Genomic DNA, 72,089 nt, shown 5'->3' on the forward strand with positions numbered 1-72,089 from the left:
TCAATACATAACTATCTAAGGATATCAGAATGCAGCTATCCCAACACTAAAGTTCCAGGAATCAAGCTTTTGTTTGATATGAAAGTGTAGCTAGATCAAGATCAACACTTGCTTACTGCTGCTGCACGTTGCTAGCAATTTCAGATCAACTTTGCAGATTCAAATGACCACCCTGGTTTTAGTGAAGAGGGTACAATTTTTAAATTAGGCCTAATTTTAAAATTTCACAATTAGTTTTTGCTCACCAGACCCTCGCTTTAAGTCAGGAATGGGGAATTTGTAGCCCTCCACGAGTTTTTCAGAAGCTGGAAAACTGAAAGTTATATAATTTAAGCAGGATTTCAGCTCATTTCTAAAAATGGTTGGAATGACACAAGTATGTACAGATTAATTGCTTTATTAATCTAACCTTGTTTCGTGTGCATATCTGGCTTCTGAACTTCAGAGTGCCTCAGACAGAATATAGTTGTGACATTACATGGGTCTCCCATTATTGCCACTGCTCTTATGTTCTCACAAAAATGGGATGCATCCAACAGAAATGATAAGAATGGAGAACCAATCTCAAGATGCTGAAGAGCACTGCACTGTTTATTAGTGCTTTGTGTTCTCAAAAGGTTCCTGCCATCCCTTCCCTTTCTGTAATGTCGAAACTGCAGATCCTCTTGGGCTTAGTTGGCTATAAGAGGAGGGGGAAAAACCTCAGATCAGGACTGGCATTGTCACTTCCCATCTTACTTTGCTACTCAAGAAGACTGTCACTACCATCACAGATTTGCTTGCAGACATGGCCAAAGGAGGGGAATGCAGTGACTTTTGCTGTTGCATTTCAGCTGCTATGATCCTAAGCCTGGAGAGCAGGTGGCTGCCATATATTTGTGCTCATTCATGTCTCTAAAGCACCAAAAATGATCCTCAGAATACAAGGGAAGTTAGGTATGGGAAGGGTTCTCTCTCAGACTCCACTGCAATGGCACACTGTTCCAGAAGGGGTAGAGGAGCACCACGTGAACTGTGTTCCTCCCAGCCGGCCCCATAGTTGATTGCTGGGTTGGAGGGTGTGTGATTGCAATGGGGAAGAAGCTGTTTGGGGGAACTAAAGGAAGCACCATCTCTCATTGCTAGGGTGGGGAAGGATCTGCTCTCCTCTGCCTCATCAGGGACTTTGAAAGTGAGGATCACGCTGGCTGCTGCCCCTGTAATCCCCACTTTAAAAGGATTTCTTACTCATTGCTGTGATGGAGAAGCCTGCCTTTCTTGGTCTGAGCAGGGAGAGACTATGGCAATGTTTGTGCGTGTGTGTGCGCACGCATGTGCACTCAGACCACGTTGATGCCACCAACTTAGGCCCTCCAATGGTCACACATTGCTCCATGTGGTCCTTGAGGGCAAAAGGCTTGTCCACCTCTGCTCTAGGAGAATGTATGGAAAAATTAATTATAGGATACTTGTGCTAACAAAATATGATTTTTAGCAACTAAGCTTATGGTCTCTCTCTCTCTCTATTCCCATCTGGTGCCGAGTACTGGAGCTATCATTTAGCACAGGGCTGGGGAACCTCAGGCTGGGAGCCTATTTGCCTGCCCCTCAAGACTCTCCTGGCCACCCTTGGCCCTGCTCCAAAGCCTCTTCCTGGAACAGGATGAGGGACATGCAGTTCAGCAAGTGATAGTAAGCTGGGCAGCTGTAATTTTAGCCCACAACAAAAGAAAATGTGAGTAAAAAGCAGAAGCTGCTTACTTTTAATCACCTTCTGTAGAGTCATCTCTTCAGCCTACCAGCTCACATTTCACAAGGTGACCATTCAGAGGGTCAAAGCTGAACACATATTGTAAATTCTTCAATGATTTTAGCTTGATGTGAAAGTTTTATCAGATTCCCTGGTGGGAAAGTAACTGAGGAGTAATTAACCATGTCACAGTATTATGGTCCAAGCTGGATGAGATGATCCAGCTGCCATGCATACGCAAGTCCAGTTAGAAAGCCAGTTGGTACTACACAACTGGGAACAGTGAAGGAGTGGTGGTGGACTGAGTTTCCCATGCTCCCCAAACAGCTGCTTCTCCCATTCTCATAGCACTAGGACTCAGGTTCATCCAATGAAGCTGAATGTTGAAAGATTCAGGATAAAGTGCTTCTTTACACAGCACACAGTTATGCTGTGGAATTTGCTTTCACCAGAAGCCATCATGGCCACCAACTTGGATGGCTTTAAAATACAAATTCATGGACTATCAATGGCTACTAACCATGATGGGTGTCTTGCATCTCTGTTGTTGGAATGCTGTTGTGCTCTGGTCCTGCTTCTAGGTTTCTCATAGGCATCTGGTTGGCCACTGTGAGAACAGGATGCTGGACTAGATGAGCTACTTCTTAAGTTCCTATGACTGGTAAAGGTAAAGGGACCCCTGACCGTTAGGTCCAGTCATGGACGACTCTGGGGTTGCGGCGCTCATCTCACTTTACTGGCCAAGGGAGCCAGCGTACAGCTTCCGGGTCACGTGGCCAACATGATTTAGCTGTCATGGTCCAGTCTACGGGCGATCAAAATCCTGGCTGAGGACATCGGGACCGGGGTCAAGATGGCAGGGTGGGAGCAGGAATGAAAGTCCAGAAGCCAGGGGTATGAGGGTCAGGAAGCAGGGAGTCATGAAGTCAAGGGTCGAGAAGTAAGGAGTCAAGGAGCTGAGGTCCGAGGATCAGGAAGCAAGGAGCCTAAGGCAGGAAACGTGTTGCTGTGGCAAAAAGCCAAAGGGAAATGCTGACCTTATATCCCTTCCTGGCTCTTGCCACCAGGTGCAGTGAGTTACCAAGCGGCCTCACCTGTGCGGCCACGCCTTGCCTCTCCAGAACAAACTTAGGAAGGCCCCAGTCCTGCGAAGCCCTACTGGTCACAGGGCCTGGCTCCTGCATGCACTCCTGACATAAGCTGCTTCTGGTGAACCAGAGCAGAGCACAGAAATGCCGTTTACCTTCCCGCTAGAAGGAAGGTATTTATCTACTTGCACTTTGGCATGCTTTCGAACTGCTAGATGGGCAGGAGCTACGACTGGTACAGCCATTGTATTTCTAACAAGATTCTATGTATGCACACAGCTGTACTTGCTAACTAGCAACCAATCAAACCCCAACAGTACAATTTGATGTTCTATGAATGCTTGAGATACAACATACAAATTTGTTAAGAAAGCTAGTTTTTACTTAATATTTCCTTGGAAATACAAAAATACATTCATGAAACATGACTAGATACAGTAATATCATGCCATTTCAGAGGTTTATTCCCTTTAGATACATTGCTTTGAAGACTCTAAAACTTTCTTAATGTAAAAGTGTTTTTCTGTCCAGACATTTCAGTGCAATTAATTTTCTTCTCATAACTTGTTGCGTTTCTTCTGCTCCCAAACTAAATGGTAAAAATTGCTTACATACTAAACCAATCCAAGTCAGGGTTATACATATGGTACACTGTAGTTAAACATTAAATAATCCAGATAATAAAAGTTGTAAATCTGCTGTCTTTCTGTGGCGGAAATTTCTGCCAAGTATTGTCTGACAACTTCTAAATTTGTTCTCTTTTCACTGGAATGCCTGTCTTTGAAATTAGGAAAAGTCAGCCCCTCTGGTGCACCTATTAGTCTCAAAAAATAATTGGCATCGTCTCCCAAAGTCTCAAATTTTCCAATGTAATCATAGTTGATAGCACAAGGGTAACAGAGTTGGCTGATCTGTTCCCAGTGAGTGTCCATACCTACTGGCCGATGGGAATCTAACAAATACTGGATGAACTCTTTAAATTTCACTCCTGAGCCCGTTGCCAATGCCACTCTATCTGCATTAAGTCTGTATTTCTTAATAATTGCCTTCCCAAATACAGGGTGGTAGTAGCTGTTTGGATGTTCAAACTTATCTCTGAATGCAGACACTAATCTTTCCATGGGATCCCGTACAAATATAACTTTGGTGTACGTCTTTAAACGCTTGTGTATCCCTTTTAGATTGTAGCTGTCTAGTTTTCTGAGATGCTTTCCATAATGTACAGCATCATGTGTAATGTTAGCAGCAGAATCAGCAACGCCACTGAGCACCATCAAAACCCGCTTCCAGTTGGAGCAACCTGCCTTAGGCACCTCACAGTACAAGACTTTGTGCTTATCTTCCACATAGATTCTGGACACCATGCGCGTAAGGTGAGTCCGGGGTCTGCTTTTGCCAGTGTACCTTTTGCAGAAATCGTAAAGGAAAGATCTTCGTTTCTCTTGCATCTCATCTGTGGATTTCCAGTCATTGCTTTTGATTAAAGTTTTGTTTAAAGGGCGCAGAACTGGTGGTAAATTCACTTGCCTGAACTGTTTAAGAAGCGATTTAATCTTCTGCGACTCTTCAGATAATCCAGTAGTCAAGGAGCCTGCCATCCCTAGAATAGGGTCAGCATCTCCCTGAGAATGTCCAATCTCAATAAGAGTTTTACGTGGCTTGTCAAGCTTTTCACCAGTGACCCAGTTTTTTGGTTTTCTTTCAGGTTCCTCTGAAGAATAGAATCTGAAGTTCTAAGGGGGGGGGAAGAGAAACCAGAGAACTCTTAGAATGTTCCTCTATTGGGGCCTGCTAAAAATGTTGCTGCGTAGAGAGCTGCTTTTCAGGATTCCATCTGCCCCACTCCTTTCTCTCTCCCCTCCAATTTTCCATCCCCCCCACTGCCCCAACATTCACCCATCATGTTGTAGCAATTAAGCATGTTTTTTGGGACTCTCACTCCCTTAGGGTTTTTGTTTCTTTAGCAAAAACCGCCAACTACTACTGCAGCCCTTGATGTTTCCAGTGTATGCTTGCACTTCCCTCTTGAGCATGGATGTTGTCTGCTTTGGCCACATAAGCCAAACAAATAGCACTTGCTTGCTGAAACAGATCTTATCTGGATTGCTCACCACCAGTCAACCTTCATTAACAAAGTAATGAAGTGATGGGTAATGAGTGAAATTTGCTGTAGGAAGGCACTCTTGTATCCTTGTTAGCAGATAAGGAAAATGGATTCTCAGTATATTTTTTATTGAACAAGTAGTTCTATGTTCTTTAAAGGGGAAAGTGAATATTAAGAGATGAGACTTATCTTTTTACAGAAGTTGAGTAACAAGGAGTCCTCTCATGCATGGTTCTCAGGGGTTTGCTAGATTTATTTATTTATGAGCAGATTTATAACCCACATATTTCACAAATGCTTGCACAAGGATTTGTGCAGTACTATAATACCAGCTTCTGTGGGACTTCTGCTTTATCTTGCACTAGAGAAACCACATCTTTGGATTCTGCTTAACTTTTCTGATTAAAAAAAGATCTAGGATGTGACATAAACTGTCCTTCCATGACTAGAAGACACCTTTCACGTGTGGAAGGGAAGGACACTTTTGGAATCTTCCAACTGATTTTACTGGTGGTTTTATTTGTTTTATTTTGTGTTGCAATTTAGTGGCTTTATATGGTGAACTGCCTACAGGGCTTAGCATGGGTTGAGGTGAAAGCTGAATAAACAAACAGACAAACGAACTGATTGAAATTGACTAGCGACCAGGAATCTATTTATAACTGTACTTTTCTGAATGTTGTGTAGATTGAATCCCAGGAATCCCTAAATGATACAAATGAACTTCTGCAGCTGAGGATATATACAGGAAATATGCAAATACAGATAACAACACTGATATCACAAACATCTGTAGATCTGAAATTTACCCTCAGTGTATTATGAGTGGAAAACCTTTGAACGATTTCAACAAGAGGGAATGAGATATAAAAAGCCAGGTGATGGCTATTATCCAAGAACTGATTTAAATAAACAAGTCAGCTGGGACCCCTGACCAAAGCTCAAAGTTATCCCTAAGGAGATTGTGGAGAGGTAACAGAAAGTGACCAGAGGACTTCTAGTGCAGCTACCTGAGAAAGAGAGTACGCACTTGCAGCAGGAGATGCTGAACCACTATGACAGGAGTGACTTTTGTTGTTGTTGTTTTGTTTGCTAGAGCAGCTAAGCTTCTCAAAAGTGCCTCAGGTAGCTCTCCCCAGGTTCAACTGGCACACACACACAGCAGGAGTGCCGTGGAACTGCTCCCTGCTCAGCTCTGGGAGAGAAATTGTCAGTCAGGAAGAAGGCAGCACTAATCAGATGTGGGGTGGAAAGAGAGACAAAAAAAGGGGGAAATGGATGTTGCAAGGTGAGGGTTACATTATGTAAAGCACCATTTTTGCTATTTTGTTTCATGGCCCCCATACTTAATATTTCTGTAGTTCCAAAGTCATTAACAATGGTACCAAGTAGTGACTAGTGGCTGGTGATTGTCAGGTACTGAGTAAGTGAGTGCGGAGTGAGGGAAGGACAATCCATGTCAGTCTGTGAGCCATCGGTTGCTGGTCCATGGTGACTCCACCACAGCCCAGCTTAGGTGGGATGCTTCAGGGACCAAATAGGGTACCAGTATCTGTGGGGAATGCTGATCCACCACATCAGATAGCGTGAGAAGCACTGAATATTTTGATGCAAGTAGCATGAATAGTCCCTGTATTATCCTGCTTTTTGTTGAAATTGCAATGGTATACTGGCTTGTCAATAAATAAATAATCACTACAGTCTCTCTTCCTTTTGTGAACCTGTGTGGTATAGTGGTTACAGTGTCAGACTATGACTTAGGAGACCAGGGTACAACTCCTCACTCAAAACTTTGGGCCTAAACTACCTTGCAGGGTTGTTGTGTTTAAATGAGATGGGGGAGAACCCTGTATACCTTGAGCTTGAGCCACCTTGAGCTCCTTGGAGAAAATAGTGGGATATAAACGCATTTAAATAAACAGATAGATAAAATAGGTTTATGTTAAACATAATGGATGGAATTCAATGTTGCACCAATTTGATCATTCTCTCAGTGTTTCCACATGCCAGAAAGAATGTTCTCCACACACAGAAAAACACCTGGGGCGTTCTGGGAATTCTCCTGACCCCCTAGAGCTAATTTGGTGGGAGGGCACAGAGGAATAGGGGAAAGAAGTCCCATTGCACTAGCAGGATTTGTTGTTCTGGCTCCTGCTAGTGCATCTGCTCAGTTGAATCTGGCCCACTAACTGCTGCAATTAGTGAATGAAAACAACTAATGTTTGAACACTGGCAGCCTCCATAAGTGCTTTGTTTTATTGACTCTATTTAGGAAAAGGAGCAAAGAGAAAAATGTAAAGCGCAAAGATCAGCTGATCACCTACTCAAATGGATGCAAGTTAGATATCTTGGAACTTGTTTTCATGTTTTCTGTATAAATTAAAAACCTTGGAAGTAGTGATTTTGTGTCTCCCTGTATTAGCTAATCAGCTTTCAGTGCTCCTAAGCAAGAGTCCCACTTTCACCTTCCGAGCATTCCCTGCAGTGCATCAGATGTGACATTCCAGGAAGCAGAGTGTCTATGTGCATTTCTTCTTGCATTCCCTGTACTGCCGAGAAGCACGGAAAGGTCACTTTATCCTCACAGCAATCTTGTGGAGATGGACAGGGCTTGTGAGACACACAAGAGGGGCCATGACGCCATCAATGGATGCTCCTGGTGCACCCATGCAACACTGGTTTACTGTGCATTATGTTACTCATGTTATGGCCACCTGCATGGAGCAGCTCTCTGCCGAGGTCGTTTCATGTACTTTCTACATGAAATGTGTGACCTCAGTGAACTCATAAACCAGGTGACCTTTGAAGGATGGTCTTCCCTGTTCCATAAGGAATCACAGTGGTCATTAAATGTCTCAATAATGGTTAGCCTTGGGGTTGTGTCTAAGAATACCCAGGATTTCCTTGTCCAATGCAAGTGAGACAAGGGTCTCAGTTGACTTGATAAATCAACCACTGTGGTGTTCTCTGGATGTTCCTAGACTACAACTCCCATCATCCTTGACTATTGGCCAGATTGCCTGGGGTTGATGGAAGTTGTATTCAAACAACATTTGGAAGGCACACGTTGGCTAACCCTGCCGTGATACAGTAACTTCTGCATCTTGACTGCATAACCCAAGCATGCCAGAACAGTTCGGAAAAGCAGGGATTTCCATTAGGGAAGCTATTTAAAAGGCTATTTAAGTTGCAATGATGTTTTAAACCTTTTAAATTTAGAAATGTGGTTCTTTAAAATGTAAAAAATATACAAAACGTGAAATAAAATATATTCTGTCTAGTCCAGGAAAGGCAACCAGAAAGAGAAAAATGGGAGCAAGCTTTACTGTGTTTTAAATTTTATTCTCCATTCTCCTGTTTTTGTATTTGTGTATTGTATTTGTGTTATGCCCTGAAATTGGATAAGATGAAAGTTGGCATTAAAATGTTTTAAGTAAATAAACTTGGGAATGCAGCAGCCAGTGCCCACTTATAGATGACAAAGGGTTAAAAACTACAGAAAGAAGCCACAAAAAGAGGATGAAATGGGGGTCAGTGGCACAGGAGGAAAGGTTTAACTCTTTCCCCATGAGTAATTTCCCTGATTCTCATCTCTCAAAACAACAAGAACAGCTGTTAGTCCCATGGAGTGGGCTGTGGTGGGAGCTAGACTATCTTAAGTGGGGTGGGAGTGGCGGAGAGAAAGTATCAAGACATAATTCCTTGGCTAAGTCAAAACATACCACTTTCTTTTAGCTTCTGATTTGTTCATACAAGACTGTATAAAATCACATGCATTAATGAAATGAGACAGTTTGCACAATCTGGTTCAACAAACTGATTTGTGTAGGCAGTAACTTGGATAAACGGAATTAATCTCCAATTTTGTTTGCCAATTCTTGTTAAACTGCTAATTAATTTCCCCCTTGTCTTCCTCTTACAGTCAAAATATTATGTATTTTTTTCTTAATAAGCTGAACTTCATGATGGCTGAGGAATTCTGAATCTTTGCCAGCCTAGTAGCATCTTCACATTAGGGCTACACTCTATGATCTTCTGAATGGAATTAACTGCTGGTAAATATTTATATGCATGCAGTTTTTGGCTCTAATCCAGAGAAAGTTAGTTGTGCTTAAGTTCTATTCAAATAAAGGAGATGAATTACTTGCAACTAAATTAAGCTCCAGTTAGATCTTCAGCAAAACCAACTTACTCTGGATAGGAATAACTGAGCTCTGTTAGATAATTTCAAGCCAGCTACAGAGAAAAGTGAAAAACCAACCCAACCCACTGGCTTCAGCAAGAGTTTTATTCTATGTCAATACATTATTCTTTTTGTCTGTATTCAAACATGGTAATGGATTAAGATGAACCTTGAAATAATAATAAAACAACAAAAGATTAAATTATTTTGAAAATACCTAATCAATTTGTTTACCATATGTTTTCAGCTGAAACTGTTGTGCTCCTTTTATTAAATGTTAAAATAACTATTTTAATCTATACAAAAAACCTGTTTTTAATGAATCTTCTCATTACACACAATGTCTGGCTCCACCTCCAGTCTGCAGTTTCTACATTTTTAATTCCTTCTTGTCCATTCGCTGAATTAGACATAATTACTTCTAAACAGTTTGTTTTTATTCACATTGTTTTTATGTTTCAATCCTGCTTTTAAGAGGGGGTTGTTTCATATGACTACAGTGGTACTTCAGGTTACATACGCTTCAGGTTACATACGCTTTAGGTTACAGACTCCGCTAACCCAAAAATAGTACCTCGGGTTAAGAACTTTGCTTCAGGATGAGAACAGAAATCATGCAGCAGCGGTGCGGTGGCAGCAGGAGGCCCCATTAGCTAAAGTGGTGCTTCAGGTTAAGAACAGTTTCAGGTTAAGAACAGACCTCCTGAACGAATTAAGTACTTAACCTGAGGTACCACTGTATTTGTTCATAGGGAGTAAGGTAAAGGTAACGTTAAGGGATCCCTGGACAGTTAAGTCCAGTCAAAGGCGACTATGGGGTATGGCACTCATCTTATTTTTCCTGCCGAGGGAGCCGGCGTTTGTCCACAGACAGCTTTGTTGGTTATGTGGCCAGCATGACTAAGCTGCTTCTGGTGCAACGGGACACTGTGATGAGTGCTAGAGTGCACAGAAACACTATTTACCTTGCCGCCACAGTGGTACCTATTTATCTACTTCCGCTGGTGTGCTTTTGAACTGCTAGGTTGGCAGATGCTGGGACAGAGCAGGTTATGCAGGTGACACTGTGGTCTAGACCACTGAGCCTCTTGGGCTTGCCAATCAGAAGGTCAGCAGTTTGAATCCAGGCAATAGGGTGAACTCCCATTGCTCTGTCCCAGCTTCTGCCAACCTAGCAGTTCGAAAGCATACCAGTGCAAGTAGATAAATAGGTACCGCTGCAGTAGGAAGGTAAATGGCATTTCCATGCACTCTGGCAGTTGTCACAGTGTCCCGTTGCACCAATAGCAGTTTAGTCATGCTGGCCACATGACCCGGAAAGCTGTCTGTGGACAAACACCAGCTCCCTTGGCCTGAAAAGTGAGATGAGCACCACACCCAATAGTCACCTTTGACTGAACTTAACCATCCAGTCATTTACCTTTTACCATAGGGAGTGTAGTGTGGCAGAAACAACAAACATCTGCCTATAAATTATTGAATGGGTTTTAACCTATCTAATGCAAAATATCTAATACAAAGTACTGTATGTATATCTCATGAACTATGCAGTTAAAAGATGTATATACATTTTTAAAATACCTGATTAATTGCGTGCTGCTGTATTTTTTCTTCAGACACTGAAAGAAAAAATTAAAAATCAGTAAGTAGTAGTATATTACAATGAAGTGATCATGTACATAACAAAACTAAGTTACGAGAGAAAAGTTATGAAACAAAGTGCAAAAGTATACAGAAATATTGAAACTAGCTATCTTTTTAATCAGTATTTTAGAATATGTGGAATGTTCACACATTAGGAAAAGCATATTGGCCTAGTTTGCATGTAACATTAAAACATGGTTTAAACAAACCTTAGTTAACAAATCATGGTGTAGTGTTACATGCAAACCCAGCCCAGCACCTTAACAATTAACTGTGTGCTGTTGCAACACTATGAAGCAACACCAGTAGTAGCACACCGGTGGCACTGTGAAGCAACACAAGGAGTAGCACTGTGGCTGACCACTTCTTGTCCGATTGTTTGATCCTCATCTTATACATCTTTAAAAACTCTTGCCTGGGAATTAAATTATATTTCCTTAATAAATCCAAAAGGACAAGGGGTTGAGCAGAAATATACTAAATGACTGCCAACAGCATGGTACTTAACATTTTATAACATAAGGAGTTTTCACACACCAGTCACTGCATGCCATATATAGTTACATCTTAATAGTTTCATTCCCCTTCAGAAGAGGATGCTCCAAATACAAGAGAATTTTGCTTCTGCCTTTTGAAGACAGCAGGCATTAAACACAGGCTTCTTGGGCAGTTACCTCAGGCCATGCAAGCTCCAGGATGGATTCCTAGAACATTTCCTAAGCCATAATACTGAGCTGATGTACTAGAGGCTTGCCTAGGAAAGTTTTTATTAGCGTATTCTATTACAACACAGCTTTATCTAGGGCTGCAATCCCCAAAAACAACTACATATGAGAAGATACAACAGAAAGAGATGGAGCTTGCACATGCAAAAGTGAACAGGGACTGCATACATACCGTATTTTTCACTCTATAACACGCACCCGACCATAACACACACGTAGTTTTTAGAGGAGGAAAACAAGAAAAAAAATATTCTAAACGAAACAGTGGATGTATGATTTTTGTGGTTCATGCTGTGGCCACAGACATGTGATCTGACAGTGAGTTTGGAGTAGCCCAATGCAAAAATTCTGAGGATCTATGTGGATCCATGCTTTGTAACCACGTTTTTGCACCACTGCGGCCCCAGGCAACAGTGGGTGCATGATTTTTTTGGTGCAAGATGTAGCCATGCTAAGTGATCTGATGGTGAATTTGGGGTGACCCAGTGCAAAAATCCTGAGGATCCATGTGGATCCGTGCTTTGTAACCACGTTTTAAATGGGGAGGGAAGGAAAAGCACTCAAGGGACAAGGAGCACGCGTGGGGTGTGTGGAGAAGGATGCTGCTAATAATGCAGAAGAGGGGTTTAAGGGGAGAAGGCTCCTCTCCTCTCCTGCTTTGCTCCTTTAAAGCAAGCAGGCTCTGCTTTTCTCCCTCCTCCCCACTCATCCCCGGCTTAGCGAGCCGAAAAACTTTGCTGCTATTTAGGGAGCTGAGTGGGGAGGAGAGAGGAATAGAGAGCCTGCTTGCTTTAAAGGAACCAACCGGACAGGAGCCGCTTACACTCGTGTAAGTGGCTCCTCTCCTCTCCCGCTTTGCAGGCTCTCTGTCCCTCTCTCCTCCCCACTCAGCGGCTCTTCTCCCGCTTTGCTGTTTCAAAGCGAGCCACGGAGGAGGGAAGGAAGGGGAACCATGGATCCTCTGCTCACGACTGCAGCAGATCCCCCCCGCGACCCGTAGGCATTCCCTCCATAACACGCACAGACATTTCCCCTTACTTTCTAGGAGGAAAAAAGTGAGTGTTATGGTGCAAAAAATACGGTAATATGGAATACTCATTCTACAACAGAAAACGCCAGCACTTCAACTGAGGCAGGTAAGGTGGAAAAGTGGTTTGACAGATTCAGGCATTTTGTTCTCTTATTAGAAGTGACTTGGGAAAGCCAGTAGGGCCATTTAGAAAAGGGAAGTGCAGGCTGAAATCCTCTTTTCCCCTCTCTACTTACGCAGCTTAAAAGAATATGTCGGAAAATAAAGGAAACAAAGGTTGTTGTTGTGTGGTTTTTTTTTAACTTTTCATGTACACTAGGTTACCGTTATCACTGAAAGGCTTTCACCTTGTTTGTGGGAATTTCAGTTGAACTCCATCAATTACGGTTTTCTGGGCCAAGGATATGTGGATGGCACTCCTTTTACAGCTTGTCAGTGTCACAATTTGTGTAGCCAGAGGGATTGCTGTGGAGCCACATTAGGCAAACTATCAAACTGGCAGGTTTAAAGACATTGACAAATGCGCTCACTTTTGTTCTTCTTCAAACACAGAAGGTTGAAGGTTTGCTTTCATGTTTACAAAATTGCATTTTTTCCCCTGCAGGACAACAAATGGATCAAACCTCTTTTTTAAAAAAAAATATAGTATTTTTCACCTGATTTACAGGTACTGATCTTTCTACATGGCAGAACATCCAGTAATACCTTCGTGGTTACTTTTGTTATTGAGCATATTCAATCCAAATAAACTGGTGATTAGTATCTTTAAAACTGATAGGCTGAATTAAAAAGGTGGCAGATCTAAATTAAATGACCAAATGAGATAAGGCACACATTAACTAGAGATGTGAAATATACATATCTTCCTAAGAGATTCCCTTAATTTAACAGCATATATTATCATATCTATCCGGCAATGTATGCATGTCATAAGCTCCCCTGCAAATGAGACGGCTTATTCATTTTGGTGGAGATCCATGTGTGTACTCCTTTCTGCACATAGACCAACTGATAAGCACATGTACTTTATATGCAGATTGGAACAAATCCCAAAATCTCCATGCTCAAGTTCTGCATGTGTTACCAGGTGTCCCAGAGGTCTTTCAGTTGAATAGAAGAAGCATTTTGCATCAGTCTTGCAAATCAAGAAATTGCTTTTTGACTCATCTAGGACCATAGCTCAGTGGCAGAGCACTTGTTTTGCATGCAGAAGGTCTCAAGTTTAATTTTTGGACATCGCCTCTGCTTGAGAACCTGGGAGAGCCGTTGCCAGTCAGGTAGATGGCATGGGGCTGGATAGATTAATAGCATGATTCAATAAACCAAGGATAGGGAACCTATGGCTAACTAGATGTTACTAGACTCCAATTCCCATCAGACCCAACCAGCATGGCCAAAGGTCAGGGGTGATGGAAACTGTAGCCCATGAACATCTGGAGGGCCAGAGGCTCCCTATTTCTGCAACAAAGCAACATAATGTGGTTATTTCTTGAAATATGTGAGTTTCTTCTGAGAGCTGGTGATGGTGAATGTCAGACTGGAACTGGGTATATCCAGGCTCATTTCTCCACTCAGCCCTAGGTGACAATGAGCTAGGGACCATATCTCAACCTGCCCTACCTCACAGAGTTGTTGTGAAGGTAAAAGAGGGGCATGCATTCTGTATCAAGCTCCTTGGATGAAAGACAGGATAATAAAGAATAAAGAATAATAAAGAGTGGCTGTTAGCTATGGAAGATAAATATCTGCAAGTGTAGGTAATTCTCTGGGTGATAGCAAGGAAACCCAAATGGACTTAGTTATTCGTTTATGAGGAATGGTGTCCTGAATTTCGGAGTGCTTGGAATTTGGATTCTATGTCAATTCCAAGTAAGGCATTTGTGAACACAGTCCTAGTATTTTCTGACTTTGAAAGGTAGGTTTTAAAGAAGTATCTTGTCTAATGATCTCTTAAAGTAACTATCTTCCTAAAAAGAGAGAGAGAGAGAAGGATCAAGATTACTTATTGCTTTAGGCTATGGCAGAGGATTGTCTCTTTATGATAATTACTTCCTGCATAATGGTGTACTATTTTGTTTTGTAGATACAAGTGTTACTTTTTTGCTTCAAGAAGGAAAATTAAACATTATTTAGGCAGTCTTTCAGTAGGCACTGCTGTGTTCATTGAGAACATCATTGTGACAATTGAAATCACATCTTGAGGCTAATTTTTGTAACCAAATAAGGCTCTCTCTTTTTGGTAATAAAAGATTAAGGAGTATGTGTTTTAAACATCCTTTAATGATGTACAAGATGCTTGGAAAGACCAATGTTTGCAATCTCTGGTTGGATCAACTCTATTTTGCTCAAAGGTTTGTGGACTTTGAATACTGATGCTTTCCTGCTTCCCAGTACATTTGTTTTTAGGCTATTTTTATTTCACTTTAAAGGAATTTTAATAACTTTGTGTTGACAGCATAGACAGCTGGGGCTGAGAATTAAAGAAAAACTCACTTGCTGACTGAGGAAGGAAGTGACATCAATGAGCTTCTAAAGACAGCCCAGAGGGGAAATTGAATTTTGTGCATGTGGCCTGCCGTTTCACTGTATTTACAGGAATGCCTACAAATGCAAATGGGATCATTTATGGTATCTATCTCAAACATACCAAGAAATTGTAGAACTCTGGAAAGACTTCTCTGACAGTTTCATTTTGAAGGATTTCAACAGGATCATTGGCCTAAGTCCTCATTACTAAGGGTAGTTTCCCCTAAGTATTTTGACTTGCACCATTATCTGAAACTATTATGTTCTGGAAACTCAACCTGTTTGTAAGGTAAAGGTAAAGGGACCCCTGACCATTAGGTCCAGTCGCGGCCGACTCTGGGGTTGCGGCACTCATCTCGCTTTATTGGCCGGAGCCGGCGTACAGCATGACTAAGCCACTTCTGGCGAACCAGAGCAGTGCACGGAAACGCCATTTACCTTCTTACCAGAGCGGTACCTATTTATCTACTTGCACTTTGACGTGCTTTCGAACTGCTAGGTTGGCAGGAGCAGGGACTGAGCAACGGGAGCTCACCCCGTCGTGGGGATTCGAACTGCCGACCTTCTGATCGGCAAGTCCTAGGCTCCGTGGTATAACCCACAGTGCCACCCACGTCGTACCCATGTTCTTTTCCACCACAGTGGCAACATACAAAGTTTTGTGGTGTTGCAATAGTATAGAAAAAACGATGCCAAATTCTTAACACACAATTTGCTGCCCTAGCATACAAGCCTTTGTGCATTTCTACACAATCAGACAAACATCACAATTCTGTTTATCCTCCTGCGTTACTACTCCTGGAAGCTCTGAGACAACAATAGCAGTTTCTTAACATATCCCAATGTTATCACTAGGGAGGCTAGTCCTGAATGTCTTACTTCCACATTTGCTACTTTGCAGCCATTAGTTCTAATAACAAGCACCTTCTTCAATCTGAATAGCTCATCTACTGTTATTGTATCTGTTGCAATTGCAACAGTGCTTTCACATTGTCTCTCAGGCACTTTTGCCTTCTCTAAATGTAGCAAACTCTAAAAATGTAGGCTTGTCAAATGAATCTTTTCTCCTTGCAATCATTCTAGTTACTGCTCTTTGCACTTGCTCTCGTTTGAAAGCACATGCATATGGCACATAGTGGACTGAATAGCATTGAATGAATAATTTGCGTTGTAGGCTTGACATGCTGGAAGGTTGGACCACAGAAATTTTTAATACCTCAACAATGTAAAATTGGAGAACTGCTTCTTTGCTTAAGAAGCATGCAAGCTAGTAGATTAAATAACACCCCCCAATGAACCATTCCAATTTGACCAGAAATTTAATATAGATATGTAAACAAAATTCAATAAAATATGGTAGATGTATGCCTCCTCTCCCTATTCTTAGGAGTGCCTTATAGCTTCACCACATTTATTTTGTGCAAATTAAGCGACAGGGTACGATGAAAAGGTCCCGCCATGAATTAATTGCCTTTTCCTTAGTATTGCATAATCGTAGCAAGCTGTCACGGTGCCAACTCACCAGTTACTCTGGCAGCGTTAAACATAAAAAGGAACCCCAAGTTGAAACTGATTGAACCAAATGAAGGAAAGCTGGCCATTTCAGAGCCTTTGAATTCTCACAGCATTCTACAGTCTTTCCCTGGCTAATTTTTGGTGATTACTTTTGATATGAAAACAGTTCTTTAATTGTCAGTCTCTAATAAGGATGCAGAGCTGTTCCTAGGAGGTTCAAAGGACCCTGGGAACATAAACATTTGCAAAAGTTAATGCAGCCAAATATCTTGTGCTGACCCACGTGTGCACATTCAGCTTCTGCCTAATGAAGTCATTACCAACAATGCCAACCAAGCAAGATGTTCTCCTCAATTTGACAAAGGGACTCTCATGTGAAAAGAATTTGGGAGTACACATTCATTAATGTTTTTTGTGAATAAAAAGGGGAAAGTGAAATTAGACTTCAATTCTGAGCCAAAATTTGCCTTAGCTCCTTTTCTAAGCACAGCAGTATGTGTAAGAGGTATACATACAAGAGGTATGTATAAATAAAGAGCTGGCATGGTGTAATGAGGAAGAGACTGAACTATGAATCAGGAAGTCCCTGGTTTGAACTTTGTCTCTGCCATGAACTCAATAGGAGACTTTAGATAAGCAACCACTTCTTAGCCTCAGTCTATGTTTGATGGCAGATAATAGCAGTGATTTACAGGGTTGTAAAGATTGCAACAAGAAAATCCATGTAAAATGTTTTAAAGCTCTATACAAGTGTTAATGATTCTTATTCATTATTATTGCCACTATGCTTAAACATTTCATTATTTTAAATATCAGATTTTACTTTGCACTGGAAAGCTAAAAGAGTAACCGCAAGTGTTCAGAAAGCACAAGAACACTATACCTAATTTCCTAAATAAGAACCATATGGCTGCACACTAAGTCAGCCTGATGGAATAATTTGATTGTTATCAGGAATCAGCAGCTCATGGATTTGGTCATGTTTGCAACATGGAGGTTATGAATGTAGTTGTTCATTTCTTGGGAGAGGTAAACCCCTAGTTTTGCCATACCAATTCAGAAGAGGTGAAATCAGGCTTTACACTAATTTTAAAACATTTACTTGCTCTTTAACAGGCTGTGGAATGAAGTGTCAGGTCAATTCTTCTTCCTCTTTTTAAATATTGACTTCTTTGTAAAAGGTCCTGTGATGGGTGTGTCATGAAAATGGGTAGAATTATACCTGGCACGAAGTCATGTTATTTCCCCCCTGTAGTGGAACATTTTCTTCTTCTCCTCCCTTGCACACACCAAAAATTTGTTCTAGGGCTCCCCCAACCTCTGCAGGAGATTTGGGGACAGTGTGCCTGTGTGTGAGAGTGCAAGCTCCATTGTGCAAGTGGAAGTCATTCTGCTCACATTATTTAATTGAATATGGCCCAATGGTTTCATGTTGCAACACCTGTTCACAGTTTATATCATCATCATCATTGACTTTTATTGCACAGTAATTGTCTTCTGCTGCTTGGATGCCGCCACCCCCCCTATTTTTTAAACACAAAATAGCTCTACATAAGCTCATTCAGGGTCCATGTGGTGAACATGACCTCACAGTGCTTGGTAGCCAATCAAATTTGAATATGCAATGATGCCACTGAGAGTGAATGAAGTTCTCCCACTCCTCTCATTCTGAAGGGTGGGGGCAACAGAAGTAAAAGCAAACATGGAAGTTTGCTGCCCCGGCAAATCAGATTGGCAGTCCCATCTTGTCTTCCTGTGCTTGTGGTTTCATTACCTACCAAACACTCTAAGGCAAGACTTTTGCCCCAATCCAGCTTGTGTAGTACAGGCGTCTCTGCATCTACAAACAACTGACTTGCACTCAATTGCGTATAGGTACCAGGAAATAATTAAATATTTCAATTCAAACTCGGAAATGGCGGGAGAGAGCTGAAGAATCCTCATGGCTCATGAGGAGACCCTCCCCAGACCCTGAAGAGAACATCAGTGAGGGTGGATGAAGCCCTGAAGAGACCAGAGGCGCAGTGGGGTTTTGTTTATGCTGCTCAGCCTCCCAGCTTAGCAGCTGGTGTGTGGAGTCGTGCAGTAGCAGCCCCTTTCCTGCATGTCCTCCAACCTCCTGCCAGCCCCAAAGCTTCAATTCTAGTTATGGATATTTTTGAATACAGTATTTTTTGTATGGATTGAAGAGAGAGTGGCAGAGAGGGTGTTTAAAACCCTTTAAATTGGTGCTCCCCACTTTATGCAATTTATGTGCATGGGGCCCATAACGTAACCTCAGTGTAAGTGGGGGATGCCTGTACACTACATGTAGTACATTTGTTGGCAGCAGGGGAAAAACCAAAAACATGGGTTCAAAGTGAAGCCTTATTGGAATGCTAATTCATTTCAAAAATAAAACCTGTCATGCTGCCAAGGTGGTTAAATGAGCAGCAGAATGGAAGAAAATTGCTCTTTCAGTTTACTAATGATGCTCAACTCTGGTTTATAGAAGCCTCCACACCACCAGCATCCTGCTCCCATGTGAACTTGTCCAGTGGTAGGCAAGGTGCCTCTTACTTTCAGAGATGAGAGGGATGCTGCGAGGGAGAGGACTTTCTATCTGTGGAATGCCCTCCTCAGGGCTATTTATCATGCACCTCTTTTCATCACATTTAAGTATCAGGTAAAGACTGCTCTCTTTGCCCAGGCATTTATTTGTGTTACGATCAATCTGACTTAGGCTTTTGCATTGTAATGTGGACAGTTTTATTTTAATCTGGCTTCTGCATTTGTCTTTGGTGCCTGGTGAACAATTTAGTCGCAATAAGGAATATCAATAAAAATAATGAATATCCATAGAGAAAAAACAAAGGTCCAACAGAGTGATAGATTTGGCTGCTCTGAAAGGTGCGATTCAACATAAATACTTTGCTTGATCTATGTCCATGAAGATGGAAAGTGAAATGTTACAAAAAAGGGGGACTCTCTAAAACAGAATGTAAAACATTTTCATCTCTATTGTTTTATTATTAGAGTAAAATAAAGAAGCATATTCCAAATTATCTTATTTGTAGTGAAGCATGGCAGTAGCCAGAAAATGGGAAGAAACCAGGCAAGGCCATCACCTTTAAATTCATTCCTAATGCATGAATTTAAATTATAATTATACTGATGTCACACAAAAACCTCCAAGTAATCAGTTGCTGCAGGGAGTTCATTTTACCTACATTTTCCATAGTTAGATTATGACCTTTCAAGGCTTCTACTTAGATCCAGCTGCATTTATTGGAAATAATTTGTTAAAGGTCATTCATGAATGGGAATACTGGTTTTATATATGCAAAAGATCAAGTTGGTACCGCTTTACACCCTAAAGTTCAAAAAGGAATATAGAGGAAGATCATTATCACATCAGATTTGTGAGTTGTTATTTAAAAAGCAGAGGGGGTATTCAAAGGACACATTCATCTGCCCCAGCTGCAACAAAACATGTCTCTCCTATATCGGCCACAGCAGGCACTGTAACTCTCCAATGGTTTGACATCACCTTAAAAGGCACACTCCTCCATTGTCACCCAAGACAGATGGATGCCAAAAACAAAGCTACAAGAATGAGGCAGTGGTGGAGAATCTGGGGTCCTTCACATTGTCGGACTCTAATTCCCATCAGCCCTGGCAAGCACGGCCAACCATCAGAGCTGATGCCCAGTAATATCTGGGTGCAGGGGGACCACAGACACTTCAAGAGAATTGAAGATTTTGGAGATGCTCAACTCTTTCTTCTCAGCTGCCAGTTAACATCCCACCCTTGCATTCTCAGGTCTCAACCAGATACTACTCCCTTTGTGGCTACCACTTCACTTTTATTTGTTTTCCAACAGCTTATCAATTAATGGAGTTCTCTTCTGATTGAACTAGTCCAGTTCAGGTAAAGTTATTCCCAGTAAACTGGTCCCCGAACTTTATATCTTGATTCAGCTGCTAAAGGTTAGGCTGTAGAGCATGCACTTTGTGTGCAGGAAGTCCCAGGTCCATTCCTAGCATCGTCATGAAAAGAGCAGCAGAGGAAGGAAAGATTTCTTTTTTATGCCTTGAAGACCCACCACTAATAATACTAAATAATAGCCAATACCTAGTTCAATGAATACTTTGACTCACTATAAAGACTGCTTTATATGAACACCTTTTGGCTAAGAATTTGCCTTCCTTGCTGATGGGCTCTAGGACCAGAGATATTACAGCCAGTCTAAGCCGGAATCTGGGTTATTTGCAAATATTATCTAGGCTTTGGCCTGAACCCCCAGTCTCCAAGCTTTTTCAGTTGGAAATAGCAATCTCCTTGAAGGAAGTGGGCAGAAGTACTGTAGGTTGTGATCTACTAGTAGATCTCTGCATGATTTGACACAGATTCGCAAGGACTCCCAACTGTTTAACAATGTTTAACAATGGCAGCAACACAATGACGGCCTCCTGCCAAATTATGTTGCTGAAATGAAGAGATTTTGGGGTAAGATGGAATGATTTTGTGTGTGGAAGTAGTGTGATTTCAATTCCTGCATTCAGAATTCTTTAATTCTGTGTGTAGTATTTTTTTGAACTGGATTCTGGTTAGTAGATCTCAGTGTTCTAGAAAAAAGTAGATTCCACAAAACTGATGTTTGCTTTGTATTATAAAATTCCACTGTATATTTTTTAATCAGCATTTGAAATATATAAATGGGAGATTATTCTCAGTTTAGCCCCAGCAACTGCTGAGATGTTTATTTGGCATGGTTAAGACACAATTAATTATCCAGTATTGTTCTGAACTGAGAAATGTTGAAGACAATTTTCAGGCAGTTGGTTCCCTTTGCGCCTTGTATCGAACACTTGCTTGTATGTCAATTTCTTTGGGCCCCCCTCCAGATCACCCATTTATTGAGCATTCATTATGATTTGCTTGTGCAAAGTGTACACAGAGGTTAGATTATATCTGGTGTTTCTTGAGTATTCATTCTGATTTGTTTTTGGTTCAATTACATGATTTGATTGCAGGCGATTTACATATCTTCCCATTAGCCATTTGTTCACCCTACACATTTCAATGCATTTCCCCCTCATTTTTCAAATGGTAGAAAGTATGAGGTTTTGGTTTTTGAAGTGGATTTGCTGTGCTAGGGTGACAGAGAGCTTTAATCTACTTAAAATGCACAAACCCCAAGTTATGGTGTGCACTTGAAGCCTCCCACAAAACACTGATAGTCTGGAGATGCCCTATATATATCCCCACCTTTCATCCCAGGGCCATCTCTATGTGGAGATAAATGCAGATTATTAGTATATTCCATATATGACTCTTATTGTTATGTGTGGAAGTTATTAAAAATGTAGTATTGTAATTAGCCATCTGGCACATGATAACTTCAATTAGCCTGATGAACAGACTCCTTTTTGTTAATATATTGTGTCAATGGGATGTTTACAACTGCCGGTTTCAAGCATTTTCCCCCATTGGATTTCAAAGATAACTAGCTCCCAAGACCACAGAAAGAAGACAAACATCTTCACTAATTGTGGCATGGTGCCATTATTGCATAATACAAGTAATATAATTAGGGGGTGGGGGAGCTGTACAAGCCTAAAGAGAGGCAAGACAGAGATGAATGTCAACACAAAAGTAAGCATATATATATGACTGCATATGTCCTTGATATTGCACATTCTTGATGATTTGTGCTCATGATGCTATCAGGGCAAGTCATACATGACCTCACTTTCAATCCTGTTTTTGCTTGCTAAAGCTTTGTGGTGGTCACATTGCTTTCCAATCAGTTCATATCTAATAACTTCCTGCTGAAATCCTGTAACTTTTTATGACACAAATATTCTGATTTATTTCTATACCGCTTTTGTTGCGCTATAGCCTTTCCAGACAGCAATAATGTGGTAACATATTGGAAGCATCACCAAATGATTAATATAGCAGAATAAATCAATCACTAATGCACTATTATTGTGGCATAAACATGTAGCAGAATATACCCAGAATAAAACTCCATTCCTAAAAGGCCATTAGGAGTGCTTCTGAGTCATCCCTCTTCAAATTTCCCCTAGAATCAATGGTCCTGATTTCTCTTGCATTGACCAAAAATTGGCACAGACATTTTCTTGTTTGGCTTTCAATGATTTTATAAGTATGTGTTTTTAATAATCAATATTCTGCTTTTCTTCTCTATGAAAGTTAGAAGGACATAAATCTATAAACAGTAAAACAATATGAAGAATCAGAACAACAGAACAGCAACTCAAATATCTAGAAGGGGTCAATAGCTTGATTTTAAGAAGAAAAGTTTTAATTGCCTTCTAAACACTGTCATTGAAGGAAACATTATTAGTCATCTGGGAGAGAGGGAGGTCTAGGGGCGGGAAGACATCACAGAAAGGCCTCTCATGCACTGTCAGCTTACCATGCAACTTTAAACAACCACTCAGCATGCAAATATCAAGCTAGCTACCTGCAGCAACATTGGAACCAAAATGAATCCCCTACTAATTTCACCCAATAAACTGGTTGTTATATGAAGAAAAACAGTCACAGCCTATAAAAGTACTCAACTCCATTAAAGACAAAGCAACCTGTTCAGGAAAAAAGCTGATAACTTTTCTTTCCCAAAACAATCAAACAAACAAACAAATAATACAGCATGTTAAAATGACAGGTTTCCATATTCACTCAAGCTTTAAAATGAATGGCAATCTTAATTGAATTGACTGCTGTAACTTTTACTTCAACAATGCCTAGATAAACACAGAATTTGAAACATCCAGTTTGAAAATAGTTCCAAGGGTGAAGAAATCTAATCAATGAGAAAATGTACTGTATAATAATACTTGGTGCATATAGTTTTGACTATCCAAGCAATTCACATACATTTTCAATGTAATCCTTACAAGAATGTGTATTTGTATTACAAGCAAGTCCATTTTCAGCCAGAGCAGCAGGTATTTGAGAAAAGGAAAGAACTATCAAGACAAGCATTGTTAAGTTTCCAGAGGAAAAGCCTTTTTCATCTTTTGGAGCAAAAACACTCTTGTGGCACCCAAAAAACCCAACATACAGTATTAACTGTAAAGGGAGACTGCAACATGAAACTGTTGAATTGCAGTATGTCAAGGATTGCCAGCGCTATCATGTGCAGATTTTTAGCCTGGCATAGGTGTTAATTGGCTTACCAACGCCAGAATGTCTGTGTCATCAAGAGTTCTGTGTGTGTGTGAATTGCTGCTATTAAGCACCTAATTAACACAGTACATTTATACGTTTCATTTTCACTTGACCTCACTTTCTATCATCTGTCTCTCCCTCCACTTAGGGGTGTGTGCATGTGTGTGTGTGTGTGTGTGTGTGTGTGTGTGTGCCCCCACAACTCAGAATAACACTCCATGCATCTGATGAAATGGACTATGGTTCACAAAGCTTATGCCATAATAAATCTGTTAGGCCTTAAGGTGCTACAAAGCTCTTTATTGTTACAGTTGTGTCACCGCACAGATCAGGAGTGAAGTCTTTATAAATTAACACTTGTGTCTATCGCATAATTCAACATCCAAGTAGAGAGCATTAGAATCCCAACATGCCTTCCTTGCCCATGGTGACTGGCGGTGGCGGCAGCAGCAGCAGATCAGCAAAGTACAGCAAGCCACTCAGGGGTCTCTCAATTTACTTCTCCCCATAGTTTGAATAGCTTGGCCACAGGACAGAGTAGGAGAGGGTGGGGAGGAAATAATTTGGCAAGCTGGCCCTATGCGTGCCCATGCTAGGTAATGCAAACTAGTAGACACAAAAATAGCTCTCCACTGATGCCAGCAAAGATCCATATAAATTGTGAAATTTCATAGAAATCATACTGATATAGTGAGGGAAATAAATTAAGAAATTGAAAAATTGTGCAGTAGCACCTTAGAGACGAACTAAGTTAGTTCTGGGTATAAGCTTTGCATGCACACGAAAGCTTATACCCAGAACTAACTTAGTTGGTCTCTGAGGTTCTACTGGACAATTTTTTAATGTTTTTTTATTTATTTCATCTGCATCAGACCAACTACCTACCCAAATCTAGAATCACAGTGAGGGGCAACCCTGGAAGAATAAAGAGAAGCAATGCATTGTTTTGCTTCTGGTTTTAGATAACTGCTCATAATTCTATCAGCCATCAAAAATCTCTATGCACCTGTGGAAACAGAACACTTTTGCACAGTATGTACCCCTGTGCTGCATTCTCAGACACACTCCAAAATACCTTCCTGCATCAGAACCAGAAACAGTGACCTATGTTATAATTAAAGAAGTCTGGTTATGCACCAAGGATTAGCATGCAACTAGTGTTAGCACGACTGCCCTCTATGTTTCTGATGCAAATATTGAACAACAGTTTTTAACTAGTTCTTCTCTCCCAAAGGGACTTCTGGAACAGTGTTCTTTTCTTTGAAGTCTTCTCTGATTCTTTCCATTCAAGCTACTACAAGAAACTTGTAGTTTTAGACTTGTCAGCTTTGCTAAAATGCATTCTATATTTTTTTTAAAATAAATGTTTATTAAAAATTTTCCATCTTAATAAAAAAAAAACGATCAAAGAAAAGAAAAAATTAAAAAAAAACCACACACATAAAATTTACAATCCATATTTTCCATGACATATTTCCCTGACTTCCCCACACCTCCCCTTCTTATATTCCAATTCAAATTGTTAGTTCAGCAAGTTCTTATCCCCAATTTTTGACCTTTTTATATTTAGTTCATTTTGAATAAAAACAAAACAAAACCCCATTTTAACTTATATTTATACATCAATACTCATTCTTAAAACCTTTTTCTAAAGCCGACCCAAATTCCCTTCCACGAATTCCCCAATTTTCTTACTAATAGCAAAACAAAGCAAAAGAAAAACAGATTATAGTTATACACCCTTTGGATTCTCAAACCCCGCCACCCCCTTTCCCGGTTTCGATCCCCAACAATTGTTGATCCCCAACAATGCATTCTTTATTGACTCCCTCTACTCTACAGTCATTACAGTTTCTTTTCTATACATTTCTCAGCTTAATTATGATAACTTTCTGCCCTCTGCTTTGACTCTTTTCGAATGCTAAGCTAGATATGTTGCAAAACCTCCAATCTGATTTCCACCTTTTTTTTTTACAGTTCAAAACAACTATTGTGGTCCAAATAAGAGCCATGACACCACTTCCCTAATTTATTCACCCATTGCATAGACTGACATAGCACAAAAAACGGTTAATCCTCCTCTCCCCAAACACTATGGCCACAATTCAATTTGATATCCTCCATTTTTGGCTTGTTCTGTATCTGCAGTTTGCTTCCATTCTCCTTGGTTATGTCTCATTTCACAGGCCCCCACCTCCTTATCAGATGATTCAGATTCAGTTTTAAAAACAACAGAGTGTCTTGGGCTGCAACAGAATGGTTCAGGCTGTGTTCCATGACCAATGGACTGCCTGTTGGTCACAATGTGGCAGCAGGCCTTCTTGGTGATACCATCACCGTCTGAAATGTCCTTCCTCAGGTGATTTGTGAAGTGGAAACAGTAAGCTTTATTGGGCTCTGACTTTTAATGTTTTAATTTCTTACACTGCTCAGTTTTAGTTCTGATATCCAGTTGTGTTTGTGTTTCCCTTAAATCATTTTTATCTAGTTTTAAAGGAAAGTTTTACTGAATGTTGTTGCATTTTTATTGCTTTTATGGAAACTGCTTCAATATTTTTCTTATATGAAGTGGCACAATTTAAAAAAATTAAATCTTTTCTGCAAGAAAGCCCACTTGAACACAATGGGACTTCTGCAAGGATACACACAGGGTTGGACTGTCTCTCTGTCTCCTTTTTACATATTTTCTCACTTGGCCTTCTTAATTTCTCTGCTCTTGATACTTGTCTAAACCTTCTATTCCACTCCTCCATCCTTTTCAGTCTTGCTTCCATTTCTGTGCAACTTGATGCCCCCCTCAATCTCTCTCTCTACGAAAGCATTTAAATGTATTTATTCCCCTAAGCCTTTAACACCTGCCTCTTCTCTTCTTTTCCCTTCCTTTTTAGATTGCAAGCCTGTGGGCAGGGTTTGTTCTTATTAACCTAATTGTGTACAGTATCAGAGACACTTTTATACATAATAAATATTTTTCTTAAATAGATCACTTTCCTTTCATGTCAGCATTCTCAAAAAACATAAAAACTCACACCCGTCACTAAACAAGTGATGATGTGAATTGTGTTTTCTCAACACAGTATATCTGTGTAAGAGCGATATCTGAATCACCCTTAATAACAGCACAACACCTTTGGTGACAGTCAAATAAGTTTTACTCAGAGTAGTCCTACTGAAATTAATGAACACTACTAAGCCAGCTCCATTAATTGCAGTGGGTTTACTCTGAGTAAATTTTATTGACTACTACTCTGTGTATGGACAGGAATGCCAACTTATAAAAACTTCAAAACTCCTGGAGGTTAGTAGTTTTCATTTTAAAGTACCTCAACTGCTGAAATTAGATGCCAGGTCCACAGCCTGCACATTGACAATATACAGGTAACTCTCCAGAGCTAATCTTGCAGAAAATCAACTGTATTGTATAGGGGTTGAACAAGATCACCCAGTTCACTTTCCCTTTTCTGTATGATGCTGCTTACATCTGAAGTTTAAAAGGACACATGAAACACATTTCTCTCTCTAAGTTAAGCTCAGTATTAACACATGAAATTTTTAGTTTTTCAGATGTAGAATTAAGCTCCCTACAGTGCTTCCTTTTTTTTTTTGCATGTAACATAAAAAGGGTTTCCTGATTTTTATAATGATGATATGTGCATCTCAAATGAAGTTACCTTAGATTAAATTTAACTGACTATGTTGATTAACACTGTTAACCAGTTTTTCAATGGGTCCAGGAAGAAAGCAGCTCTTGCAAGCATCACTTCCTTTTTAGTTGTACCAGGTATTATTTCAAAATGCAGTGAACGGAGTTTTCATACAGGGGAACCTTATATTGAAATAAGTGCTGCATTTCCAAGGAACAAGTTAACAAAGATGATTCTGTGTGGTGAAGTGCCCTCTAGTGACAAAATGAAAATCAGGAAAATAAGTTTTGCAAGAAATAACCTCCTATTGGTTTTCCGTTTTAAAAAAATCAGTCTGAAAGTTTTCACCCTTACCCATCATATTAATAAATTTAATGTCATGTTTTATTGTATTTTATTACATTGTGGATTTTAAATAGTTGTAAGCTACCCTGAGTTATGCCTAGTGACTAGAAAGGCAGGATAGAAATATCTCTATAAAGAAAACAAAATAGTTAATAAAAATAAGAATTTCAGTTATAATATTTTGTAGTTGCTAGAACTTAAAATAATAAAGCAATGATGTCAAATCAGTTGCAGCAATGGCTTACCTTTACAATCAAAACTGTATGTGGTCACTCAAGCCCCTTTCCCAAAGTCCTCTGGCATGTGCACGGGTCTTGGGAGAAGGATTCATTTTATGCTGGGGTAGAAAATATGTTGAAGCTGTGAGGATTCCCCATCACTGCTTGTTTCTCCCAGGCTAGCTTGAAGAAAATCTAGTGCCTGCCCAAGGCTTTCTGCAAGTGCCACAGAGGTCTGTAAGGAATGGGAAATGTCTCTGCTTCTGTCATTCACTGAGAAACCCAGCCCCTTCCAAGTCATGTGTGGAAGGAAGCTCATCCACTAACACAGTCACCAGGAAGGGATTCCTGGCTGGGCTGGTGACCAAATGACTGCATTTTGTGGAACACTGATAAGCAGCGCCTTTAGAAAGGGACACAAAGCACCCAGAAACTCCAAGCAGTATGCCTAATGCAAGTAGTCATACATTGGCAGGGTTGTCTTTATGAAAATTATGAAGCTCTTTTTGATGGGAAGAGAGGAAGAGACAACATCAGTGGGGAACTGTGGCAAGTGGAATAGCATAAGGAGATAATAGATGAAGGAACTGATTCTTCCACACCCATTCACAGAAAGTGCCTGGTTAACGGATAGCAGAGTCACATTTATCTTCTCTCTCCCATACACACACTTTCTACCAGCAGCAATTAAAAAATCACAACTGAGAAGAAAATGCAACAAGATGGGGGCTTGGAGGGGGAGGGAAGAAAACCAAACCAAACAATGCAAGTTTCCAGATGGGGTAATGGGTATTTAAATAACAGTGCACAGGCCTATGACACAAGTTTGCACATGCCAGCTGATATACACAAAGGCCTCTAATCAAATAAAGGTGATGGGTGGCTAAGAGTGTTTCACCAGCATTTTACTTTGCAGTGCACCAAACCATTCCATAAGCATAGTTTAAAAACTTTTTGAAAAGGAGAGGCAAAAGGGAAAAGGATCTGGGACCCATCACAAAAGATTGAGGGCTTGGGTTCCCTGGACCAATGTCCTGGACTAGTTGGATGCAGAAGAATGGTGGGAGGCACCAGCTGGGGTAACCCCAAGGAAAGAAAGCTCAGAGCCAGGGGATTGGTGGTGGGATCACAATGAGTGATCAGTGCTTCAGTGCTTGCAACTGCCTCATTGGGGCAAGACTTGCTGGGAAGAGTTGCTCTGTCCAGTAGGCCTGAGCCATTTCATTTCTTTGAATAAAGAGTTAACTTCACTGACACCTTGTAAGTTCTTCTTGACCTGCTCCCAACTCCCACCTTGACAGTCAACAGCTAACAATGCATCCAAATGTTATTCAGCTTAGGGTGTTTAAGATATCTTAGTCTACTACTAGGAACAGAACAACTACAGGCAAGAGCAAATTCCGTCTTGAGGTCCCCATAGGAACAAATGTCTCCTTAATACATGTAAGGTCCAAGTACTTTTATGGCTTTCAACCTTATGTAAACATTCAGAAAAGGAGGTAAAGATCTATGGTGGTTCAGGGATGGGCATTTTAAGTTGCAGCTATGGAATAATCTTCCCTCAAGATGACTGCTCTGAGTTTTCCTTTTCTTTTGAATTTTAGAAAACTGGCGAATTACTTTACTTATTCTCTAGAACATCATGTCTATGTCTTAAGAACTTCAGCTGAGGATCTTCGTTATGTACCTTCACTAGGGCTCCTATATGGCAAGAACAGAAGAGAGCATTCTCTGACATGGCACCCCAATTGTAGATTACCCCTCCTTGTAGAGGCTGGTGCTGACTTTACAATCTCTTTGGTGCCAGTTCAAAATTTTTAATCTGTTTGGAGATTTTATGTTGTTTGTGTTGACTAGTCTGTTCTATTATTTTAGTTACCTATACATTGTTTATATGAAAGTTTTTTGTTCTACTGTATTATTATGTTTTAGTGTGATTAATTTTAATCATGCTGATTGTATACTGCAACAATAAAGGGCAGTCTAAAAGTTTAATTAATGAACAAAAATAAATAACCTGCCTTTCAGGACATACTGCCCTCATAAGGTGGTTTACTAATACATAGCGGCACCAAACCATAGTTTGCTGTTAGATGTCAGCCAGGCAAATTATGGTCTGAGAAACAATATAGCTTGTTTCTAAATCATTTAAGAATGTGTAACTGTAACAAAACTGAGTTTTTATTTGTTTATGCACAGGTATCTTTTTCATCCTACTGCTACTTGTTTCTGCACTATGATTATTTTTATGTAACAAAAATAGCTATCAAAAATTTCCATACTTCAGAAGTCAACTTTTGCTCTGAAACTGAATGAAATATTATCATTATCAGCAGATGACTATTCTGATGCTTTTTGTTACAAAATTTATTTGGTCCACATTTCCTATTTTGATGCATTATAGCCAATCTTTTTATGCATTATAGCCAACATTGTCATGACTTATAAATACCAGCAAGGGGAGTAGTTACACTTTAGGAAGCTCTCTCTATGTTTAGCTGAGGAAAATAATGGGGAAATAATAAATACATTGGTGTTGGCATTTATAAACAATGGAAAGGACAGAATTATTATGTCCCACCCCAACACAAAACCTGATCCTTTAATGACTATACCTGAACAAGAAGAAAAAACACAAAGGAAGCAGACATGCATCATTACAGAAACACATTAAAAATAGCACAGCATGTTAAAAGGAAGGAAACAGGGGGTGGGGGAATGGGACATCATGTCATTCCAGCATCCCCCCCATGAGCCATAAACTCAGAAGACACACTTTCTAGTTTCCTAAATGAATAACTCTGTAGCTGAGGTGCTATAATCTCCCATTCCTTTTGGGTAAAAAACTATGGCTGTTTATTCTCTCACACACACATATATATTCCCTAGTTTTTCTTCTTAATCATGTATATATTGTCTTGAATTGTTTAATTTTATTAAATTCACATAGCAATCCTTCTGAAATCGGAATGACTATTACTACTCCATTGTCTAGAACAGGGGTCTGCAACCTTTAAGACAAAAAGAGCCACTTGGACCCGTTTCCGAAGGAAAAAATAACTGGGAGCCGCAAAACCATTGCTACATTTAAAACAAATATATCTCCGGAGCCGCAATCTGACAGCGGGCAGGAAGGTGACGTCGGGACGGTGCGTGACTAACGCACGCACCGCCCCCATGCAACGTCACAGCCAGTACAGCGCCCGCCACAGTGGGGAGTGTTGGGGCGCACAATACACCTCCTCCCCTCGCTAATATGCGCCCCGGAGCTGTGGCAAAGGTGTAAAAGAGCCACATGCGGCTCCGGAGCCGCGGGTTGCAGACCCCTGGTCTAGAAGGATATCTGAGGTTTACTGAAAAACTTGACTTTTCCAAGGGCACCTATAACAAAGCTTGGGACTTTCAACATCAGCCCCATTGCAACAACATGGCCACCACCTTTTTACCACCTAGATGAAGTTAGCCAACACTTTTATAGAACTTCTTCAAAGACTTCTTCTTCTTCAAAAAAGTAGACTTGTCCCTTTGAAATCTCAGATAACTTCTTCAACTGGAAGAAGCAGAAGTTGAATGGACCTCCACAGCATTGATGTTATCTCTAATTCTCTTTCACAAGAAGGATTTGACCAGAGACTATGTGATCGTTCATGCTGCCTTATCCCACTTCAATTATAGTTGAGAAATACTGTGAGAAAGACTGTGTCTTTCACAGGAAAGGGAGAATCTTCAGATCTGCTTCACCAAGGGGCCTAGCTGCCTAACTTGTCAAGCTGTTGAAACAAGGGAGGCTGGGGAAAGTGTGCCATTTTTGCCTGTTGCTTTGCGGTACAATGCTGAAATCTGGCAGCAATTGATGTTCAGAGCCTCTCCCATCTCCTTCACTGTAAAGCCTGAAGGGAAGTAAAGGTTGCAGCCTGATTGGCAGCTTGGCTGTGGAGTTCCAGGTATTCAAAATTATTCACTGAAGGCTGAAGACTTCTGTCAAAAGTTGCACAAGACAAAAAACTCACAAACTCTATTATTCAGAAACCCACTTAATGTTGTGCTTTATCACAGAGCCATGTGACCTCCCGTCAAGGAGTGAGCTGATAGACTTAACTGTCATTCAAACATGGCAATGTTGCGACTTTTGAATTCCATGGAAGAATGGCACAGAGTATTCAACGTAAGGACGGTCTAACTCAATCACCGAAACAAAATCATGAGGAATTACCTAACTTCTAAAAATCCAGCTAATGGGGGGGGGGGGTTAATATAAAAAATCCCAGCAATTTCTTTGGGAAGAAATTCAGATGAAGCAAATCAGTGCACTGAGCATCCCAAACTGAATTCCACTGAGAAATGCATGTATCAAGCAAAAAATTTGAATTAACATGGTGGTGGATGAGGTTTTGTTTTACAGTTCTGCGGGCCAATTCATATAATGCAAGATCTACTTCACAACACATTTTCCTCACCAAAGGAAAATGTATCTTGCATTATTGAATATACAAGAGCCAACATGTCTCCAGGACTAGCCAAATTCAGTTTTTGTGAAAACTGGCTGTGGTCATTTTGATGGTTTTCATGTGGCTAGAACATTTTCCAGCATGTAATGTGAACACAACTGGCTACTTGTATTGTACTTTGGGACTTATTTTTGTCACATATATCAGAAATCCTCCTTACTTTCCTGCAGTTTGTCTTATATTAAGACTTCAGCTTCATGTGGAAACTACTGATGTAAATACAAGGCAAATAGTGGGGTATACTACACCCACATACCCACACACATACACATTTATATAAAGAAAAAAGCCACAGTAACAATCTTCAATATACTTAAACAGAAACAGAAGTGATGGATGTAGTATGACTTAAATATGGAATACATCTGGTATGCAGGCTTTCCCATTCCAGAAGGGTGTGTGGTGACTTCTCATTGATATATTCTGTTTTAGTCTGTTCTTTTGCTGGTCTAAGCTGATGGATTAACTGATGTGTTAGCTGATAGTTATACTGTTCAACCTGCTAAACACAACCCAGTACATGTGCTGAGGAGCACCAAAACGACTGACACCTTTTAATTCAAAAAACTAACTAAAAGATTAAAAACTGCGAGAATTTTTCCATTTAGGTAGACAAAACTATCAGTAGGGAATTTCTCTTGGTATGCACTGAGAAGGCTTGAAATGTGATGGAGGATTGCTGGGGAAAAGAGAAGTAACTGCGTTTTGAAAGAGTCGGGCATTTTTTCTCAGGCCTCACCTCACATGCTATTCCTCACTCACTAACACTCACACTTATGTGAATCATACAGGCAATCACGTAAGTCATACTAGGATTGGGCTTATAAATCTCATGTGAGAAGCAAAGGACTGTAGAAATGAAGGACTGAAGCTGACCATTAACTCAACTAACCACCGTAAATAGTGAAAACAACAAGAAGCTGGAGTAGGTAAACAGATTTTGTATACATGTTAAAGAATTGTAATGGTATTATATTTCTATTTTTCACATGCAATGTAACTCATGTATTATAATAAAAAAGAAAAGAGAAAATAGTCTAATATGTGGAATTCTGAGAAAGTGCTATAGGTGCCAGTCACAAAATGGCTGACATATAGTGTGTCATAAAACAAAATGACTGCCACATCCAAAAGAGTAGAAAAAGATATAGGATCATAAAATAGTGCAGACCGTAGCTGTCAACTTTTCTCTTTTCTTGTGAGGAATCCTATTCAGAATAAGGGAATTTCCCTTTAAAAAAAGGGAAACGTTGACAGCTATGGTGCAGACATGTCCCCCATTAACAAAAAAGGCAACTACATCAGCCACCACCACACTAATTCACAGAAAGAAGTTATTTCACCTCTTCTCAGTGCGGAAGGAAGAGTGAGTGTCCAATCTGAGCACCCAATGAAATATGGGCATTGTGAATTTTTGAGATGTTTACCAAGACCTTTTGCAGGCACTATAAGAGGTACTGACAGAAGCACTGGGACTAACAGGTGCTGTGTTAGTGATCCTGAAACAGAGGTGGGCATTGTAAAATGAAATCAATAACAATTTTTTAAATTATGTCCAGAACGCCTTGAAATATTATAACTAGAGAAGCAACTATGCTTCTCTATTACAAATAGATAGCAGAGTTTAAACTTCTGATGAACTTTTGGTGTCATCATGTGCGTGTGCATTGCCCTCATATTACTTCTAATGGCATGTCAAAGCATTTTTCAATGACCTTTTTTCAAAAGGACATCTATTTCCAGCTGTTCTGTTGGTGCTGATGTGAGAACAAAAGGTAGCTTTGTTACTTAAACATTAAAATCTTGTTTAGTGCTTTTCAGCCTAACATGCTCCAATCAATTTCAACCCCTCTCTCCACTTATTAACAGTTGGGTGTTTTTGCTCTGTTGCAGAAAATCTGGCTCAAAAATGGCCTCAGACCTAATACTGCATATACATGCTCTTGTACAGTGACTCTGTACACTTAACCCAGCATATTTTGTTTTGTTTTGAAGGAAGGAAAAACACTTAAATACAAGGAGTGAAATAATTGTGCCTGTAGTCAATTGGACATTTGATTATTATTTTTTGGATTGGATTATTTTAAATGCAAATTAAGAATTTTAAAAATAAACTATGAACACTATACAAACATAAAGGTAAAGGGACCCCTGACCATTAGGTCCAGTCGTGACCGACTCTGGGGTTGCGGCACGCATCTCGCTTTATTGGCCGAGGGAGCCGGTGTACAGCTTCCGGGTCATGTGGCCAGCATAACTAAGCTGCTTCTGGTGGACCAGAGCAGTGCACGGAAACGTCGTTTACCTTCCCGCCGGAGTGGTACCTATTTATCTACTTGCACTTTGACGTGCTTTTGAACTGTTCAGTTGGCAGGAGCAGGGACTGAGCAACGGGAGCTCACCCTGTCGTGGGGATTTGAACCGTCTGATCGACAAGTCGTAGGTTCTGTGGTTTAACCCACAGCGCCACCCGCATCCCCTATACAAACATACCACACTTATGAAAACTGAATCATGAGAGTCTATCAAGCACTGTCAAACCATTATTCATCATGATGGGAATGAGCTATGCCTTCCTTCAGGGGTCATGTGCTCCCCTGCCCTGCCTCTCCTCTTCCAGCATGGCTGTGAGAAGTTTAGAAGCTTTCACTTACAATTTAACAGAGTTTAGCATTACTCAGAAACTCTGGCTACTCTTAGCTATGTTTTGTTGAAAGAATCCAGGTGCTCCCTCACTACTGCTTTTCCTATATTGGGCTGCAGCTCCCTCTCTGCATCATTTATTTTATTGTCACCAAGTTGGGGGCAATGATGGTTTCCATCCATTTTATTAGCCATTTCTAAGTCTATCCGATATATAGATATATCCCTGTATCCTGAGTTAACATAAAACACTGAAAAAAGTTTTGCTAATGCTTTTATGTATGATTTTTTTTAAAAGATATTTATTAAAGTTTTACAGAAAGAAGAAAGTTACAGAATAAAAAAGAAAACAAAAAGAAAGAAAGAAAAATACAAAGAGTACAAAAATACCTAAAAAAAAAGATACAAAATACAGAAAAAATGAATAAAAAAATAGTTAAAAACAAATCAATCTTTTCATATCTTAAATTTCGTTTACTTATTTCCCCGACCTCCTCACACCTCCCTTTTTTGTATTCCCGTTCACATGGTTAATTCAGCAAATCCTTACCCTCTTTCTTTTATCTTAACTCTATATCTCAACACATTATAACTTTATATTTTCATCCGTTATCAATCCATTTTTACATATTCTTATTAACCTTGTTGCTAAGGCCACTTGATTTCAATCCAACATCATTTTAACATTCATTAATTTTACAATGTTTCTGCAAATAGTCTTTGAATTTCTATGATTTTTAAACACACGCACACAGCTAGCTGTCCATGTTTCAAATTTGCAAGGTGTTTGGCAATGTATTGCTTTTCTTTTCCTCCATTTTGTAGACAGGTGCTAAACATACTGTTTGTTTCCTCATTTATCACACTAATGAAGATGCTAATTGTTCATTTAAAACCTGGACCCAAGGATGATCTCTGTGCCACAAGATTATCTTTCCCCAACCCAGTTTGTTCATTATCATTTGTCACTGTCATTTCAGCCCTTCAACTAATTTACTGTTTGTATCTCTCTCTCCCTATCTAAGTCAATCTGAATAGATCCTTCAGGTCATATTTCATGCAATTATATTAAATGTATTGTTGCATGCCACCCCAATCTTTGAGTGGTGCAAGATTGCAGGGGTCCCAGGGTTCAGTTTCCTTGGAATGAGGGCAGCAAAGATTGTGGTGCCTTTATTTACACATATGTACAACCTGAGCCGAAGATCGACAGCATTAACACCCCAGAAGGTCTTGCTTCTCCCATGCTTCTGCTTGGGATTCCAGCAGAAATCAAGCATGGCTCTGAACTTTCTGGCTTCTGCCTGCAGCCTGCTTCTACTGAGGTAGGTTAGGGCTTTGTAACTGTTATCTCTATGGGATCTTCCATATGGTCAGATTTGCTAGGGCAGTAATCTTTATAATCTCCTCTTCTCTGGCAGCTTTAATTTTGAAGACAAAACAAATGCAAGAGGGCATACAACCTTGTTTGGAAAATTCCATGAGCTCCTAAAAATGCACCTTCTCTTCCTTCACAAAATTAACCCAGAACCAAATTTGTATCATACTAATGAGACACCCCCTCAAGTAACCCATGAAGAACAGACACAGTCAATTTCAAGCTCCTTTGGTGGAATCCCCACAAAGATGCATGGGAGCTTTTCATGTGTTTCCATGAGGCATAATGGAAAATTATGCCTTAGGCTAGGTAAATACAGGCAAGTCTCCAATCCTATGAGGAGCTACATTGCTAGAGTTACCAATTACAGGACCAACCCCTGAAAGCAAGTTTTAGTTCCTTAGCTGGCATAGAATACGCTTTAATTTTATAAACACTTTCCTCTTCTTTGTGAATCTTTACTTCTATGAAACTATTTGCTGCTCCTATTATGCTATTGAGTTGTTGCACCCTACCCAAATCTCTGAGCAGTGTGAGACTCCCAGGGTTCCAGGCACTTACCCAGAGGTTGGTTTCATTAGAATGCAGGACAGCAGACAACACTGTGGTGTTTTTGTAATATATGGCTTTTTACACATATATGCAACTTGAACCTATGATGGAGGAGCTCACAGCATTAACACCCCAGAAGGTTTTGCTTCTGCCATAATCATAGGCTTCTATTCAAACAAAAATCAGGAATGGCTCTCACTGTCTGGCTTCTTCCTGCTTCTAGCCCAGCTCTCACATACTCTACTCTGGCTATTATCCTTCTCACTACCAGCCAGGTGAGGGAGGGGGCCCATCCACTTGTCCTCTGGCACACAGCAATTTCCTTTGTCAGACTAATGACATGCTTAGGACTCTTACCAAGAAACTGGCCTGGCTACTTCAGCAGTTGAATTTCCCAAACTCACAACAGCACACTTATTTTTCTGGCTTACCATTATAAAATGCAAGTATTCATGAAAGCTCTTATATAAATTACATTGCATGAAAAAACACAAATATCTCTGCAAGTAAAGTGGTATGAATAGCCTAACCCCCATAATTGAGCCTAGAATAGTATTAATATTCGGAACACACACTGTAAACCCCCTCCCAACTATCTATATTTTTCTGAAATCAGATGAGCAAAACGAAAACAAAAAACTAGACTAAATTCTGCCACATTATTCATACATGCTTCTGTACTTTGACATAAAGTAGCTGAAGCCTACAAAAGGAGTTGTTGGAATTATTTTTTTGTATATATTTTTCGAATAATAAAGACAGATCAGCAGCCTGAAAAATGTTATTGCCCACAGGCCTGGAACAATGTGAATTCTTTGTCAGGCAATGCAACATTGCTTCTCAGATAACCAAGGGACAACAAAGATTAAGATCTGAATGTTACAGAGCTGAATGCTTAACAGATGAGTTTGGCAAGTGAGTTCCAGATCAAAGAGCCATTACAGCTTTACAGTCCTTCAGCAAAGAGCAGCAATAGAAATATAATGTCCTCTTGTACAAGTTAGCACAGTGATCAGGGTCTGTATTATCATTATCAATCCAAACTGCTGATGGGAAATGCTCACCTGAGGGATTATTCAGACTTCCTTTTGCACTGTGCTTTCTAGGCACATGCCCACACATTCCAGGTCTAGGCCCATCCAAGCAGTACTTTTTTGTCCCACTGCTTTCAACAGGAAAACCCACTGTTTCCCACTGAATCAGAACAAGCAGCAGTTGGGGATTCCAACACTTGCAGTTTGTTCCAATTCAACATTAACAGTGGGTTTTCCCAGGGAAAGTGGCAGGATGGGGGGGGGCAGGGGCGGGAACCCACTTAGACACAGCCCTGCAAAGTCCAGTGCAAAAGGAAGTATAATAGCAGAGTTATGGGCAGAGGAAAGTATGGCATCAAGGGATGGTAAGGCAAGAAGAAGGAGTGGCAACTCTTTGAAGGCTATGTCCTTTTATGGACCTTTCACCAGCCAACAAGTTTTGGGTTGACATGACAGCCTACTGTACTGTACATGAAACTCCTGGGCAAGATAAAGCAACCAGCAAATAACCACCACCACCACATCCTTCTTGATGGTAGTGCTGCTGTTGAATGTGTGTCATCCCCTAATAAAAAAGCACTCGTCTACAATTTGATCATGGTTCATAGAATTGTAGACACCCCTTGCAATGCAGGAATCTTAACTCAAGCATCCATGACACATGGCCACCCAACCTCTCCTTAAAAACCTCCAAAGACCACCATGACTCATGCGAGTCCATTCCACTGTCGAGTAGCTCTTATGCCTGATGTTTAGTCAGAATCTTTTCCAGGCCACCCAATTCCCTCAACTTAAGAGCCCTGCTGGATCTAACCCAGTTTCCTATCCACATAGAGTGCTTCTGGGAAGTCTGCAAGTAGGAGCTGACTACAACAGCACTCAGAAGGATCTGGCAACTTCTGTTTCAGTGTATCTGAAGAAGTGTGCATGCACACGAAAGCTCATACCAAGAACTAACTTAGTTGGTCTTTAAGGTGCTACTGGAAGGAAAAAAATTTTTTTGTTTTGACTATGGCAGACCAACACGGCTACCTATCTGTAACTACAACAGCACTCTTTCGACTTGTGATTCCCAGCAACTGTTATCCATACCTAAGAAGAACCTGGCTGATGGACCAGAGCAAAGGGGTCCATCTAGTCTAGCATTCTGTTCTCAGAGTGGCCAACCAGGTGCCCCAATTGGAAGCCCACAAGCAGGAAAGGAACACTCCTCATTTGTGATTCCCAGCAACTGGTATTCAGAGTCACAAATCAGAATTTCTGTAAGTAAGGTAAAGGTACCCCTGCCCGTACGGGCCAGTCGTGTCCGACTCTAGGGTTGCGTGCTCATCTCGCTCTAGAGGCCGTGAGCCGGCACCGTCCAAAGACCCTTCCGGGTCACGTGGCCAGCGTGATGAAGCTGCAGCTGGCGAGCCAGCACCAGCAGCAGCACACGGAAACGCCGTTTACCTTCCCGCTATAAAGCGGTCCCTATTTATCTACTTGCACTTAAGAGTGCTTTCGAACTGCTAGGTGGGCAGGAGCTGGGACCGAATGACGGGAGCTCACCCCGCCACGGGGATTTGAACAGCCGACCATATGATCGGCAAGTCCTAGGCACTGAGGTTTTACCCACAGTGCCACCCGCGTCCTATTAAGAATAGGAATTATCAAGTTCTTCCATAATTCAAAGAGAACACAATTTATTACAATTAATCACTTAAAATCTTCCTTGCTTTCATTTTGGCTAAAGCTTCAATTACATATCAAGGGATTTGGTTAGCAAGGGGGTGTTCTAGAGCACTGTTCAGTCCCTACTGTGTTGAATGAGTTTCAGTTAGTAAAGCTCAAGAATGTGGACAAGGTGCTTGGATTGGTCAGGGCAACCACTTGCACTCTGGACCCTTGCCCCTCTTGACTGACCAAAACTAACAGGGAGGGGAAAGCTGCCTGGGCCAGGGAGGTGAAACATGAATGATTCTCCCCCACCCCCCCACCCCAAGATGTGTGGTGTGGGGGACAGAGTGATAAATCCAGCAAAGTAGAACATAGTAGCAAAATTTCTGAGTAATTGAAAATCTGCTGTGCACACTGTCAACAGTTAACCTCACATGATATAACTCCACCCTACTCCTAAAAAACTTTTGCAAATGAAGAGTAATAAATTGAAAGTGCTGCTTTGACATTGAACAGTAACTAAACAGTTCCCTGCTTGTTCCACACAGGCGAGAGGACAGTATAATTAAACAGTTCATAAAAATGGATTTGACAGCAGCTGATCTATAGTCTTTGGTGTACACATTGTGCCTCTGAACTGGAATGGTTTTATTTCTGCTCTAGTTATAAAGGTTGATAAAAACATCCAGGCTTTAAAAATAATAAACTGCTTGAGAAAAAATTCTGGTTAATGATCCTTGCACTTGATTATCAAATTCCCTAAGCCCTGATAAGGACATCTCAAATAGTGACTAGGTTGTGAGATATCCCTTAATACAAAATAATTGTATCCTTTATTCTGGGTGGGAGGGAAAGGAGAAGACAGACACAACTTGGCTCCATAGTACAAGAAATACATTTTTTCATTATTTCAGAGCCCTTCTGGTCTAATGAACTAACAATGCAGCCTTGTGCGGTATTTCAATTTTAATTATGTCAATGTTCTGGCAAGCTTAAAAGCTGAAGTTTAAATAAAACATTGAAAAGGAGTAAAACAATCAAGAGTGCCTTTACCAAAAATCCCATAATTTTATACATAACTAAACTATGTCTATTTTGCCACTGGCAAGAGCTTTACAATACTTCTTCAAATTCCAGTCTTGTGCTAAATGGGTTTTTCTGAGTGAAATCCTGCTGCCTGATTGAAAAAAGAAAAACAGGTACAAATACGATACAAAAAAACTCCCTATATTGACACATTGGATTGCACTGAAAGTGCGGCCCATCTGCCAGGCTCAGCATCTGAACAGCATACTGTTTGCAGGGCTTAAGACACAATGAGTGCAACTGATTGTTGAAGAAAGGCCTACAAAAAGATACAAGAGGAGGCAATTATCTATGATGATCTCCATCTTCTGAACACCTCCTTGTACTGAAAACATAAAAATGTTCCTCAAAGGCGGCACTACAGTTGTTTTATGAAAACACTAACCGTTAATTAAATGACACAGTATTCATTTCCACTATTAAGCACTAAGTAGTTCTGAGAGATCTTTTGATAAATAGGAAAGTGTGTCAACAATACAGTGAACCTGGGACTGTGTACTACTATCACTGAACACAGGGCCAAGAGAAAGAGAAAGATCAACAGAAAGTCATACAAGAAGCCCTTTAACAATGATTGGGTCAAGGCCTGGAATCTATAACAGCCTCGAGATCAGGCCTTGGTTTATTTCATCAGTACCAAAGGGATACTTGGGTTGCTCTGTTACTTTGCCACAAAATCTCCCCCTCAGAGAGGAGCCATAGTTCAGTGGCGAATCGCATGATTTATGAAGTGCAGGTTTTGTCCCTGGTAAGTTCCAGTAGGGCTGGGGAAGACCAATGCCTGAAATCCTGGAGGTGGCAGCCAGTCTGTGTAGTCAATACTGAGCTAGATAGCCCAATGAAGAAAGTATTTCTTCACACAGTCCATAGTTAAGCTATGGATCTTGCTCCCACAAGAGACAGATGGATTTAAAGGAGGATTTGACAAATTAATGAAGGAGAGGGCTGTTGTTGGCTCTGCTTCCAGTTGAAGGCAGAAATGCTTCTGAATACCAGTTGCTGGAAAGGGGAGAGTGATTTTGTGCTCGAACCCTGCTAGCAGGTTTCCCATAGGCAAGTGGTGGGCCACTTTGACAACAGGATGCTAGACCAGATGGGCCATTGGTTCAATCCAGCAGGCACTTCTTATCTGACTCAGTATTTAAAGCGGCTTCCTAGGTTAGTATTGCACTTTCCCCGCCATGACTGGGTAACAATTCAGATGAAAGTGAACGCACATGTACACACACAGCTGTTCATTACTTGTAGAAAAGTCTTTGCCCATCCTATTTTCCTCTTTCATATATATTTCTATAAATGACCCTCTATTTATATTTCTATATAAAACCCTCACTCCTAGGTGTTTATTGCAAGCTTCTCTGGAAGACCAAATCGGATGCTTCTTCCGTGATCGTTAATCAATCTTTCACTAGCCAATTCAGAATTTGCTTTTGCTTTCAAACATTTATTTATCCACATTTACCTGAGAGGTATGATTAATCATAGTATGTTGCTAGGATACAGATGAAAGTTCATTTAAGCTTAATGTTTCCCTTTGTAAAATAATGCCACAAGGAATACACAGGTTGGTGGCAAGGAAATGACCTTGTATAAATGACATTTAAAACCAACCCCTAAACCTAAAGAAATCTGAAAAGAGTATGGGTGCACGGGGAAAAATAAGATTGAATGTTTAGCTTGCAGAGCACAGCTTCACTTTGAAATTAGATTTTATGAAAAAGTACCATATAGTATGATATTGGGGGGAAATATACAGTTCTTAAAAATAAGTATTAGGTAGGCAGAAAAGCATTTGATAAAACTACATTATTTAAAATTTATCTACAATGAGTTTGGGCCAAGATTCAATGAAATGCACGGGAATGTATTTTTCCATTTATTTTCCATGTTTAGGGCATAAAACTATATGCCACATGGATCTGCAAGAGCTAATATGATGGGACAGTCCTCTGTCTTCCTTTCCACACATGGGGAATACTTGGAAAAGAAGGCGGAGAGGCAAAGGCAACATCAGGGTCTTCTCTAGTTAAGACTATCCACTTTCCACTCTCCACTTGGCAGGGCCAATGAACATCTACTGTTTCCACAAATATTTAATGGTATACAGTTGAAAAGTATGGCTCAGCATCAAATGGAATGATGCATTCTTCTAATCTATTTTACTGCTTTTGAAGCAGCATACAGGATAAAGCGCGGGCAATTGTTGTGGAGGGGGAGAAAACAAAGTACTGTTAGCTATAATTCATCCAGTCAAGATTGTGTGTGGTTAGTTCTACCAATTTGCAAGGCTCAACTGCCACATTAGAGGAGGCTGGCACATGATAGGCTCTGTTGCCCCTATAACACATATAGAGAACTGTAACATGCTGCCCTTATCTCCTTTAGGAACAAGGGTGAGATAGACCTTTTAATAAGGAATTAAACAAACATTTAATGAAGACAACCCTAGGTTCCCAGCTGCCATACCAAAGGCAGCCTCACATAGAGTGCATTACAGTGATCCAATCTTGAGGTTATCTACACATGGGTCACTGTAGTCAGGCTATCCCTGCACCAGCCACAGCTTGGAAAAGATGTTCCTTGCCACTTCGTGCAACCAGCACAAGAGATGGATCCAGGATCACCACCAGACTGTGTACCACCTAGTCATTCAGAGATAATGCAGCCCCATATAAAACAGGCAGCCTACCTAATTCCTAGTCCCAGCCTTTATCTTTTCAAGAATCAGCTTCAGCTTATTGGCACTCATCCAAATCACCAGTATGTCCAAGCACTAGTCCAAGCACTGCATAACTGCACCTGATTAAGATGTTAGAGAAATGGAGCTGAATGTCACTTTCTCCAAATCCTCTAATGACCACTCTAAGGGATTTAAAATAAGGTTAGACAACTGCATGGAGGATAAGGCTATCAATGACTACATCACGGTAGTGCACAACCATCAGTATCAGAGGCAGAATGTCTCAGAATATCAGTTGCTTGGGAACAAAAGTAGGGAGTATGCTGTTCAGCTCATGTCCTGCTCACAGGCTTTCCATAATTATCTGGTTGCCCACTGTGATAACAGGATGCTGGGCTAGACGGAACTTTGGTCTGATCTAGCAGGTCACTTATAATGTTCTTCTTATTAGAACATACCCTCTTGAACCAGTAACCGAACTTCAGGTCTCCCAGGTCCACTCCATTCCACATATGAGTTCTTGGCAAATGGAGAAGTATCACATGGAAAGATGAACCCTTCTCTTAGTGAAGAACACTGGGTACTTCTTACATTTCTCATGTAATGGCGCAACTTGAGCATTGCCCAGCTGTTCCTTTTTATGGCAAGTAAGCTGAACTGGACGACAGAGCTCCAAGCTGCTTCTGTCTTTGACCGTCCCATATACAATCAACTTGTACCGACGAATTACCCTGCACATTTAAGTGTACAGGAGACTTTTAAATTCAGCATTTCATTTAACACAGATGCATAAGAATCCCATAATTCATCATTCAACATGAAATCACTTGAAAGCTGAGAATTTAATAGCAGGGTGGAGTACAGGGTACCTATTATCATAATTCTTTCACAACCCTTACAAATCATAGGGCTACATGTTGACTCTCATCCTGTCAAGTATTGTAGTAAATAATTAAAAACAAAGTACATTTGAGAAATAATGAAATGTTGTGCCATTTCCCCCTTGATTAAGAAAGCAAATAATCACATAACTCATTCATTGCAATGGATTTTCAGCCTATTAGAGTGGATTAAGAAGGTTTTTGTGTACAATAAATGGAATTTATATCCCATTGAAGAGGTAATGAGGAGACTGGTTTCTTGAATTATAAAAGCTGGGAAAGGAGCATGCTACTTATATTTGTAACCTCCATTCTTATGTTCTGAATGATGGAACAATAATGAGCACAAGGTTTTTTGTTGTGTATTTTTTTTAAAAAAAGTCATTTGAAGTTATTCACATCTGACTGCCATTTTTAGCCCTTTGGGGGGTAAGAGGCAAGCTTGACTACCACAACTGCAAATAAGTTAAATGAACTTTTAATTAGACAGAAAGTTAGCAGAACTCTTTTTTGTATCTCATTCACCATTGCAATTTGTACAAATTTGTTGCCAATGCAGTTAATATGACATTTTGTCTCATTGCATGAAGGAGATTGGTCCCATCTTTTGATTTAACATGCTCATTGGAAACTGTATCTGTTCATCTCATTTGTAACTTCCATTAGAAGAAACAAAGTACAATCTTTGAGGCTCATGTTAACCCTGTCCATCCTCGTTTTGCAGAAGTGTGCTGCTTAACTGACTTCAACAACACCATAAAACCTGCATAAAACCTCTGCAATTCTCTTAGTATTTTCTGTTTGATGAAAACATGTTTTTTTTCCTTGAAGAAAGCAATATAATCACTTTCTTGTGGTTTCATGAAAGAGTTTCTATCAGTGGAGATAGAGTGCTGGAACCGTCATACACACCCAACACAAAGGAAAACTCCTCTCTGCTTCCCACCAGTAAAATAGGGATTTGTTTCATCAAGAGTCTGAGCAAGAATGGAACACTTGTGCAGATGTAGAGTTTGAGTTCTTTATCACAGCTGCTTTGATTAGAAAAAAAGTTGTTAATGGATTTCTTTTGTTGTGTATACATTTTTAGTCTCATTAAAGATTACAAAATGAAACACAGAACAGCATTCTTGACTGTCCTATTCAATAAAGCTTTGAGATCTTGCACATTTCTGAGACTCTAAACTGAAGATCACCTTAAACTAGGTAACAGTGCTTTGATCTCCTTTACTAATAATACACTGCACTGTGAAAGTACAAGTGTTGAATTTGAATGCAAAGCAAGAGAGGGATATGGTTTTGAACGGTGTGTATTTCAAGTTTTCTCAGAGCTAAGCTGTCCCGTAACAGAAGACCCCCAGAGCACTTTAGGAAGGTGATGAGTTGACAAGTCTCTCTCTCTCTCTTTCTCTCTTAACACAGTGACAACAGCTGTTCAACATTTTGCTGAGCATGTATGCCCTTTGAGAAGGCTAATTTGAAGTTGAGTTATTCCCAGCAAGAGTTCATTTTCCTAGCATAGCGCACATGCCATTTTAATCAGCAGTAAAACATAACTTACAGCGGGCACAAAAAACACAGTAGCTTATTGGGGGAAATCATCACAAAAACTTGTTTGCATGTCCTCCATGACACCGAATTGGCTGCATATCTCCTATTGGGAGACTTCAGAACTGTAAACATGACCTCGAACCATTCCATGATAATCTCCTCCTTACTAAGTAGTACAATGCACCTTACAGAAAGAAGTTGTCTAAAGTCCTCATCTGTGCCCTTACATTTATCTTCATTTTGCGGTGTCTGAAATAATTGCTGTTCCAGTGGAGAGGCAAATATGGAGTTTTGGCTGGTTGAGGGGAAAAAGAGCTGTGATTCTCAATATAATTTCCAGGCTTCATTCACAGTCATGGGCCTTACATGTGCACTGTCAGTCTCCTCCTTTTCAAAATATAGTTTCTTGCATTGCCTCTCTATATTGAAATTACTTTTTTTTTTATTCATAGCACCACAATAGCCTATTGAGTCATTAAACCTAGTAGAATATTGGATAGAAATACTGACTGATTGTTCATTGTACAAATTAGGATATTAGTACAGATATACAATGAAGAGCAACATGCAAGCCTGCCTTCCAAACATAGCCAAATTATGGTTTAGTGAGATGTGAAGGTGTTCGGCTTGTGCACTCCCTACTCCTTCTCCTGCACACACTCCTGCCTGTCGGGGCGGGGAGGGGGGGGAGAGGCTGCCACCAAAATGCTGTCCCAAAGGGGGTTGTACCTTTGGGGCGGCACTTCATGGGGGGGGGGATAGGGTGTGGGCCAGCCCCCTTGTGGATATACAAACGAACGCAACCAATTCCATTCATTTAGAAGCCACGGCAGAAAGTGTTTCTTTACTAGTGGGCTTCTTCGCAGGCCAGGTGCAACTTACAAATCCTATGAAACAGAAACTAACAAATTATTTAATGAGTAAGTGAGGACTTCCTTATTCCAACACTTTTGGGAACTGACTGTTTTTAATGAACTGTGTTGTTTTTTATTGCAATTATGTCTAATACACACCCACCCCCCGGTATATTGTAGCTTTAAATTATATTAATGTTTAATTGTTTTTTTAATGATAAAAATGTTTTTAGTTGTTCTTAATTTTATTTGTAAACCACCTTGAGTCCCTGTCAGGGAAAAAGATGGTATATAAATAAATATACCATGATGAGGAGGATTTAAATTTGTAGATCATATATTCATGCTGGATGTGCCTGGCTGCTGCTGCTTTTAAATTATTAATTTTGTTATTTATGCTTTTGAGTGTTAATTGACTCTTGACATCTTTAGACTAAATAATGGCTTATAAATGTTTGTAAGATAGAAAAAAAATGCTGCTTCTTATTTCCTAAAAGTATACAGCATGACTTCCAAACTCTGTACTGTACTTACATATATATTTTTTGCCACCTACAAAGTAATCAAGTAGTGGTCTAAACATTCCTACAGTATTAAACATTTTGAACTAATAAAAGCAAATCATACACTTGTCTAACTTTTGCTGGGATTTCTCTCAAATAAGCTATGCAGCCTCTTACCCAACTACATTTTCCAACTTCCTCCATATTTTTTTCCTTTTTTTTACTTCAAACTAATTATGGAAAAGAAAAACATTATGCACAGTGGGTGGTCTACTCTGACCACAAAGTTAAATACCATGTAATCCCTTAAATTCTACTTAATCAGGAGCCATTCATTTCAGATGAGTAAACATGGCTGCTTTGGAATTCTTTGATGTATTAGCTGTTAACTTTCAGAGACAGTCATACATGGGGATTTCTGCCCCCCTCCCCCCTCAGCTTTATCTTGTGAATGGTTCAACCCACATATGTGTGATTACACTAGCCACTTCTGAGACGGTGTGTGTGCATATCACAAGCCCGTGCCATTATTTATTTTTCCACTGAACAGCTGATATGGATTTAGCTAGCTTATTAGTTATTTTACCTGTATGTTGTTCTTCAATCCAATCTTGCAGGTACATGAAGAGGAATAAACCCATTATTCCAAACATCAGTACAGATACATAGACTAGTTTTAGGTTCATGGCCCTATCGGAGGACTACATTTCTACTCGCTTCAGAGGACTGCACAATATACTTTTCAGATGCTTTCAGTTCATTATCTTTTTCTTCTTCTGTTTTTCTGGAAATGCCAATCTGGAAAAGACACAATAAGAAAAATTCATTTTTCTAGTGCACTCTTCTTATGAATATCACAGCATACTATATATACCTTTGCAGGTTCCCCCCTTCCCTTTTATTTCTCCAAGTGAAAGGAACCAACAAGCTTGTGTTTTCTTCTGGGACTATTTTCCCCACTTCCTCAGTAATTCAACTTTGGATTTAAACTGGGAGTTGTGAAGATTCTTAAAATCTGATGCCTTTAAAAAGGCTCATCTCAGGATTGCACAAACGGTAGTCATGTTTTCTCAAACTTTCTCTTACTGCCAGAGGTAAAGGCATCCAAGATTGTGAGAAACTAAACCAAATAACAGCCTTGGGAAACAAATCAGCACAACTGTACTACTGTTTCCTAGCAGAACACTTGTTCACATGTGCTTGGATTGTTATAAGAATTTTAAAGTCATATACATATAATAAATGTTCATAAATGTACCAATGTACGGAGCAGCACAGGAAGACCTTCCTGAAACCATTTTGACTCCCAAACTGACCAAATGTTTTCTCTGCAAGGAGGGAGGGGGTGAGGGAACTTTCCCATTGTCTCAGGAAGTGGGTAATCACCAGGCATTATCAGAAAACCTGCCAGACAGGAAAAACAACAACACTCAAATTTCTGTTGTAGACCATCCTTTCTCTGATGTAGGTATGATGTTTGTGGGGGTGGTCTTGGGTTACACCCCTTCTGTGATGTATGTATGATGTATGGAGGGGTGGTCTTGAGCTCCAGGGCAGGGAATTTGAAATGTCTTTATAAGGGCAGGCACACCTTTGTTAGGGCTCCTCCTCTGTCCTCCTGCATGTGAGGGGAGCACCCTGTTGCAACAGTTTTAATAAAGATCAGGCTTACTAGCTGTTTTGCTTCTCAATATTCTCTGGTTGGCTTCTGTTATTTTCTCCTACCAATAGGGAACCCACGTAAGGACTCTATACAGGCTCTTGGATACCCCATAAGGGGAAAAGGGCAGAATTTGTTTACAACAGGGCAAAATTTAGAAGGAAACACCTCTGACTTGAGAGGAGAACCAATATATAAATAAATAAATAAATAAATAAGTTCTGAACCTCTTACACTGCTATTGTCAAGATGAACAGCTCTCTGGAAGCAGGAGGCAGTATAAATGCAATAAAATGGGAAGCCAATGCAATGCCGTACCTTCAACAATATTCCTATAGGCCAAAAGTTAGCTCAGTGGCAGTTCCTATTAAAAGCACAAACCTGGCTCTGCAAGGAACATACATCAAGGTTTGTTTTTTTATAGGACCACTTTGCAGTCATTGATTCAAACTACATAGGAAACAACCCTATTAAGAGCAAGATTCTCACCAGTGGCTTCAAGTGGAACAGGCTCAAGCCCAAAGCTTTCTGAAGAATAATCTTACTTGCAACACAGAGCCTCAGGAGAGGGAAATCATTAATTTAAATGCCCTTCACCTGCCACTCAAAAACAGCAGGATGTTAGAGTTGACGAAAACGCAATACAGAACCTTTTGTAGTATGCTAGAGAAAGTAAAGCTTCTTAAATTGCTTTTAAAATCTAGCACATTGTAATTCAATTGAGTATAGTATAGAGGGAGTATTAAATTGCAAAGCAAAAAATCCAAGCCTATCCTGAAATTCAGTACAATGATGCCCTTGGAAAGAATATTCAATAAGCAGTGTTTCGAGTGAACTAAAGAAAAAAATAAGTAATAAGGTAAAATAAGACAGTTGGGAACAATCATTTGAGAAATATTTGATGTTTTGTTTGCCATTCTGGTGGTGAAGTTTCTATTTGTAGACCTAGATCTCTGCAGAAGAACAGGCCTATAAACAAGTTATATAAGATTGAACACCATATGGTATACAGACAAATGAAATTGGCCCCCAAATACTGGATTCTCCATAAGTTTCAGAGCCAGTTTTTTGGCTCTTATTAAGAGAAATGTATAATGTAAGCAATAGCTATCATAGGAACCTTTTAAAAAATGTAGCCCAGAAGTCTGAAAATGAAATGATTATGCATTGATAAAAGAATACAGAAAAGTTAAGGAGTACATGATAATTTCAGCCAAATGCTGCACAGGGAACAAAACAACTTAAATACAGGATGATTATCAGATTATCAGAATGCCAAATTGTGTTTAAGTAAATAATAATAGCAAAACTAATTTTTAAAATGCCTAGCAGATACTGAGCTCAAACACCTGTAAGTTTTTGGAAGGTACCCAACCCTGTGCCAGTGTGGTGGAAAAGCTGTGGCCCTCCAGAGGTTAAAACTACAGATTCCATCATCCATGATGATTGGCCATGCTGGTTGGGGCTAATGCAAGCTGAGAGGTCAGGAACATCTGGAATGCCACAGGCTCCCCACTCTGCACAGGCACTAGCACTTACTAGCACAGTGACAGAGGCATGGAAGCAATGTGGTTCATTGTACCACAGGTCGTAGTTGCTCATTGGACAACTGCTGCCCATCCTCCTCTATCAGGGCCAAACTACATGTTTTGTTAAAAGGGCATGGTGCTGCATGATTCTTTTAAAACTTTAAACAAAAGCTGCAGGGAGGGGCTGATAAGAATTGGGGCAGAACCAAAAAAGAATTAGGATCACAGCATTATGCTCACCTTGATGAAAGTCCCTCTACCCTCTGAGCTGCTATTTTCATAAGGGGGAAAGCTGTCATTGGGTTCAGGTTTGGTTTTATTTGAATTTTGGCAACAACAAATGTATGGCTTTGACATGGAGCCTGCTCAAACCAGAGACCTGTCTCAATCAGGCTGACTAAATATCTATTTTTCCTATGGGTTTATGAGCATCTAAATGAGCTCAAATGCATTCAAGTTACCAGGTCAGGTCAGGTCAATTAGTTGCTATAGCAAGCATGAACTTGCTGTTGATGAATGATGAGAAAGCTAGGTTGGGGCAAAATTTGTTTTCGTCAGTGGTTGAAAATATTTTAGGTGCAATGTAAAATCTTTTATGTTTCTTTTCCTTTTTTAAGGCTGGCTCAATTACCTGAGAAGTAAAGAAATAACAGCATCACCAGATGAACAGCTGTACTCCATCTAGGGGATTGTGAAACTAAGTTCTATTGATAATTGTTGTCCTCTGTGCCCTATAGATTTCTGAACGAAGGCTGTTGTCAGAGGGTTCTATCCTTCATTTTGTTGCTATTCATGCACACATCTTGATTAACTACATTTTTAATCAGCACTTCATCAATTGATCCCAGAGAGTTACAACAAAATTAAAACAACAATTAAAACAATCCAAACTAAATAAGAGAAAGCTATAAGCAGGGGTGGGGAACCTTAGGCCTAGGCCAGATGTGGCCCTTCACTGGTCCTGATTCACAATGACCCTAAATGTTTTTGCCAGGCTGCAATTTGTCCTTGAATGCTGATAATGCTGCTTGCCTGCCTAGACAAAGGATAGAAGGAAGGATAAGTGTGTCTTGGAGCTAGACTACTGTAGGATTGACATTTATTGCTTTTCCCCATTTATGTCTCTGACCCTTCCCAACACTGGTATGTGGGCTCCAGCAGGGTGCCCAGGAGGGAATGAAATCCTTGGGCTGAAAGAGATTCCCCACCCCTGATCTAAATCAAATGCACAATAAAAATTTCTGCCACATCTATTGTAGCAGTGGGCCAACATCCCATAAATACCTAGGCGAACAAGCATGCTTGAACCTGGTCCCAAAATGTCAACAAGGTCAACGCCAGTTACACTTTCATAGGAATGCCATTCTATAACTGGGACACTGCCACTTAGAGGACCCCATGTTGTGTCAGCACCTAATGAATTTCCTCTGGTGTAGAACAATGAAAAGCCCCCAATCTCCCAAAATAAGGAACCTGAGCAGATTGATATATGGAGAGGCATTCCTTCAAATACCAGGACCCCAAGTCATTTAGGGCTTTATAGGACAACATTGTCATCTGAAATGCAGCACAGAAATGAGCAGGTGGCCAACAGAAATCTTTCACAATCAATACGGCCTGATCTGATGGCTGCCCCAGTCAACATTCTTGCTAACTGAAGGTTTTGGGTTTATATTTAAAGGTAGGAGGCTCCAGGAAGTGGTTTGTCACAAAAAGCAGCAAAAGAAAAGAGAAAGGAGAAATGGCATGAGGGGCGGGGAGCATTAGTTCTTTTTTTAAAAAAAAAAACCAAAACACTGGTTGCATGCTGGCTGCTGGGGCTCACCTGTGGTTACTGCCTTAAATTCTACTTTAAGAATTTTGGCAGTCACACAATTTTATTGTGTTTAGGCAGAGCTTTAATTAAGACTCACACACTTCAGGCTCAGACTATTTGCACAGTTATTATTCTGCATAAGATTTGAAAAATGCCAGCCTGATTAATTAGTGCAGTTAATACAATGATTTGTGATCTACAGCCTGCGCTCATAAGCTTCATTAAAACTGTGACTATGACACGAAGATAGATCATTGCCTTCTGTGTCAGACACAGCAGGAGGTAACTTTTTCTATTAGAATTCTCTGTAAGAGTTCTTAAGTTTGTGCCATTAGCATATTGCTAAGGAATAGTCTCTTTCACACAAAAGTCCCAAAAGTTCTACAGACCTCAATTCTATCACCTGGGAATTCACCTCATGTGATAAATTTAGTTTATGCCAGCCTACTTGAATGCAAGAGCTCTACAGTGAAGTATGTCTCTATGAAGTTGAAAGATATGAGCAAGAGAAACAGGGTTTTTTTAATGAAAAGCACAAGAATCAGAAAGCAACAAAAAAAAATTAAAAAAATTAATAAATCCAGAGTACAGTGGTATCTCAGTTTAAGAACAGTCTGGTTTAAGAACGATTCAGTTTACAAACTCTGCAAAACCGGAAATAGTGTCCCGGTTTGAGAACTTTACCTCAGTCTAAGAATGGAATCCAAACAGTGGAATGACACTGGCACTGAGAGGCCTCATTAGGGAAAGCACGCTTCAGTTTAAGAATGGTTTTAGTTTAAGAATGGACTTCCAGAACGGATTAAGTTCATAAACCGAGGTACCACTGTATTGGAAGATTCCTGATTTTGGAAACATTTCGGGCTGAGAACACCAGCATCCTAAAACAAGTTACTTCATCTTATTTATTCCTATTCCTTTATATTCCACACTGAAAATCTTTACTCTGCTCAGAAGGAGCTGGCCAGCAACCAACCTGGCAACTTCATTTCATGCCTGCAGCAACAATGATTGAAAGCAACTCAACCAGCATGCAGAAAATACTGAACAAAGAGTAGCATGCCCAGGTATAACCAGAACATTCCAAACAAGGAGACAAAAATGGGCAGAGCAACATATAGGCATTTTACATTCATACAATAGGCTAGTTTCTACACATGCTCTTCTCTATCTTTCATCTAGGCAAGCACGAAGCATTAACAGGGTTCAAGGATGCATTCCAACCAAGTAAAAATACTTAAGGAGGTTGCAAAGCAGGGCTGGTGACGGATGCAGCCTGGGGAGATGGGGCATGGCCTGGCAAGACTCTCAAGTGCTAGATAAAGAGACCTGGAGAGCCCCATGTGACTCCGTACCTGAAGTTCCTAATCCCAGGAATGGTGCTCTTGCAGGTACTTGTGGAAGAAAGAGGGGTGGAAATTGTGCCTGGTTGTATGTTGAGACAAACAATAGGGAAGCAATAGACTTCCAACAGGCTAAGAAGCCAGATTTGGCCTTATAAAACAGCTACACCAGGTAAAAAGACCAGCATAAACCTTAAGAAATCCATAGAAAGTGGATCTGTTTTATAACCAATATTGGGGTAGGGTTTCGCTATAAAGCACCCACATGGAAAGAGTCCAGCAGAAGACATCTTCATAGCTCTCACTGGAGGCAAACGATCTATGAGATGTCACTGACATGCACACCATAGCAGTTGCTTCAAAGAACCCTCATACCATTTTGACACAGAACTTTATTGCAATGCAATATATGATAGACTTTAAAGGGGCATTTGTGCATAATGAAAAGCCCAAATTTCTGGGCTCATTATAGTTCATCAGAAATTAGGAACATATTGGTTAATGGTGCCCAATCACTGCTACCTTGCTCTTCATTTGGCACTAAAAAAGGTAAAGGGACCCCTGACCATTAAGTCCAGTCATGGCTGACTCTGGGGTTGCGGCGCTCATCTCGCTTTATTGGCCGAGGGAGCCGGCGTACAGCATGACTAAGCCACTTCTGGTGAACCACAGCAGAGCACGGAAATGCCGTTTACCTTCCCGCCAGAGCGGTACCTATTTATCTACTTGCACTTTGTGCTTCCGAACTGCTAGGTTGGCAGGAGCAGGGACCGAGCAACGGGAGCTCACCCCTCGTTGTGGGGATTCGAACCGCCGACCTTCTGATCGGTAAGTCCTAGGCTCTGTGGTTTAACCCACAGCGCCACCCGCGTCCCATTCATTTGGCACTAGTGGGACAAAAAAAAAAAGGTGATCAGGTCTACTTTATGCCCAACTGTCTTCCCCCCCCCCCCCCGGTCTTCTGCAAAGCCCCACCAGAAGGGTATAGGCATTTGAATTGCCCCATGAAACTTCATCCTAACCTTCTCTACTCAGAAGCAAGCCCTACTGAATTCAATGGGGCTTACTCACACTGGGTCTCAAGTAGCTGCCCTTTCCCACATACACTATAAGATAGCTCTTAGGCCTACTCAGCAAAAACAAAAAGGTGGAGCAAGGTGGTATTTTGTACTTGTCTCCAAAACATTTTGCTATAGGTATTTTAAAATACGGTGGAGAGGTGATTGCTCCAGAGTTGCTTCAGAACAAACAATATCAGTTGTGTTATTGAAGCCTTTAGAATGATGCCAGTGTCATTTAGCCTTGTCATTAAAGCTAGAATCCACATACAATCAGCTTAAACTGCTGTATATCACTATGATCTGGAAAATCCCCATACCTGTTACAAGAGATGTTGGCAATCTGTATCAAAGTTTTTTATTTTATAGGAGTATTGTTCTGTACCTACAGCTGAAAACTGGGTTAGAGATCTTTGAGAGTTGTCTTTTAAAGAACAAATTGTTCACTACAGGAGGCTGAACTCAGAGAAATTGCCTATCATTTGTTTGCCTATTCAGGATAGTAACCTTTTATTGGTACTGATGTATCCCTCTTATGCAAAACAACAACCTGTCATTCCTTGCCAGTTTTTTTAAAGAATTACTCTAATTCATCACTTAAGTTATGTTAACCTTCTTTTTAAATTTTACTGTCAGTTTATTTAGGGAATGTTTATTTGAAAAATTGGAGGAGGAGTGTCTGATAATTAACTGTTATCTTCTCTAGATTCTGATTATACTAGGTAAAGGTAAAGGGACCCCTGACCATTAGGTCCAGTCACAGATGACTCTGGGGTTGCGGCGCTCATCTCGCTTTACTGGCCGAGAGAGCCGGCATACAGCTTCCGGGTCATGTGGCCAGCACGACTAAGCCGCTTCTGGCGAACCAGAGCAGTGCACAGAAATGCCGTTTACCTTCCCGCCGGAGTGGTACCTTTTTATCTACTTGCACTTTGACATGCTTTCGAACTGCTAGGTTAGCAGGAGCTGGGACCGAGCAACGGGAGCTCACCCCATTGCGGGGATTTCAACCACCGACCTTCTGATCGGCAAGCCCTAGGCTCTGTGGTTTAGACCACAGCACCACCCGCTGATTATACTACTGAAACCTTAATTCTGCTAGTCCCCTGCTAATTACTCAAAATATGCAACAACCTGAGCTGAAGCTCATCAGAGTTCGGCCCTAGACTGCACCTTGAAGATCCTTCCCAGTCTTGAAAAGTGTTTTATTCGCCACTAGAGAGGGGGACTCAGAGAATGAACATTTCAGTCACACCTGCAAATAGGAACAAGAGTTTCTAATTTTGCAGGATGTATCTCCTAGACAGAATTAAGCACCAACACTTCTGTTTCCTACTATTAATATTAGTAAAGTTAAACAATTCTGTTCTACTAATACTGCTGTAGTTTTCTACATAAAAAAGCATTTGCTTAAAGCTACAATAGTGTCAAAATGTGGTTTATATTAAGCAGGAGGGGTTGTCAGAATGTATGACACCTATACTTGTTCTCTCTGCTGGGGGGTACAGAACACTGGACAGGAAGATGGCAGAGATACAGAAATGTTCACACTGACAAGTACAGCAAACACATTCAGAGAGTATTTCACTTCTTTCTTACAAGAGGAAACCAGAGAAAGTGTCAGCACTGGACAGAACTGTAGCAGTATTAAAAAACAAAACACAACACAAAATAGACTACTAACTAGTAATCCAGTGAAGTCAGAAGCTGCAGTAGCACATACTAAAAACTAAGCCCAGTTAAACAAAGCCGGACTTACTTCTAAGCAAGCATGTCGGACACATTCTTTTTTTGTTAAAACTTTTTTGTTTAACAAACAGTAAATCATAAACTGGAGCAAACTTTAACTAGCAAAATGATACTATGCATTTGGGTCTGCAATGACCCAGCATCTGATTTGCATGCAGAAGGTCCCACGTTTAAACCCTAGCATTTCCCAGTAGGGCTAGGAAGGACTCGTGTCAGAAAACCTGGAGAGCTTCTTCCAGTCAGTGTAGCCAATACCAAACTAGGTGGAACAAGGGTCTGACTCACTGTAAGGAAGCTTTCTATATTCCTAATTCTCAATATACATGATAGAAAATTATTGCAAATTCAGTTGTATGTGGATCATAATCACAAAATTGTCCCATAATTCAAGCAGTTCTTTCCATAACTGATCAAAGTGGTCTTTGTCTGTTATCTCCACTTTGAATTAAAGTTATGAAGTTATGGAACGTCCCAAAGAATACTTCAAGTCCATTTGTTTGGTAGCCATTTGCATCCAGCAGGGTAATTTCTCAGTCAAATAAGAAGCCAAAAACCACTTAATTTTTTTAAAAAAATATTAGTTGACTGAACAACAGATTTTAATCAAATAGGTCCGCATAAAGCAAAATGGACAGCCATTTTGACCTTTTAGATGGACATACAGTACAGAAAAACAACAACGCCGTTCTATTTTCTTTTAGTCACACTGTTAGCAACTTTAAAGAGTTTTGTGTCAACCAGTTATATGGAACTAACTTATATTCAAGCAATTTCCATACAGAAGCTTATTTTCAAAATGTAGCTAGTGAATTTTTGACGTATATAAATATTTGAACAGCAGATGCTCAAAATGATGTGAATTATCCAAAAAGCATGATTTTCTCAGTTCCTATATATGCCAAGTAAACAATCTTGACAGTATCCCAAGAAACTTTGTCTTTGTCACTTATGCCTGCTTTTTTCCTTTGAGACAAACGTTTTGCACTGCAGTATCTGGAAAATAGCATCTAGGTGACATTCTCACAAGAATCACTTAAGTCCCTGACTTCTCCTTAACTTTGAAGACTTCTTTTAATGCACGTCAAAGCCCTTAAAAAGCAAACTTTCTTTTTAAGGGTTTTCTGCAACAGCCTAGTTATTCCATTCTCCTGTGATATCTTGATAGGTGTTATACTCAGAACATACAGGAGGGAAATGAATAATTTGAAGCTATCTGAAGACACTTGCTATATTTCCACTGATGTCTGCAGACTGTGGTGTCAGACCTAAATGCACAAACTCAAAGACTTCACGTGTCAACCATCATCACAATTTCTCTCTCTCTCTCCTCTCTCTCTCTCTCTCTCTCTCTCTCTCTTTTAAAGGGTTTTGTCCCATGCAGCTATAAATATGTACAAACTTTTAAAGACACACATTTAAGAGATGGAAACACAGACTCTGCACCAGCCTCGAGGAACAATGAAATGCATTCTCCGGAATAACTCTTTGTAAAATCAGGATCACACCCAATAAGGGGAGAATGTAGATAGGACCATTTTGATGACAGAGATCCTTAAGTCCTTCTCGCAGGACAAGAGCTAAAAGAGTGACAAAGTGCCTAAAGGTCATCGAAAGATCCTCAACAGTGTGCATGGATTCTTTAGTCTCATTAACAACACTGCATCCTTACCGTTCGTTTCAAGCATTCAGCGTTCACATTTCTGTTTCAGATATTTTAAAATTCCTAAAAAAACCCGAAACCACCACCTCAGCAACCTAAAAGCCCTGTAAGGAAGGCCGGTATGGACTGCAGATGGGAAGGTGGAGCTCGGCTGACAGTCTCTTGCCCAGAGCCACCCCCTTGAGTTGTGTGCAGCCTTTGAAGAAAGGAAATCTCCAGCTCCCACACTTGCTCATTATGGGATGGACCCATAAGACACCGTAGGACGGTCTCCCCCTCGCCCTTAGCAGAAGCAGGAACTCGAGAGGGGCAGCACCTGTTGAACTTCCGCTCAACCTGCACCACCAAGAATAGTCCCAGGCTCTCGGGGAAGGAGCGGTCCCCTCATGAAGCACAAAAGTTGCGGGGTTTTGCGCCGCGGGACGGGGCTTCCCACGTGGGAACGGCGAGGGCGTGGCGAAAGAGCCTGTCAGAAAAGGCTCGGGCAAGCAGAGGCAAGCAGGTGCCCCAGAGGCTCCTTCCTTTGCTCTAGTCTGAGGGGGCGAGAAGAGGAGACAAGTTCGCCCCCTTCCTCGCTGGCGGACTCTGGCCAGCCGCCTCGGGCAGCCCCAGCCGCCGCCTCAGGGCGGGTTGCGGCCACCGAGTTCGCCTCACAGGCGGGCAGAGGGGCTTGGAAGCGGACGCGCCAAAAGAAGCCGCTTGTTTACCCCGCGCGAGCGAGTTCTCCTCTCTGCCGGCCTCCTCCCCCCCCCCCCCCCGGAGAGCGCAGCTTACCTTGCTGGCGCGCCCGTGGCTCGCTGTGGAATGGCACCGGGCGGGACAGAATTCCCCGGCTCTCTCTTCCTTCTCGGCTGGCCGAGCCCCGCCCTGCAAACTTCCCAACCTACCCGAGGACGGGGCGGAGGCGGCAGAAGAGCGCAAAAGTGTCGGAAGGTTCCCCTCAGGCGCGCGCGGCGCCCTCTCGGAGACCTCTCTCCGGCCAGAGCGGAATAGAACAAGCCCCAGCAGCGCGTCTCCTTCTCCCGACGCGCCCAGGGCCGGGGGCGCGAGGCGGGCTGCGCGTGCACCACCGCCTCCTTTCGCGCCACCTCCACCACCCTCGCCCTTACTTTCTGCCAGGAGAAGTTGGCGCTGCACTGAGGCTGCAGTTCTAGGGACGCGGAGCGCGCGCGCGTCCGGGGGGGAGGGGGCCGCTCCTTGGAATTCGCTGCTCGGTTAACCTGAGGCGCGCAGACCTCGCTCTGAGAGCGCTGCCCACCCCTCGAGGGGTCCTGCGACTTGTCAGAGCGATGTGACATGCAGAAAGGGCACAGGTGCACAGTTGTGCATTGTAAGTCGAAGGAGAATTGTTCAGGAAACACGGTTTAGATTTGTATATAAACTTTTTTAAAGGTTCACTTTCCGTTGAAGCCAGTGAGGTTTAGTTATTCAAAAGTATACTCTTACTTTCTGTGCATGCTTACATAGAAGTAAGGTGCTAAGTTTCTGTGTGATAAAAGATAGGGTTGCTTGCTTTGCAGGCACAGAACAAGAAGCTTTATTTTACAATGTTTTATAGGTTTTTAAGAAAGATTTTTTAAATATAATGACTGATGTTTTGCAGTGTTTTTATTATGTTGGAAGCTGTCCTGAGTTGCTGAGGCAACCCAGTCAGATGGGCGGGGTATAAGTAATAAGTTATTAATAAGATTTGGTTTCCCCCCCTTATTCCCCCCTTCCACCATGTTGTTTAGTCGTGTCCGACTCTTCGTGGCCCCATGGACCAGAGCACGCCAGGCACTCCTGTCTTCCACTGCCTCCCGCAGGTTGGTCAAACTCATGTTAGTAACTTTGAGAACACTATCCAATCATCTCATCCTCTGTCGTCCCCTTCTCCTTGTGCCCTCCATCTTTCCCAACATCAGGGTCTTTTCCAGGAGGTCTTCTCTTCTCGTTAGGTGGCCAAAGTATTGGAGCCTCAGCTTCAGGATCTGTCCTTCCAGTGAGCACTCAGGACTGCTTTCCTTAATAATGGATCTTCCACCATAACATAACTCAAACATCATCATCATTAACATCATCACCATCATGATCATAATTTTATTATTTATACCCCACCCATCTGGCCCATAACTCATTGATACAAGAGGCTATTTATTGATGAACAGATTAAAACACAACTGGATAGGAAAATGAACCATATGAAGGGTCAAGTCTTAGTGACACACAAGCTGCTTAGCTAGGACCAAGTGGCAAGTGTCCCAACATGGGGTGCAATATTTTTATCTTGTGAGCCGCCCTGAGCTTTTTTTGATAAATGGTGGTATATAAATCTAATAAATAATGATGAAAGGGCAATTGCTGCTGTTCATGTTAAATCAGAATTACGATTTTCCTTGTGTCATATATGTGGTTCATGAATATGATTAACAACAACAACAGCCCTGCAAATTATATTTTTTTGTTTGATCTTTAATACAAATTTGAGGGGGCACACAATATATGGTTCGCACTGGGCACAGTTATGGTTAGTTGTGGCACTGCTCATAATAGCAAGAGACACTGTTTAACTGTATGACCTGTTACTACCTAAGGCCTATGGTGCTCAATGGTGCTTGCTCCCAAGTAAGTCTGGGTATGACTGGGTGTGCACAGTTCCCCTTCTCTCAGCTGAGGACCAGGGTTATGATGACTAGGATGGGGTCATTTTTATCCCCATCAGACCACTTGCCTGAGCAGAGAGGTTTAAACTGTGGCTAGTTTTAATTTTTTCTTTATGATGCTGTTGCCAAAATTGATAGCATCTTGGGGAGTTTAGCATCAAACATGGGGACTTATGATCCCTGCTAGGCACCCCCACTTGAACATTGAGTTCAATGAGGCTTACAGCCAGGGAAGTGAGCATAGGATTGCAGCCTACGAAAGAAAAAGGAATAAGTTTTGCGCAGTGGCAGGAGGTTTTGTGTAATTTAAAGTTAGGATGTTTTCCCTGTTGGCCAAACTAAATTACAGCTGCAGTTTTAATGTTGTGCTTTCTTTATCCTCTCACCCCATTCTATTTTTTGTTATTACATTGTCCTGGAAGCTGTTGTGTTAGCCCTCAATCTTTTTCTCTCTAGGCAGAGAGAAATATGGCAAGGATTTCCCGGCCATTTATAATCTCTCTGTTCCCCTCTGAATCCTCCACAATTTACAGACATCAAAGTAAGTTGCCCCAAATATTCTTGGCAGAGCTTCATCTTTGCTGAGGAATACAGAACTATTTATTTTTTTCTTTCAGCCATGTAACACGTTGAATCATTCAGGCCAAATTTGAACTTGGCTTTCTGTGCTCAATGATTTTGTTTAGATAACAAAGTTGTTCTTACATTTTTGTGATATTGTGATAATAAGTTATGGGGCATTATTTCACTGTGCTGCCTTGCCTTGGCGCTCACAAAGGTTTGGAATTTGGGAGGGGGGGTGTGTCCTGTTGTTTCATTGACCAGGTGCATGTGCTAACCTTCTGTGTGTTTCTTTACATGTCAGGAGGAAATACAATCTTCATTTTGTCAAAACAAACATCATTTTGTCAAAACAATTAGCTGACTGCTAGTATTTTGGGTATGTTTATTTTTAAATATATGGTTACATGCTCTTATGAGATACTTTCTTAGAAAGATACTTTACTTTGAGCATTGATAAACACACAGTGACTGAGTTTGCATATAATGCTAAACCAAATCGTGGCTTAGTGTGTGCAAGCAAACACAAACATGTGAGTTTCCAGAACAAAGACTGTAGCCACAGTGCTCCCCCTCAATCTATTTTTATTTAAATCCCATTTGCCTATTATCTCCTGTGTTTGTTGGTGATTTGAACTCTCATCTTCCGTCTACACCTAAAGAAAGTGTGTGTAGAGATTGATTTGAGCAAAGTTTCCATGTACTGCATATATCTGTTTGTACTCTAAACATTTTAGTTTTCTTTTTATATATGCTGTTATATGATAATAAAGTATTTTGTTGTATAGGTTTTTCCGTGACCTTTGTACTGTTTTCAAGTGTTTATTTTGGTCACGGATAGCTTTCCTCTTTCTATATCAATTACCTAGCAAAAGGATGAATTACCAAGTGACTGCTGGTGAAAAGCTCATGGTTTCCTCTTGCAAGTGTGATGTTGGACTTATTCATCCTAGGATTGCAACATTTACAGTGCAATTATATGCATGTTTGCACATACATTAATTCCATTGTGTTCAGTGGGGTGTAATCAGTGGCGTAGCGTGGGGGGTGCAGGGGGGGCCGGCCGCACCGGGCGCAACATCTGGGGTTAGGGCAAATCCACGGGTTAGGGGGCGCAAATCCACGGGTTAGGGGGCACAAATCCACGGGTTAGGGGGCGCAAATTACTTGCCTTGCCCCGGGTGCTGACAACCCACGCTACGCCACTGGGTGTAATCCTGGGAAAGTGTGGTGCATAGAAATGCAATCCTAGCCTTGTGAAACAATATATCTGCAATATGTATTAAATACAATATGTATTAAATACATGCATGTATTTAATGATGTTCAATAAGCAGCCCTCAAAAATGTTTCCCCTCTCCTATTTATGAAAACAGCCCAACCTGGACTGCTTCATTGTCCCCTTGAGTTTCATGAGTTTCCAACCACTGAAGTTGCTAAACACAAAGCAATCTTATCTCAGCTTCCTAAGCTTGGTAAAACACAATATGTAGCTGTCTGCCATCTAATAGTAACAAAAGAACTTGTGTTACACCCAGTCAGACCGTTGGTCTTTCTGGCTATTTTGTTTCGCAGCAAGTACCTTGCTTTTCTGACAAGTCTCTCTCTGATGCAGATGTTGGGGGTTGAATTTGGGACCTTCTACATGCAAAGCATGTGTTCTGTTGCAACTCTTCACAGCTTCTGCCAACCACTTACAGAAAGGGCTTCATAGAGAACAAACAAAAGGGGAAATATCCAGTTTAGGGGAAAATTTCAATAGTGAGAAAAGCATGAAGGGAAAGGGTTGAAAAGCTCTTTTCCCAATTCTATAGTCCCAATTTACCTCATCCACCACCCAGTGTAGCTGCTTTTAACTTTTAAAATACAGTGGGAGATCTGATCAGGAATCTCCAACTACCTTATCTAGAGTAAGCCTGAAAAACTTGCACTTGTTTGGCAGCAGTCAATGTCCTTATGTGAGATTGAGCAGAAGAAGCACAGTGGTTGGCATCCATCTGTCTCGGGAGACAATGGAGGAGTGCACCTTTCAGGGTGAAGTCAAACTGTTGGAAGGTTACTGAGCCTGCTGTGGCTGTACAGACCAATATGGGAGAGACATGTTTTGTTGCAGATGCAGATAGTTACAATAAAAATAAAGCAAGGCCTTGATGATAATCACAATTCACATAAATATGATGCTCCAAATGGGAGCAAAACTTTAAATGTTTCAGTTTTAAGTTTAAGGATCCTTACAAAAATGAGCACCCAAAAAAATTATTGCCTATACAGTTTGTGCACAGAAATTTTACCCAGAAGATGGCAAAAAGGATGTCTCATTCAGAATTTCCAAAGGGACACAGCAGTGAGAACAATGGGCCAGTGGTTTATTAAGTTCAGTAATGATCCCAGAAGCCCCTTCTTCTAGCTGGAACATTCATTTCTCTACTGGCCCTAAGCATGAAGTGGGAGTAGAAATGGGCACGCTTTAATGGACTTGAGCGAATTCTAGCCAATGCTGCATAGCCATTACTGTGAAGGAGAATACTGAGGCCAAAATGTATTTTATTCTTAAGAGACTCTATACAAATTTATTTTTCCTTCTTTATGGTATCCAGTTCCTGTGAGATTTAGTGGTGCCAATTAGAAGCAGTGGTCAAACAAAACAAGTGATATTTTGAACAGTGAGCTGTTCATTTTCTAACATAAAAAGGAAACACATGAAATGCTAGAAGTTGTTGTTCAAGGATTCTCAAGAACTCCAAGTCGCAGAGTTCCATCTGTGGCCAAAGCAGAACCAACAGTCTGTGTGATATCATACTGGCAGAAGGAGGGAGGGAGAAGTATCATAATTATAACACAGTATAATCATCAGGAACATTGTGGGGAGGGCCATGGTTCATGAAACAGCAGATGCTTTTCATGTGAAAGATCCCAGGTTCAATCTATAGCATCTCTAAGTAGGCCCAAGATGGGAGAGATTCCATCTGCAATCCTGGAGAATGGCAGCCTGTCAGTGCAGACAATACTAAGCTAAGTGACCAATGGTCTTAATATCCCGGGGGCAGTGAGAGCCAATGTAACTAACAGGATTTACCTGCCCCAGAACATATGTGAGCAAATGAGCTGGAGCTCTGCACTCCTGCCTGAACAGTTCAAGAACCGGAAATGGTGTCAAAAGGGCATGTGTCTGCCATGCATAGTAGATATATGCACATACCAAACTGTCATGTCTGGGTATTAATCCAAATCCAGCAGCTAGAAACAGAAGGAGCTTAAACAAATGAACTAAGAGAAGCCAAAGGACACCAATCAATCTGCAAATTTCCCAAAACTGGGATGTGGTCTTTTTTCCAAAGGTGGGACAGCGGCAGGGGGCTGGGCCCTGAGAAAACATACTTGAGCAGTCTATCCTTTGTTGCTGGAAGCATGGAGAGCTATGACTGCTCTGAGTCTCAGAATCGAAGATGAATATGGTATGATTGGGGAGCAGCTGTAGTGCAGCTGCACCTTGCTTTTCCCAGCATAGCACCAGGCAGTTGCAACAGGGACTCTGTGAGAGTTTCTGACTGGGCACCAGTATCCTTCCTTTTCCATTTTTTAAAAAGATGGATAAGTGTTTCCAGAAGATGGTGAACATTTCACACTCACCTGGTGGCAGACATAATCCTTTTGGTGAATGACCTTGAAGGCTTTGACAACTGCAACAGGAAATGTCACAACAATTTAATTGTATTAAGTGCAAGTATTAGTGACACAGCTCAGTTTGGATATGGAGGGATCCTCCAAGCAACTTGTTTATGGAACATTCATTCTGATGTGCCATTATAAAGCTCATGTACAAGTTTGACAATATCTGTATTGAAAGTTCATTCTGATCCCCCCCCCCCCCGGGAGATTGTACATCAATGGGTATTCATTCTGATTTACTTATGCAGTGGTCATATGTATTCCTGTTGATCAGTTATCTATTCCACACTTTTTAGTGCATTTCCCCATCACTTTCCTAACTGCAAAGAGTCCATTAAAAAAAGTTGATGTACTGTGCCAGCGTGCATTAATCCATTTTAATCGTGTACACCTAAATTTCTTGCATGCAGTTGAATCCCTCCCACAAAAGTATACAGTACATCTGGAAAGCTGCTCAATATTTTGTATGTTTGAAATTATTTCATTAAACTGGGTTAGGTTTTTAAAGGTTGTAGATAGAAAGAGTGAGCTTGCATTGTTTTCATATCCTAGATTTAAGGACTACACACACACACACACACACACACACACACACACACACACACAAACATGTGTGAGGGTACGGCCCCAGAAGAATAGGAAACATTGCTCTGTGAGGTTTCAGAAACTCTTTATGGCAGATCACAGGCTATGACAGTGACAGCATAAACTCAAATGCTTTACAGTGCAGATCACAGATAGTGAGTCAGGCAACACAAGTTGAAAGTAATTGAATTTGGTCCCGTCTTTAAAGAATTACTATCACCCACAGTAAATAAAATATACATTAAGGTCAATTTCTCACTGAGATGATTAATGTGTGTCTCTTCAGTACCATTTCAGACTGCAGATAGGGAGTTTATATTGTTATATTATTCTCCATACAAATAATTCCCACTACAAAGGAAAGTATGTCATTTTCTCTGTGACATGCTAGCTTTGAAAACAAAAATACCAAGATTTTGTTCAGCATGTGTTCTAAATCAGGTCATTATCTGTCAACCTAGCCTACCTCACAGGGTTGTTGTGAGAACACAATGATTGAGGGAAGCAAACTGTTTTGAGGAAGTGTTTGGTTAAAATGTAGATTTAGTTCCTGTTGACTTTGTCCTTAGCACACCCTTTCTAGGGAACCTCCAGCATTCTTAGTGTAAAGGCCAATTAGTTTGCTTTTCTTTTTTTCTGCCTCTCAAGGGGATTATGAATTCCAAATAGCATTGAGAACACTGAGAGAGATTAGTTTATAACATTTTTTAATGATTTCAGAGGGAGCTTCTTCCATTACTGTCCTGTCCCAGAAGACTTTTGAATAATTGAAAACCTTGCACATGCTTTAGCAGTTATATGGGAGAAAGTACTTACTAAGTTAAGACTAGATCCTAGTTTTAATCTCATTATGTCTACAAGTATTTTTTCTAGTTTTGAGGCCAATGGTGCACTGAATTTGACAACATGCTCCCACCCAGAACCTTGTTTCTTTCCTTTTTAAAAAGAAAGATGGTTATATATTGTTCTTTAAAATCTACCCTGAAGAAGAAAAAAAATGTCACTCAAAAGCTAATGGGCTCCATTTTGAAACCTGGTGGGTCTAATAAAAGTTATTTGTTCACTTATTTTACCTGCCCAGAAGTGGCTGTTGTTTTAGTGTACATTGTGTTCCCCTTAACAGAGGAGAGAGACAGAGAAAATATTATCACAACTGCACTTTCCAAATCTACCACACATCTTGAATCTATTCAAATGATCTTTAAATAAAAAGTTATCTGCTATTACCAAGGATGTCTGTTCAGCTGGCACTCTGTGGCTACAGGTGGCTGGTGTCAGACGCCTGCAAGGAACTCCCATGGCCAGTTGCCAGGAACGTACAAAGACAGGGAAAAGTTTCTTACCATCCACTTTTTATTCAGTATTTACAGAGAGAGACTTTGGAACCCAGCCTCTTGGATAATGAGTGACTCTCAAGTGACTCTCCACCTCACTTTTCTCCCACTTCCTCATTTGTCACTGTCCGCACCTCTATGAGTGCTCCTTAGGCCACTCTGTCTCCAAGCTCTTTGCTCTCCTACTTTCAAGGCTCACCAGGTTCGGGGGGGGGGTCTGGAATGCTTTCTAAAGACACTGTGTTCATCAGTTGTCACTTCCCTTGTGTTTCCTCTTCTTCCTCCTTCTCCTCTCCCATTATTTCCCAGCTTTCCCCCTCATTTGCCTCTGAGCTGTGACCTCCCTCAAACCCCTGTTGCAATTCTGATCTGTCTTCCTCTTCTCTGGAAGGGTCAGGCTGCGGAGGCGGTCTCCACCATTCCTCCTCTACCCAGTCCCTGACAGCTGGGCAATGAGTGCAGGGTCTGAAAGGAGCACAGACTCTGGATGTATGCTGATGCCTTTCACTGTACCTAACCTATTTGTCATTTCTACTTTAGCCATTGACCAGCCAGCTCCATTGCTTGTAACTCTGAAAAGAACCAAAGAGCACAATGAGCTTTGCCATGTCAGGCCAGGCACTCTGGGGCAATCATGTCAATAGCCCTTCTCATCCCAATGTTCCCCAATGAAGTAAGGGCCTCAACAGCTTAGCTAACTATCCAAGGACCACATGGCAGAGCTAAAGGGGCTAGTGGTCCAAGTGGTTGCCACACACAGGTGTAACACACATACAGCACACACACTACACACAATATAATGCCTGACTATAGTCACCTAACTGTCTTGTTGACATATTTCTGCTGCTTGCTTGTTCCCAGTATTTAGAATATCTAGATTTCATTTGGAACATTGATTCATGGAACACATATTTAATACTGCAGCCCCTTCTTAGGGGCTCTCCTCCACATATCACTTTGTTCTTCCCTCAGTCCATATAGGTGCATTTTCATGGAATGAGCATACAACTTTTGGCTCAAAAGAGGCTGGTTCAAGTGTTCAACAGTATGAACTGCACAGCCTACAGATTTGTTCCAGCATGAACAAAACCTAAAACACATCTCCATAACCAAATTCCAGCACTATTTATCATTGCCCAAATGAGTTAATATATCAGAACATACCTGCATAGCCAAATTTTCCTTCCTTAAAACTTCCTTATGAAGGAAACCAGCACTGCAAAAGGACTGACAAGAAGAGAACATGATTCTTGATACACTGAAGCTGGCACAGCTACATGTTTCAGCTGACTCAATAAAAAAACAGTTCAGCCCTGGGGCAAGCCTTTCATAATAGGTTTTTCTTGTGCCACGTATCATGATGCAGATGGCTAATGAGTGATTAGGAATTGCTAGGTCTCATTCTCTTAGCTGCACAGAATGCTTAAGTTAAGTTTTATGCCTGCACAGTATAGATGGAATAGGAAGACTTATCAGAGCAATCCACAGTTCTTACATAATAAAAGAATCTTACTTGTTTTTGTAATATGGGGCAAGTGTTCCCTTTCTTTGTTCAAATACAAAGTTTAAAGCACTTTGTATTTTCCTAAAGATTCAGCTATATAGTCAGATGACACACATGGTATCTGGGTAAATTAAACCAAAAATAAGTATTTCTTGAGCATGTGCTACTTTTGTAATTCAAATACCAGGACTCTCAGCTGTGGACCTCAGCTGGAAATTCCTGCTGGCTTCATTAAATATTTCAGTGTAACTCCACTGTATTCAACAGGTGCAACTAGCAGTACGCAAAACCATCATATTTCTGACAAAATCTGACTGGTCACAGTTGGCAGTTTCCATCAGTAAATGAAATTAGCAAGGCAGTGAGTCTATTTATACATGGAATTGATAAGAACAGAAGGAAAATGCTTACAGGTGGTTGACTGACCAGCACTAACACTGCTGTTGAACAGATCGATTAGCCAAGTTTGGAGACCATGAAGATTAAATACTTTCAACCACTGCTTTGAAAAGTTTAGTGTCAGTTTTAGTTTAGGGTCAGTTTAGCTGGATTGCAGCCTTCAACTTCAATCCCATGCACATGTGCCTGGGGATGAGGCCTATTGAGCGTAGTTGGAATTAGAAATCAATTGATGCACATGAACTTAAAGCACTCTGGACGTTCAAAAGTCCCTACAATAATGCTAAGTAGTACTATTAAATGCATAATAAATAAAGCTCATTTTAGCACATGCCTGCAGCTGCAGAGCCACATCTGTTCCTACTGTTCTTTTCATATTGCTTGCTTCACAGAGCTTCTCATGCAAAACTTCGACCAAGGCTAATGAATGAGGGACAGACTTAATGGGATTTTGGGAGCTCTCTAATCTAGTCCTACATTTTTAAAAAGGCAACTGCAACTGCAAGGGAACCCTATTCAGATTGGGGCTGCTGCAGTGGGGGATGATTTTGTTTCAATCCTACTTCTCTGTTCCATTTCTCAGTTGCCATCCCAGCCTCCAGAGCTGCAATTTATCATAAGAGGGAAAACTTTCAAGGTTCATGATTCCTTTGAGTTCTCCCCAATGGGACAGTAGACTGAGAAAGTGGTACCTGAGGAAATGATGCCAGTGGGGAACTTCCCAAACCCTGCTCCCTTAATCTGGATCACCCCGCTCCTTCCATCAGCAAAATACTGCAGGAGAAGTGATCACAAATCTCTCAATGTCAAGTCTGACGAGTCCGTGGCACTAAATTTACCCCAGGACAGTTAACCAGCAGCTATTTGCTATTGCACTCTTGACTGGAAATCAAGCCTTATGAGGAATGTTTGAGGAAGTTGAGTATGTTTAGTCTGGATAAGAGACTGAGATGTGATATGACAGCCATCTTCAAATATCTAAAGGGCTGTGACATGGGGGATGGAGCAAGCTTGTTTTCTCCTGCTCTGGAAGATAGGACACAAACCAAAGGATTCAGCTTACAAGAAAGGAGAATCCAAGGAGATTCAGGAAGAACTTTCTGACAGTAAGAGATGTTTGACAGTGGAACAGACTCGGGATTTAGTGGACTCTCCCTCCTTGGAGGTTTTTAAGCAGAGGTTGGATGGCCGTTCTGATTCTTGCATTGCAGGGGGTTCAACTAGATGGCCCTCAGGATCCCTTCCAACTGTACAATTCTATGTATGCCATGTCTAAGGAAGGAGATTTTGTTGTTTTCCCTCCAGATACTGCATAACTCAATGATACTAACTCTTGCTGCATGTGCTGAAGTAATATGGGTGTCTAGGAATAACGCCCAAGTTGATAATAAGCTCCAAAGTAGGAGCTCAGTTCCATTTAGGGTAATTATGTAGCTGCTTAAAATTTTCCTAGCAATTCCAATTTCATACTTGCCACCCTAAATGGTTATCTACAGCTGCTGGATGCAGTTAAATGTACATTTCCCCTCAATGGTTCACTTCTTTCATTGCTGCTGAGTGAAGTATTCCCTAACCATTTGGTGTAGATAAGGGTGTAAGACAATTTGAGACATGTCAAATGGAAACAAGCCATTGAAGCATAAAGATTATGTTACAGGTGTCTGAAGCAGCAGAGGCACCTAAAGAGACCAAGATAAAACTTTAAATGGAATGAAAGTTTAATGGAATAAATTGTGGTATTAAAATGATTAAATTGTGCCTGTGAAGGGAAATCTACCTCATACTTTGGAAACTATAGTTTATTGTTCAGCTCTCTTCCCTCAGGAGTTAATGGGAAGTGAAGACCAGGGGTTTTGAGGAATCTCCGAACTTTCATCATCTGAATGGTTTGCTCTGTACTGAAGTAAACAGTCTGAAAGAGATCCTGGTTCCAAGTTGTTTAGGGCTCTAAATGTCAACAACAAAACCCTGACGTTTTCTCAGATGCTACTTAATAGGCAGTCGGTATAGATCTGTCTCAACACTGGTGTAATATATGTAAATCTGGGTGTCCCTTTAAGACCCTAGCAGCTGCATTTAAAGTCTCAATCCAGGAGGGGAAATATGGAAAGTGGAGGGAGAATGCTGAAAGGTTTATATACCTTAATTTGTTTATGAATGTCACAATTAGCTCATTTTGGTTTGGCTTAACTTTCATTGGCTTGACATTTTTCAGATTAATTCTTTAATTAAAACACAAACAAAATATCCGGCTAATTTAAAAAAGTAAATGACGGCAATGATGAGAGGTTTTCTAATTCAACAAAATGTTTTCCAAAAAAAAAGAAAGGGAAAAAAGAAGCAGGAGATATTAGATGCCCTAATGAGAATGAGTTAATTGTAAAACCAGAGGTTACAGATGTGCGCCAAGCTATAAAATTATTGGAAGCTCAATTCTTGACACTAGTTAATCAAGAGATTGAGAGGAAAATTAACAAAACATTTTTTTTTGAATTTGCCATTAAATCGGGTAAATTGTTAGCAAGGCAACTCAAAAGAGAAAGAAAGAACAGGATAACAAACAATATTGTTGATGAGGATACGTATCTGACCAGCCCAAAAGAGATAAGGAAAGCATTTGAAGTTTTTTATACTTCTTTATATTGTTGTGAGAAAGAGGATATTAAGAAAATTGACTCTTATTTGAGCAACTGTAATATTCCCCGAGTGTCTAAAGAAAACCAGAAATTATTGAATGTCCCAATATCAATTTCGGAACTGCAGATGGCAATAAACTGAATGAAGATGGGCAAAGCACCGGGACCAGATGGACTTACCACAATTTATTATAAAAAGTTTCAGGATGCACTTATAGAACCACTTAAGGACACAATGAAAGAATTTTTGTGACTTGCACGGTCCGAGCTTCTGGGAAAGCTGCATTTATAACTTTGATCCCTAAACAAGATAGTGACCTAACAAAGGCTTAAGAATTATAGACCTATTTCCTTATTGAACTGTGACAATAAGCTCTTCGCCACAATTTTGGCTAATAGACTAAAAAGGACATTGACCAAGTTAGTCCACAGAGACCAGGCCGGTTTTATACCAAGCCGACAAATGAAAGATAATATAAGAAATGTAATTAATTTAATTGAGTACCTGGAAAAAAGGAATAAAAAACAGGCTGCTTTGATCTTTCTGGACATGGGAAAAGCCTTTGATAATATTTCTTGGTCATTTATGCTCAAGGTTTTAGAAAAGATGGAGAGAGACAGGTAATTTGTTTCTAGCAGATATTAAAGCAATTTATACTGATCAGTCAGCAAATATATTAG

At 40.7% G+C, this 72,089-nt stretch overlaps 1 protein-coding gene across 2 annotated transcripts; it reads right to left on the reverse strand.

The window, feature by feature from the left end:
* Positions 1–3,177: 3,177 nt before the first annotated feature.
* CHST9 (carbohydrate sulfotransferase 9) lies at positions 3,178–59,175 on the reverse strand. Of its 2 annotated transcripts, none has more exons than XM_083623048.1 (4): positions 58,853–59,175; positions 47,850–48,061; positions 10,686–10,723; positions 3,178–4,550 (listed from the first exon to the last, which is right to left on the reverse strand). In XM_083623048.1, the coding sequence occupies exons 2-4, from the start codon at positions 47,947–47,949 to the stop codon at positions 3,453–3,455; spliced, it is 1,236 nt and encodes a 411-aa protein (XP_083479174.1). In that variant the 5' UTR covers positions 47,950–48,061; positions 58,853–59,175; the 3' UTR covers positions 3,178–3,452. The 2 variants fall into 2 exon arrangements, with proteins under 2 accessions (XP_083479174.1, XP_083479175.1); XM_083623049.1 differs by lacking the exon at positions 58,853–59,175 and adding an exon at positions 48,522–48,832.
* Between the last annotated feature and the right edge of the window lie 12,914 nt (positions 59,176–72,089).

The sequence above is a fragment of the Podarcis filfolensis genome (assembly GCF_964270895.1).
Source record: "Podarcis filfolensis genome assembly, chromosome: 7".
Classification (NCBI taxonomy): Eukaryota; Metazoa; Chordata; class Lepidosauria; order Squamata; family Lacertidae; genus Podarcis; species Podarcis filfolensis.

What these genes read in the sequence shown, in the direction of transcription:
- CHST9 (XM_083623048.1), bottom strand. Translation starts at nt 47,949, where the DNA reads ATGAACCTAAAACTAGTCTATGTATCTGTACTGATGTTTGGAATAATG. An exon ending in GATTGAAGAACAACATACAG is followed by an intron (nt 10,724 to 47,849) that starts GTAAAATAACTA and finishes TTTTTCTTTCAG; the next exon opens with TGTCTGAAGAAAAAATACAG. An exon ending in AGCAGCACGCAATTAATCAG is followed by an intron (nt 4,551 to 10,685) that starts GTATTTTAAAAA and finishes CCCCCCCCTTAG; the next exon opens with AACTTCAGATTCTATTCTTC.